The sequence below is a fragment of the Eptesicus fuscus genome, chromosome 5 (genome assembly GCF_027574615.1).
Source record: "Eptesicus fuscus isolate TK198812 chromosome 5, DD_ASM_mEF_20220401, whole genome shotgun sequence".
NCBI lineage: Eukaryota > Metazoa > Chordata > Mammalia > Chiroptera > Vespertilionidae > Eptesicus > Eptesicus fuscus.
Genome location: NC_072477.1, coordinates 100,389,110 through 100,458,125, shown reverse-complemented (window position 1 = coordinate 100,458,125; position 69,016 = coordinate 100,389,110). Strand labels below are relative to the sequence as shown.

General features: G+C 39.1%; 1 protein-coding gene across 2 annotated transcripts; it reads right to left on the bottom strand.

Moving 5' to 3' along the window:
* Nucleotides 1-29,966: 29,966 nt before the first annotated feature.
* On the bottom strand, nucleotides 29,967-55,359 carry LOC129149186 (uncharacterized). Of its 2 annotated transcripts, XM_054716615.1 has the most exons (10): nucleotides 55,284-55,359; nucleotides 53,118-53,201; nucleotides 50,798-50,881; nucleotides 48,478-48,561; nucleotides 46,178-46,261; nucleotides 39,685-39,768; nucleotides 37,390-37,473; nucleotides 35,184-35,267; nucleotides 33,053-33,136; nucleotides 29,967-30,053 (listed from the first exon to the last, which is right to left on the bottom strand). In XM_054716615.1, exons 1-10 carry the CDS (start codon nucleotides 55,287-55,289, stop codon nucleotides 30,051-30,053), a joined length of 681 nt encoding a protein of 226 aa, XP_054572590.1. In that variant the 5' UTR covers nucleotides 55,290-55,359; the 3' UTR covers nucleotides 29,967-30,050. The 2 variants fall into 2 exon arrangements, with proteins under 2 accessions (XP_054572590.1, XP_054572591.1); XM_054716616.1 differs by lacking the exon at nucleotides 37,390-37,473.
* Nucleotides 55,360-69,016: the final 13,657 nt, after the last annotated feature.

Sequence of the window (69,016 nt, the reverse complement as noted above, 5' to 3'; positions counted from 1 at the left end):
AATCATCTGGAAAGCTTTATCGAATAAAAATTAATAACTATATTTTATTTATATACATATATTTTAAATGTTATAAAAGGAGGGAAAGACAAGATAGCTAAATATTTATTAAGGTTCAGCAATGGAATTTTAAAACAAAAGCCTCAGGCAGCCTGCTTTTAGATAGGCTGCAGGGATGGGACATCATCTGTACCTCATAGATCTAATATATGTTTGCTTACATTGCTTTTGCAATAAAGATGCCTACTTTAATTACTTAATAAATTAACTTTTTAAAATATAATCAAGGTCTCATATAATTTCAGTTAAATGAGAAGCCAATGTTTTTATAAGCAGTTGGCTTTAACAAAGGCCAATGTAAAAATTTGCATTCCTGAGATCTCCCATGATCCCTTTTTGTATGCAAATGAACACTGGTGAAAAATAATGCTATTTATGAGTACATCCTACTTAATAATAGACAAATATGCAAATTGACTGCACCTTCGCTATGCCCAAGCCACACCCACCAGCCAAGCCACGCCCACCAACCAATCAGGACGAGTATGCAAATTACCCCAACAAAGATGGCAGCTAATTTGCATATCAAGACAGCGTAGAAAGAAGCCAAGAACTGCAGAAGGGAGCAAAGCTGCCGAGAAGCAAGCAAGCCGGGGGGAGGAGAAGGGAGGAGCAGAGGCGGGGCTGGGGGCGAAGGGAAAAGCAGGCTGGCTGGTGGAGAAGGCGGGGCGGGGGAGAAGGGAGGAGCGCAGGCAGGGCCAGGGGAGAAGGAAGAAGAGCGGGCGGGCTGGCGGAGAAGGGAGAAAAGCAGGGGGGCTGGCGGAGAAGGCAGGGCAGGGGACAAGGGAGGAGAGCAGGCAGGGCGGGGTAGAGTGCAGCAGGAAAGCCTATTGCAGGATTTTTCCTGCAACGGGAGCACTAGTTTTAAGCTTAATAAAAAGGAGAAATTAAAAAATTTTAAAATCTCTTTCACTACTATTTACTGAAGGTTTGTTGTTCAAGCATTAAATCTGGTCATTACTAGTCACCACAAATAGAAAGAGAGTCACTTAATATGTAGGCATCACAGTATCAGTCAGCAATCTGAAGAATAACCATGTAGGTTGCTTGGTGTAAAGGAAAGAAAAAGGTTTTTAAAAGAAACTCTAAAGGTGGCCTAGAAATTACTCTGGGAAGAAATAGAGAGAGGTTTTCTTCAAACACCTGGAGAACTGTAATTAAAAGTCAATGTATTAGGCCTCAGAAAGAAAAGTAAGTAATTTGCATTTTGCCTCCTTAAACAAAGCTTATGTCATTATACTCAAAGGCTGAGAGTAGCACTTCAATTAGTGTCATTAAGTTAGAAAATAAGCCTTATTTCAGATTGACTTAAACTGGCAAATTAAAATAAGTAAATATTCAGGGGAACTTAGTTGTACTAGGCAGAAAACTATTCCTGGAACATTAACTAATTTTTAATGATGGTTCATCTCATAGTAAAGCTGCTTAACATGCGATGAATCCAAATCATATTTCTGTGCAAAGAATTGAATTAAAAACTATCAAAGCTGCATTTTTGGATTTCCAAAAGCCTTTTAATATTATTTAAAACAAAAAAGGGGGAGGGGTAGTAGAGTAATCTCCTGTAAGTAAATTACATCAAGCCTTAATTACTTAAATGTTTATTTAAAATATTTTTTTCACTTATAATGCTGATAGCAAGACACACATGGTGTCAGAATAAGCCAAAGAAAAATGGTTTGGCAAAATGAAAAGATCTTGAGTCGAGTTTATAGAAAGGATTTCTTTATTAACCTTTGGTCGAGAATATGCTTGTATATTTCCAGAAAACTCTTCCAAGTCCTTGTGGATTCCTGCAACAATGGATCCGAGAGAGGAACTAACCGAACTACTCCTGCCACAGATAGCAGTTACCACAAGCAACACACTGATGAGAGAGGAGAAATAGTCCAGAGATAGGGGATGGTGAAGATGCCTTGCCATGCTAGCAGTCAGCAGTTGTAAAAATCCCTGCAGGTTGCCCAGGACCAAGCCAAAGAAGGTCAGACCTGCATTGCTATTGATCATTGTTTGTCCACCATCCAGAACTAGAATATCATTGCTGTCATGTCATAAGAGACAGTGATTGGAAAGGGGACTCAAAGAACTGTTGGCTCAGAAAGGAGCTTACTGCAGACTGATTCCTTTGATGCCTGGCAGCAATTTAAAAGGACATGATAGAATTCTATCCTTTCCATTATATTTAAAAATCTTAAAAGGACCCGAGCAATGCAAATGAAATACATTCCAGTTAAATTTATTAAATCAGAGAAGGAGGATATGCTAGAAGCTAATACCAGCAGGTCATAAATGCAAGAAATTCATCAAAAGGTTGATGGAACTTGGGGCTTCAGCAGGGCTGAAGATCTACATATTATGGCTTGCTGTCAGACAGCTGAGGGCAGTTACCCTAACCTGATAATCTTTTACTGTTTACCAAACCTTACCTATATATATATCTGCTTTGCTTTAGGGCAAAATGTGTTAATGAAAAGCTAGGGGTTCAGAAATTTGAAGAGCTTAGTCACTAGAACTAGGTTTCCATCTGGATTTCTCCCATGCTTTCTAAATTCATATTTCTTCTCTAGGCTCTTGATTCATTTATGAAAAGATGCTTTACCAGATTCCTGAACCCTGGTAGATGCTGAGAAAGACCCCAGAAACAATGAAGTACCATCTCACACCTGTCAGAATGGCTATCATCAACAAATCAACAAACAACAAGTGCTGGCGAGGATGTGGAGAAAAAGGAACCCTCGTGCGCTGTTTGTGAGAATGCAGACTGGTTCAGCCACTGTGAAAGATATTATGGAGTGTCCTTAAAATGTTAAAAATGGAACTCCCATTTTCCCCAGTGATACACTTCTAGGACTGTATGCCAAGAAACCAGAAATACCAATCAGAAAGGACATATGCACCCCTATGTTATAGCAGCACAATTTGGAAACATAGCTAAGATTTGGAAACAAGCTAAGTGCCCATCAGTTGATGAGCGGATTAAAAAACTGTGGTACATCTACACAATGGAATACTATGCTGCTATAAAAAAGAAGGAAATTTTACCATTTGCAGCAGCATGGATGGAACTGGAGAGCATTGTGCTAAGCAAAATAAGCCAGCAGAAGAAAGATAAATATCACATGACCTCACTCATAGGTGGGATATAATGATCAACATAAACTGATGTACAAAAACAGATCCAGAGACAAATGGAAAGGGAGGTTGGAGGGGTCAGAGTTCAACCAAAGGACTTGTATGAATGCATATTAGCATAATCAATAGACATAGATTGGGGGTGGGGGCTTGCCCTTGGTGGTGGAAAAAGCTGGACGGGGTCAATCAGGGAAAAATGAGACATATGTAAAACTTTAGACAATAAAAAAAAAAGAATACTAATAAAGAATAAAAAGAATTCTATAGCTACCATACATAATAATGGCCCTAATGGATCTGAGCAAACTAAGTTGTAAATATTCAGAACATTTTTTTAAACATTCAGTAAGTGATAAATTATTCAGACCCACTTTGATCTATGCCATTAACAAAATCTGTGAATCACTGGAAAGGTCAAAATATCAATGGTAACAAAAGGTTGAAAGAAGATGACTCAGACCCTCCTAAATAACTGAATATTTCAATTTTCCATCAATAAAATAACTGGTGAGGTGGTGGAAATATCAAGAGAACTATAATAATAAGTGAAGCCTGAAGAAATGCAGCCTGGATTTCTGCAGTGATCTCATGTTACAACTTTAATGGAGCACCTTCTTATGTATGATCAAAGAACATGGTTGAAAGAACATGTTACAACTTTAATGGATCACCTTCTTATGTATGATCAAAAAACATGAGGAGCACCTTCTTATCAAAGAACATGAGGAGCACCTTCAAAGAACATGTTACAACTTTAATGGAGCACCTTCTTATGTATGATCAAAGAACATGGTTTCTTGAGATGGAATCTACTCTTAGAAAAGATGCAGAGAAGATTGATAAATTAACAGCAAAGTTTTAGAAATTTACCTAAACTTAGCTGATGAAGAAGTGGCAGGTTTTGAGAGTACAGCTCCAATTTAAAACAAGGCCTACTGTGGGTATAATGAAACAGCTGCGCATGCTACAGAGAACTCATCCAGAGCAGAAGAGTAAGTTGATATGGCAAACTCTATTGTTGTCTTATTTTAACAAATTTCCACAGCTACCCTGTCTTCAAACAACCACCAGTCTGAACCAACATCAGCCATCAACATTGAGATAAGACCTTACATATACAAAATTATTACAACTCAGTTAAGTTTCAAATGGTTATTTTCAGTTTCTAGACATAAGGTATTTTCAATTAAATATGTATATTATTTTCTTTGTAGATAAAATGCTACTGTACACAGAATAGAATTCAGTATAGTGTAATCATCATTTTATACACTTTGTGAAACCCCAAATTTCATGTGCCTTGTGTTTTGTGATATTCACTCTATTGCAATGGTCTGGAACACAATCCAAATAATCTTCAAGGTATGCTTGCACTTTAAGCAATAATTTAACTAATTAAAGGAAGGTACCCATCAAAACTTTTCTCCATGTAATAGTAACCTACAGGTACTTTTGTGCTTTAATTTCCACACTTAATTCAACTCCAAAAAGATTAATAAACCTGACATATTTTATTTTTGAAATTCTTTTTCTTACCAAGGAGTTCCATTGATTGTGTCTTCAGTTGACCCTTTATTATGCCATGTGGAGTTGCATCTGTGGGTTGTTCTGCATTAGCCCCTACTGAAACATAAATTTCAAAGCACATCATTATGATAATTTATGTACAAATTATTTACATAGGAATATATATGTTTCCATGAGTGTGTGTATATGCTGGCTGTACCTATCCTATCAAAATTCCATTGAAATATCTTGATTGCAAATTCACAAAAACATATATTGGAACAGATGGAATAAATATATCAGCCATATTATGCTAATGTTCAGAGACATTTAGTGATTTCTCCAAAACCAAATAACCAGGAAATGGTAAAATTTATATACATTTTAGAAGCTATGTCTCATAGTTCTTAAACACTGCTTATTCCATATAAATTCTTTATCATACAAATTGAAATCATCCCAGTGAATTTATGATAAAAAATTACTTGCAGGCTTACATAAAATGCACACTCTTTCTGTAGGGATGTACCTCATCAAATAGAGCATCACTGTTTGTTCCATTGTTTGTTTGCTTGTTTTTCTCCACCAGACAAGTTCCACACCACCAACTATATAGTCACAGAAATTCCCATGAGCCAGAAATACTTTGATTCACTAGGGAATGTTTTAATTCCCTTTTAGATTTTGTAACTATAAAGCATGTAGATATCAATGAGTAAGAGAATAAAGACATTGATAAGATTGAGAAAAAGGGCGTTGTAAGGTTTCTTTGCATGGAGACCTTGTGACATGTGAGGAGGAAATTGTTAAGTTTTCAGAAGTAATAGCGTACTGATTGGATCCATTTCCACCAGAGTTTTCATATGATTCAATGTTTTTCCTATAATTACCAACTAATAATTTGATCCAGTGACATAAAAAATGCACGAAAGGTATTAAAGAAAAATGAGCATTGTGGGAGGGATAAATTGGATTCAGGAGCTAAAGTGGACTTGTGGGCCAACAATATATGGAGTGGAAGTCAGTTTTAGTGACCCTGCAAGTATAGTTGGAAACATCTCATGATCCTGAGCACAGCAGACCTCTTGCTTTGAAGTAATGCCTGAGCCCATGAAGAAATATAAAAGGTTGCACTAAGACTCTGCCAGCCAACAAGTAACGTAACATCTTCTTTACAGAGAGACTCCCAGCTGTGATATTATTACACAGCAGGCCCATATTGGGCAAAAGAACAAAGTTCATTATTGATTAGAAACATTTTGTGAAAGATACATGAAGTAGAGCAACACAACACTGGACAACATTAGCCAATATATTCCAGCTGCTCTGGTTTTTCTCTATTAGGTATAAGTAAAAAACACCACGTCAGAAGAATCAAGAATGCAAAATATACTATGATAAGCGGGAGGCAATCAGGATATGGTTTGAGGGGAGAAATGTTGGAGAAATTTATGGGAAGAATCACAATTTTTTTACCATAAACATCTTCCCATTGGTTTAAACCTCCCTTAATCGATTACCATTTGCAGTTCAGAGAGCTATTTTTAGCAATTATTTAGGCATACAATACATTTTGCCCATATAAACTGTGAAATTTAATGGGTTATTAAAATTTATACTCCGAATTGTATAACTAACAACATTGATCATTTTAGAATCTAGTTCTGATTGATACTAAATAAATACCAGGGAGATCTAGAAATGCTAATCCCATGTAATTATCTTACTTCTTTCCCCTTTTTGTGCTACTATTTCACAGCAGGCCCACCTTATCAGTGAGGGATCCATTCCAAGATCCCCCAGTGGATGGATGATTGAAACTGTGGATTGTACCAAATCCTAAATATATTATGAGCTTTGCTATATAAACTTACCTCTGATAAAAATGTTAGCTTCACTTTGGTATATCCAAACTGACAGCATCTCTACTCTTGCATGTTGGGGCCAGTATGAAGTAAAATCAGGTTTACTTGAACATAAGCAGTGCAATACTATGACAGGGCTTACCCCTGTGATAACTGAGAAGGCTACTGAGTGACAAAAGGGCAGGTAGCTTTATCAGAGTGAATAGGCTGGATAAAGGGATTATTCATGTCCTGGGTTGGACAGAGAAGGATGGCATGAGATTCCCCATGCTCCACAGAATAGTGAATAATTTAAAACTTATGAATTATTTATCCCTGGCATTTTCCATTTAATAATATTCCATTCCTGGTTTACCATGAAGAACGGAACCTGCACATATGGAAACTACAGACAATGGGGATGACGGTACTAAATACACCTATGATATAAGGTTATACTGTATTTTCCAGCATATAAGACAACTGGGCTATAAGACGACCCCCAACTTTTCCAGTTAAAATATAGAGTTTGGTATATACCTGCCCTATAAGATGACACCCGGTGTATAGACGATCCCCGACTTTTGAAAAGATTTTTCTGGGTTAAAAAGTCGTCTTATACGCCTGAAAATACGGTACTTATTCTTATATAACTTGTTCTCTGAAGAAGCTAAGGAAGAAAGAAGAAAAAGTATATTATTTACAACTTCCTTTTATGTTAATCTTCTTATTTATAATCTGGGCACTCTTCATTTTCTCTTGCAAATTTGAATTAATATCTTCTGTATCATCTTACTGAAATACATTGGGACCCCAAACATCTCCTTTGTGCTGCTACAGTGGGATGTATTCCTTTTACACATTTTATAGGTACCACAATACAATGATGCACACAATGTTTATGCAATTGCCTTTTGAATCAACTATGGAGAAATAAACATGCATTCTTACTGTCTTTAGGAATTACATAATTCCATGAATCCATGCTCCTTTAGAAGTTGGATTCAAGTTACTGCCAGATGTAAATTGCTTTCAACATACAAATTATTTTTGTTTACTATTGAGGCAGTTCTGCTAACAAACAGATCTTTCTTTCTTCCTTCCTTCCTTCCTTCCTTCCTTCCTTCCTTCCTTCCTTCCTTCCTTCCTTCCTTCCTTCCTTCCTTTTTTTCTTCCTTTCTTCCCTTCTTCCCTCCTTCCCTCCTTCCCTCCTTACTTCCTTACTTCCTTTCTTTTTTCCTTTCTTTCTTTCTGAAAATTGGAATCCCTTTTTCTAACCTTCACTCTGAAAGATAGTTTGGCTAGATATAAGAATCATAGTGAGATTTTTTTCTATTAGCACTCTGCCATCCCACTGCCTATAGTCCTGGACAGTTTGTGATGTCAAGTCAGCTCTTAATCTTACCAAGTTTCTCTTTTTTATGATGAGTTGGTTTCCCTTTGTGGGTTTCATTATTTTTGCTGTCCTTCATACCTTTTACCAAGATGGGTCTGATTATATATTTCATTGTACCTATTCTATTTAGATTTCATTGAGTTTGGATGTGCAGATTAATATTTTTCATTGAATATGTTTGAAAATATTCAACCATTATTTCTTCCAATGCTTTTCCTGCCCCCTTCCTCTGTGCTCTGCTTTCACTCTTCCAATTATTTCAAGTGTAGAGATTCTTTCTCCTGACAATTCCAATCTATTCCTGTGCCTCTATAATGCATTTTACCTAAGAGTTATTAGAATTTCATTAAGAAAATCATCAGTGCTTTTCTTTTCATATATTATTCTGTCTCTATTCACATTTTCAATTGTTGAGAACTAGTCACCTATGGTCTTTTCTTTTTTAAACATGGAGTTCTTGACTTAAAATATTTTAAAATTATAAAAAACTACAACTGGAACACACACAAAGATTTGTTCTGGCCTGTTTTCCTCCTATGTAGAGTTCACACTTGCCATTCCTTTAAATGTCTCATATATTGTGTGGTAAAACCTGAGCATTTTTGGCAATGTATTTTAGCAAATCTGGGTACTGGGTTCCTCTTACCATAATCGGAGGCTTGTTATCATTGTGAGCCGGGTCATTTACTGAGTGATGAGGCTGTGCTATTTCATATTTTACTGAAGTGTCCTTCCCTGCAGTGTGAAGCTTCTAGTGTTGTTACTGTGAGTGCATGAACTTGGGGCATGAGCACCATCACCTTTGGATGACTCGTGTTTTGAAAGCCTCTCTTTCAGTATCTCCTTCCCAGATTGCTCTCTTAACCTGCCTATTTCCTTTGCTGCCATGTCAAAGATGGTGACAGTGTGACAGCCACTAATCTGCCAGAACAAGCAGCAGTAATTTATACACTAAACTGTATTAAAAAGGAAAAAAACTCAGGTTGAACCATCAGCTGAGATATTAGAAATTTTCCTGGTATTATAATCACACGGAGGGATATAATAAGCAATGCAATGTCTATTTTCTAAATTCCTATTCTAATCCCTTTCTTAAGGTAACTTTTCTGCATTTGTAAATACAAAGCAACTAATGACTTGGGTCTAAAAAAGAAAATGAGTAAACTGACATTTTAAAAGCTTCCATCAAGCATATTCCAAGCTCACAATAGCATTGGATTTTCATGGATGACTTTAAGGAGATGAGTCCTAAAACAGAAATTATGTATCTAAGTACTCATTGATTTTAACTGCTAGAGTTCTACTAATTATAGGAAGAAATTATGGAGAAGTTTTATTAGGTAAAACAGCATATAGGTACTGTGGTAATTGAAGGTGCAAACTTAAATAAACTCCTGAGAAGACAAATGAACCATAAACAGACTTGAAATATTCTTGTTCTTACCCGCATACTGCATTGATTGTTTCTTGGCTTTCCCCTTGATTACACCTCTTCCAAAATCGGCGGGTAAGTATTCTATATCAGTCTCTACAGAATAAACAGTTTAAAATCAGTTTTGTCAGGCAAATATTAACATAGGTGTATGTTGTGTGTGTGTGTGTGTGTGTGTTGGTTTCCGTTTATAAGTGTGTTTATGACTAGTGCTCCCCTTATTAGCATTTTTATCACTGGAAATGGATTGTACTGAAGTATCTATGTTTCTGAAATAAATACCTTAAAATGTTACAAATATTAGCCATCACATAACCTTCATTGCACAGAGGCGTATACATGTTCAGTGATTTGACCAAGGTGTCATATCCAACTAATGACAAAATTCAATCACAAAATGATGTCTCATAATTCTTTAATGGGTCTTCTCTCATAACCTACACGTTTTTTGCAAATTTTCATCATCTTAGAGAGTTTATCTTAATAACATAACTTTAAAAACACACACACACACACACATTTCTATTGCAAGGATAAACCTAGTTGGGAAGGTCCAAACAGTTTTCCCCCGGTCTGGTTGCAAACAATGGTCATCTTAGTCACAGAACTTTCCTACGAGGCAGAAGTTCTTAGACTTGTCCATCAATATATTTATGTCCTCACACTCTTTTTCATTCTATAAGTGTGAAACTCTTAAGCATTGGCTAGCTTTGGAAAAGATAACAGGTAATTTGTAGACAGAGGAAAAGCTTACACCCTCTCAAGTCTTAAAAGCATGTAGACCTTCTAGCTAGGAAAAAGAAAGTGGGTAATTTGCAAAATTGTGAGCATTGATATTGAGTCCCTTTACATTTTTGTCTTTAGGTTATTTTCACCTTTTGCTGGATTTGAAAATGAGTCTCTAGGCCCAATGACAGGAAAACTATAATGAAATTTATTTTAAAAAGTGCATGTTGCAGAACAAATAATTATTATGGTGATTCTGCATCTCCTACTGGGTAAATTTTTCTGGGTAATAATGATAATAATAATAATAATAATAATAATAATAATAATTCACTTGCAAATGGCATTGAGAGGGAAATGCAGACATCATGGACTGGAAGCCTTCTTTTGGCAAAATGACTGAGCCCATGAATATAAACCATGGAATATTACAATATAGTATAATTATCACTTTTGTACATTCTTGGCAACCAAGAAGTTCATGTTACTTGTTTTTGTTGTTGTTGTTGTTTTGTGTGTGTGTTTTGTTTTGTTTCTGTTTGATAGTCACTCTATTGCAATGCTCTGGAACCAAACCCAAAATATATCCAGGTATACCTGTAATTATGGAAATAATTCACCTAATTAAAGGAAGGTATTAATGAAAAATTTCTTCCTGTAATACTAAACATTGGTGCTTGAGGCAAATTCCAGCAGGTCATAATTATGCAAGAAGTTCATCAGAAGCCTGATTGACTTTGGGACTTCAGCAGGTCATAATTATGCAAGAAGTTTATCAGAAACCTGATTGACCTTGGGACTGATAATCTGTATGTTATTGCCTGCTGCTGAACAGCTGTAGGCATTTCCCCTGACCTGATCATCTTTTACTGTTCATCAAACCTTACCTTGATATGTATATCTGCTTTCCTAAAGGGCCAATGTGTTTTCTAATAAATAAAAAGTTGTGGGTCTGGAGATTCAAGGAACTTAGTCACTAGATCTAAGTTTCCATCTGGCTCCCACAAAATGCCTTCCAAATTTATATTTCTTGTCTAGTCTCTAGCCATTTATGTTAAGTCCTTCTCCAGATTCCTGAACCCTTGCTGCAAAAAGACTGCTACACTCTGGGTACTTTTTTCTTCAAGATCCACACTTAATTCAATTCAGTGTACATTTCTACACCAGAATTGCATTTGTTTTTTTAATATAAATTATTCTGTCTTGGTTGATACTATGTATTTCATGAAATATGTTAACCATACCTTCCTTTTTCTTTGCAAATATTGCATTTTTTACTAAATAAACATTTTGCACAACCATATATGAAGCAAGTAATTAGTTTCCAGTTTCCAACAGCAATTACTCCTGTTGCATCTCTGAGATCCATTTTGGAACTCACAATATTTCAAATATTTTTATTAGTATTATAGTTGTTATGGTGATATGTACATAATTATCTGATATTGCCACTGTAATTTTTCTGGAGTGCCTCATACTGATGCTGTTGTAATAACCTATTTATAATTAGAGAGTAAAGGAGTTAATGGGAGACCAGATAATATAAGCATGCCATTTATAAAGCTCTGCCAAAAAGCAACATTTAATACCCTCTAAGTCTGTTCCCTGCTGATTGATGGAGCAAGGGACTGGGCAAAGGCAGGTTGGAGGCATGGCCAGTAAGGTCTGGGTGACATGGGAAGTTTCTCTGCTCTCCATCAGAGCTCGGAGTGAGGCAGTTGCTGGAAGGGGCATGGCCACTGCAAGTGAGTCAAACCTGAATATTTAAGCTTAAATCAGATGAGCTCACTGGGTTCCTGGCTCTCCTTGGCCAGTGACTCATGGCCATGTGGACCTATAGACAATGAACTAATGAACTTTAATTTGCTTGGATGCTGATCTACACCTGGCTACAACATGGAATGGAAGCTCTGGACTCTGGCCTTATTTTTAGCTCTGCTGGAGCCCACAGCTGCCCCTCTTTCAGGATTGGCTTATGGAGGATGGTACTTTACATCTGGAAAAATGTAACTCCATGCAATAAAGCCTTTTACCACATTTCATTATCCCCTGTGGATTCTCAAAATTCTTATTTCCATGCTATACCAAGAACCTGACTCCCTTGGATGACAGTAATTTGATTCCTCTGTTAACGTCTATTGGTGAGAGAATCTGTTTAGGGCCAGCGCAGCGGAGGCTTCTGAAAGGCCTGGTGCCTGAGCGGACAGGCACCCAGCTCCCCTGCTTTTGATGGTCCGTGGTGGGATGTGAGCTCGCTGCCCCAGAGGTCCCTTCTGTGCCGCAGCACAGACATGGTGCAGACGCTGAGCTCAAGCCACTGCTGGCGAGGCGAGCTCAGCGTCCCACCAGCCCAATCGGCCACCCCGGCCACCCCGAGTCCCGCCCCCCCCACGCCTCCTGGCCAATCGCGGGCATAGCGAAGGTACGGTCAATTTGCATGTTTGTCTATTATTAGGTAGGATATTAATCATGCTCTGTTAACCATGACTCTTTTGCTATGATTAAAGAAATCATATTCTGATCGGTCTGTGATCTGGGTGTTAAGAACTGCCTATTATCATGGAAAGATTAACAATCTTGTTGCCTAAACAATGGAGACCCAGGGAAGCCCACCCCAGCACACATTGCCTGTAATCTTTAACCATTATACTCATCCTTAATTTATTTTGCCTACTTCCTCATGTAATCTTTGTCCTACCCAATATCAACAGCTGGTTTATGCAGGGGGAGAGGGATTTCAGAGCAGATTTTTGTGGATGACCTGCTGGTCTTCCATACTGCCATCATTATGGAATAGTCATATATGATTCCTCCTTACCTCTGTTTAATTGGATCAAGTAGTGACAGTTAACCTGGACCCATTATTTGTCTGGTTTCATAATCTGGTGACCCAGGTCCGACTGACCACCAGGGATGCCACTTGCTGTGTGGACTGGGGGTTCCTGGGGCTGAAGTATGGAATTTTTATTTCAAGTGCTGCCAGGAATTTTCCTGTTTCATGTCCCAGCCACAACCTCAGCAATCACCATCAACTCACCTAAGACGTAAGTTGAATCAAGCATTTTTGTATGACACTGATATGGGCTTCTTTGTAAGGCATTGGGTGCATTTTTTTTCTATAGCAAGGGAGGCATCCTCTTGTCTTGTGGAGCCTGATCAGCTTCAGGTGATCCTTGCCTAATCTCCAAACACATAGCCTGACCCACTTTGGGATAAGAGTCATGCTCTGCTTCAATGTTTTCTTTTAAATGCAGGGCATTCTGAGGTTCCTATGGTGGGGCAGACCAGGAGAATGGTGTGAAGCTCTTGTCTGTGGGTTTTGTGTGCCTATAAATATTTGTATGAGTGTCTCTGTTGAATGTTGTTTTGTGGCTCTTTATTGTTGGGTTTAATTTGTTTACAGATGTGGCATATTCAACATTGCTGAGGGGCTCCAGCTGCTTATGGCCAGCTGAACCCATGGCAAGGATTGCAGGAACTTCCCAGCAGCTACTAGAGTTTTTAATCTTGGGTACCTCCCTGCCCTTCCTCTCAAGGTATCAGCTGCCCAAATGCTCTGCTAGTGAGAGTTTTCTCTGTCTGTCATGTAACTTCGGTTACAGATGTTCTTTGCTTGCTTTCTTATCTTTTGGGGACTTAGTTCACTCCTCACCATTTTATGAAAACAGGAGATCCTCTGTCTCTGCTATTTGGGCTTTGTGCTACTCAGAACACAGGTCATTTGCTGGGCTGGGTTAGTGTGAGATAAGATTCTAAGGCCAATGTTCCAGTCCATCCTTTTGGAAGTGTCATTTATTTACTTTAGGGGTTGTTTTTATTTCTGTTTTGAAATAGGATAAGATCTGTTCTAATATGCAAGATTTCATGTTGTTACATTATATTCAGAAAGAAAAATATGCAAAATAAGCCTTTTAAACTCCCCAAGTCTTTATCCTAGAGCGCAGGCTGCAGAAGTGGCAATGGAGAACCACTCCCACTTTGTGAAGAAAAAGAAAATAGTAAAGTGTATGGTAACTTAAAACTTTGGAGTTGTGCTAGGTTAAACAGTAAAAATTATTTTGAAATAACAGGAGACTTGAAATATTACTCTGAGTTTGCCTACTTTCGGCTTCTTATTACAGAGAATCTAGGGGATAGATTTTAATGTGTTAATAAATATGTCTCCTATTTTATTTAAATATATCTCTTAAAAATGTGAATGTATTAAAACTGAGGAATTTTTATTACTTACTTGTCACTCAAAAATTAAGGTTTCTAAGAGTTAAGAGTTCTAAATAATTGGAAAGAAATTGTATTATTTTGGTAATAGGAGGCATAAAGTGTGGAGATGTAGTTTGAAGAAAACATGAAAGTGAGTTATTCTAAAGCTTTTTTTTTTAATGGGTAAGAGGGTTTGTGAAAGTTGTAGAAAGGTTGTGAGGATAAATCTTAAAAGGAAAATTATAGGTAATCTGAATTAATAAATTTAATTAAATTAATAAATCATAAGAATGGTAGTACAGAATTTGTTTAGTCTTTTTCCAGTCTGTTAAAGTGGAAAATATCTTTTGACTTTTGCCCAGCAAGCTAAAATTCTATAAATTATTGAAATTGTTATATATTATGTTATATTAATCAGGTACTTGCTTACTTACAAAAAGCCATTTTCTTTATTGTGGAAACTGAAATTTTACTAGCCTATGTTTGTGTTTAATACTCTTTTGTCACTTTGAATGGATAAATGGCCTAATACTGTTTCAGAATAATAATAATGATATATAATATTTTGGTAAAGTAAGTTTGACAAACTTCCCAGGGTTTGAACTTTAAGAAAATTTTTCTTGACTTGGAATTGGCTTTAGGTCATTTCAATAAGCCCTGGAATGCCTCAAGAATTTGTTTTCTCTCCTTATGAAGGAAATTTTTACACTTAAGGTACAGGAGAAACTTTGTCAAATAAAGAAATAATAACTGTATTTTATTTATGTATGCATATTATTAAAATAGATGCTCTAATAATATCCAGGAGTCTATAAATTCTAATATACTTTCATTTATAGCTCTAATTATTATTCTGGAATATTGTGTTTTGCAAAAAGGACAGGATTCCATGTCAATTGTGTTATAACCAATCCACAATGGTGTCATTTAAAATTTCTTCTTGTTATTTAGAAACAGTCACTGTTTTGTTATAATGCATTTGCAAAAATATCATATCTTCTGAGGGATCGAAGGACAGGATTCCGACTTATTTTAAATTACATATATCTGAGAATAAAATTTCAGAGCATCCCCTTTCAACTGCCTGAAAGTTATTAGAACTCTACACAGTACTTGGATTTATAGAAGTACTGGCAAGAAAACTCAAGAGAAACAAAAATTAATTATATAACTGAATAACCTGAAAATATATAGTTTTTGTAACTTTTTTTGTAAGAATTGCTGACTTATAATCCCTTTTTCCAATATAAGGACACATTTTTAAGGCAATTTAGTAAATTATATATATTTTCTCCCTACCATAATCCCACCTAAATTTGGCAATTCTTAGTCAGTAAATCATGGCAATACTTTCTTTGCATGAATTCAATAACACCAATGTTTAATTATGGGTTTCTTAACCAAGACTTTGACAGGTACATCATGCTAAGAGAGAGACTTGCTTGGACTCTGGATGTCACCAGAAAGCCTTAAGAAGCCAATAAGAGCTCCTGGGAGAAAGCCTAGTATCTTGCTTGATCACTTGGTTCATGGCAGTTTTTACAGGTATGGAAGGGAAGCTCGTTTCCTGATGTTTGGCAAGGAAGGAACCTCAATACATCATTGGGGACCTCAAGTAATTGAGGAATTCACCCAAGTGTACAGTTATTGCAGGAAAACCTGATGGCAGCTAGGTGGTTGAGCTTCTTTGTCCTGAGAGGCTAATAAAAGCTCAATCATGAGATTCCAGTGAATCAGACTTTTAAAAGCCTATATAATCAATTGCTATTCTTATTGTATTTATGCAAACCATCAGGCCAAATTATAACTAGTCTTACTAGAATAAACAAATTCATCTTAATTTGGCTCTTTAATAAAAATGAGAGTAATTTTATGGGGAAAGTTTTGTTTCAATAGACTCTATAACACATAAGTGTGAATATTATACTCTAATTCAATTAACTGTCTTTAAAGTTTACTGCTGTTCTAATTTTTGCTCCAATAATACAAAAATTTATACTTAAGTCTGTCTCCAACAGGTTACAAGCACTACTCACCATCAGGGAATACTACCTCTAAGACACCATTGCCACCTTATTCCATGTCCAGCCCTCATTGTCCCTCTGACAGAGAGCAAGGATATCTTGGATGTTAGGAAAACTTCATCCCTCCTCAGCATGAAGCAGCTACAGAAGAGGCCATGCAACCCTTTTCTTTGAAGTAATTCAAGCCAAGATCCTTGAGGTGGTGATGTGGGAGGCAGTTAGATAGACATGAGCAGAGCATGGACGATGGGCCAGGTCCACTACAACCCTTTGAAGCAGTAGACAGAGTTCTACTCAAAACATGGGAAGTAGAATGCCAGATGATTAAACAGAGGAAAAATGGATAGGATTCTGAGATGTGCTTCTTACCATTCCAACTGCTCTGAAACTGATAATGGAGAAAAGACCTTTACATCTTGCCTAGTAGGAATTGGGACACCTATTGCTAATATATAAATTCTTCTACTCATTTTGGGAAGAAAATTACAGATAGGGACCTTTATATGTTGGTACCCACTATCTGGGAAAAGGATGCAGAGATGTTTTCCCTAAAGGTTACTGGAGTAGCTTCCTGTGTGAATGTCTGACATTTATTAGGTATTCTATATTATTGTTCAATGTCTAATAACTGCAATATGAATTCCTCAGAGAATTTCACCCTTCCTTATAGTAATGGGCATAATAAGCTGCTGGATGGTTGGTTTCTGATATATGGGGTAACCATTAATTCATATAGCCCTGCCAAAAGCACCATGGAGGCCTTGTTTCTTAGGATGACTGACTGTCTTTATGCCCAGAAACATCACAGGGTCTGTACTAAAAAAGATCTTTTTATGGCTGTGGCACAGGACTTCAATGATGATCTCCACCTGTGGAATCCTACTGAATACATTGCTTTAACCATTTTTGTTATGCTGGTAATAGTAGTCTCTCTTAATGTAGAAGTGACTGGGCAGGTTTGTTGTATAGTCAAAATATTGAATGCTATTGCAGGGCTATACATGGAATAAATCAGGAACTGAGCCAGGTGAGGGAGGCAATTCTAGTGAATCTGACAGAAGCAGATTATTTGATATCGTTAGGTCTGATCAAATAATTGAAGTGATACTCCCTCCCCTAACACTTTTGATTCTGAATCTCCTTCTAAACAGGCAGAATATCAACCTCCACACCCTTATGTGCCCTCCCTCAGCTGCAGTAGATTCCCAGAACCTAGACCCTCCTAACCATCAACCATCTTCTGCTCCAGCCTATGACAGCCCAAATGCTGAGAATGTGTGTTATATATAGCCTTTTCCCCACCATACACTCACTGTTGTGTGACCCAAAGACCCAACCTTTCTCAAGAGCCACTTCAGTTCCCTTACCCATTCTACCCAAGGGAGATAGCAGTAACTGATGACATAGTCTGAGTTCACATCTTATTCTCTATGTCTGACATATCCTAGATTGAAAAAAAGACTAGGTTCTTTTCCACTGAACCAACCACTTTTACTAAGGATATTGAGTACCTGACCCAGTCCTATGGCCTGACCTAGCATGACATTTATATCAGCCTGTTCTCCTCTCTAACCCCAAAGGAGGATGGGTGCGTTTGACTAGCAGCTCAGAACCATGCTGATGTCCTGCATAAACAGGGCTGGCAGCTTACCTGGTTGGCAGTGTCCCTAATTGACCTGAGATGGGACTATCAGAGCACTGGCTCTGTAGCCTCCATGCCTTTCGTCCAGCCTCATTTGACCATACATAATTTTCCTAAGTCTTTGGTAACTTAAAGGCTTGAGAGCATTGCTAGGTTAATTGATTAATATCTAATTTTTAAAATAACATAAAATTACTAAAACATTGATTACTAGAAGTTTTAAATTCGCCTGCTCTTCACTTTCATTACAGAAGGCCTTTGTAATTTATTGAAGGTACATTTTATTGAAAGTAAGAGGGTTCTTAAAGTGTGTTCATAAATTTACATTTTGGGCAAAGCTGGATACTTGTTAATGGGTAGAAATATTTGTTGAAGTTGTAAAAATCTTTGTCCATTGAATCAGGACTTGATCACACCTGACCTCTGAAGGGACCCCTTCTCTCCTAGGAAACTGAAGAGACCCTGCCCAGGCTCTCTTCTGTTCCTTAAGTCCTTAGATTGGAGCCTAGACTTTCTTTATTTCCACAGCTCATTCATAGTCCTTGACACTATCATTGAAAGCCTCAACAGGTCTTCCTGCTTGGTGTTTAGGGAATTTCTCTCCGTTTTTGTAGCCTTCTTAAATGTCATACACTGCAAAGGACATCAAGTTGATCATGATCCCATAATACAGGGAAATAACAAAGCAGACCAGGAGGCCAAGGAAGTGGCTCAGAGGAAGCCTCCATCTCCCCAACTATTAATTGTACCTCATATAACACCCAAATACCCTCCAGAGGAACTTCAATCCTAATTAGTTCTTGGGGCCACCCAGATTAAAATTTCAGGGAAAATATATCCTTCCTCTGGAAAGGCCTGGACTATCTTATGGGCTATTCACAATTCCCTGTATATAGGATACATACTGCTTTTACAACTCCTAACCCCTGCCCGCCCCCCCATCACATGTCCTCACCTAGCCTCCCTACTGCAAAATAGCTCCAAAACCTGTTCTATTTGTTACTCAATATCTCCCCAAGGACAGGTTAGATTGGACCTCCTTTTTCCCCCACTCATCAGGCTAGGGACTAAATCCCTGGATAAGACTGGCAAATTCACTTCATTCATTTGCTCCCTATTAAAGAACCAAACATCTCTTAACCCTAGTAGATACCTTCTCAGGCTGGGTAGAAGCATTTCCCACTAACTTTGAAAAGTCCTCCTAGGTCACACAAACTGTCATTCAGCCTAGCATTCCAAGATCTGGCCTACTGACCACATTACAATCAATTAATGGACCTGCTTTAATCTACATATATAAAAAGCCAGTGTTGTAACAACCAGGAAGACCAAACAACAACAGGTCACCATGAGGTGCATTGAGCAAGTCTCGGTCCCTCTCCTGCATCCCACAGGGTCCGATTGCAGCAAGGCATGCGGGTGGGTAGTACTGTGAGCTTGGCTGTGTGGCAGGTGGGTGGGCAGGGCTTTCAGCAGCAGAAGGCTACTGCTTGAGATTTCGCAACTGGGCCTCTAGTTTCTCAAATAACTCAACAGGTCTCCTCCATTTGGAACATCAGTGGAACTTACACACCCCCTACATGCCCCAATCTTCAGCCAAGGTAGAAAAGGAGAATTCCTTAATTAAGTCCCATCTAACAAAATTAATTCTTGAAACTAAAGAACCTTGGACTACTCTCCTACCTGTATCCTTCTGTGCATCACCGCAACCCCCATACACTCTTCTTTCTTAGTCCCTTTGAACTCATGTATGGAAGACCCTTCTTATTAGGAAACTTACCTTCCATAGAGACCCCTCCAGGAGACTATGTCCCCATTTTAATTCACAACTGACAATTATTGATGGAACATGCTGGTCATGCTGGTCCTCCCTCAGCCTTTTATGGGAGACATCCCCCTACTCCTCTATAGCTAGGGAACTGGGTCCTCCTAAAGGAAACCCACCCATAAAATAATTTACAGCCCCATTGGCAAGGCCATTATCGGGTACTCCTAACTACACTAACTGCAGCTAAACTATCAGGGCATACCCAGCTTTTCAGATTGAAACTCATCTTGGGCATACCACCATTGCATGAGCTGGAGTCCCCCAAGTATCACAGCCACCAGATCAGGCCCACCAAACTCCACCTTTTCTGCACATACCCCCTATGTAATAACCCTAATAAACCTGACTTCCCTGAAAGCCCACCCCTTCTCCCAATATAAATCCTTCAGGTCCTAGCTATTACCACCTCTCCCTTTGTATCAAGATTCTCACTTTTCAATAGGACTCCCTTCTACAAGATGACTTAACCCCCCCATAAGTCAGCTGCTTATATTGTGTAGGACAAAGATTACATGGGAAAGTAGAGAAAAGGAAGAAAAATGGGCATAATGGTGATCTTTTACCCATGAGAAAAGATCTCCTTCTTCCTAGATCTGAAATATATCCTCCCATTCCCCACTTAGGACAATTCCAAGTCTGGAAGTGGGGTTAGCTCTCCTTCTCAGCATATTCTAACCATCCTCTCCTAAAGCCATAAGGAAGTTTCTCATATCCACTCATCTCAAAAGAACACTTAACTTCACCCATTCCCTCTTAAATTAGACCAATCTAAACTTAGTCAGGAATATCTGGCTCTGCCTTACCCTCTCCTCTTCAGCATATATCACCATCCCTATACTAATCAAGAAATGGAATCAGGCAAAAATCACTCTAGATTATAAAAAGGAAAATGGAACTATATTTCTCAAAAAGACAGAACCCTTTTACGTAATTATCCTACAGCCCAGGAAAATCAAGCCTCCCTTCTTTTCCATATTTATATTCAATCCCTTACTAAAGTAGCTCCTTCCTCCATCCCAGTTCCAGTTCTTATTACTCTACATACCTCATTAATTGCAAGCCCCTTTGTGCTTTACCAGGTCACAGGGCAATATAACAGTAGACCATTTTCCATCATCAGCTTGCAATACCATGGTTACCCTAGAACTACTGAATGGCCATTGGTCCCAAAGGGTTGACTACCAGGTCTCCAAAGAAGCCAATGGTTATTTCCTACAATCAGTCAATTTTTCTTATTATGCAACCATCAAGGCCAGAGGTTTCAACTACTCCTTTCCTTCTGTTTCACTTTTCCTTGGATAACAGTCCATTGTAGAGTTCCCGCACACTTTCACTGCAATAGAATTTTAACCACTCATCTGCCACCTCTTATTGGTAGTACCATGACAACTACCCTCTTTGTCTGGAGCACAGAACTGGAGGAAAAAAACATTCCCATTAGTCCACATATTCTCTCTACACCTTCCAACTTGTTTCCATGATAAGAGATTTTTCTTCCTCTGTTGGGAAAACACATGCATGTGCCTCCTGACCAACTGGACAGGAACCTGTACTTCTGTCTATTTCTCATCCAATGTAAATGTAGCTCCCAATAATCAGACTTTACTTATACCCATAACCCATCATATCTGACACAAAAGGACAATCCAGGTAATCTATCTCCTCATAACCCTCGGTATGTCAGCAGGTGTTGGGACTGGCATAGGGAGTTTAACCACTTCTCTATCATATTTTAAAACCCTGTCTCAGGATATATCAGAAAACCTAGATGATATTGCCAAATTTTACTTCAAATTCAGGATCAGAAACATTCATTAGTGGTTGTCACCCTCCAAATTTGCAGCAGACGATGCTTCTTTAGAGAAAGGGGACCTATGATTCTTTCTGGAAGGAGAATGTTGTTTTTATGTCAATCAGTGTGGTCTAGTCAGGGATGCTGCTCAAAATTTAACATAAAGGGCTGCTTTATGTTAATGCAAAGATTAGAGAATGTCAGTCAAAATCATGGGACTTCAGGCTTAAGAATATAAATTAGTTTTACCTGGCTACTTCCCTTCATAGGATCATTGAAATTCCTATTCCTCATCCTTGTTTTTGGCCCATGTATTCTGCGCCATTTTTCACCTTTCCTTTAGGACTGCTTTTGAGCCTTCAGCAACCAGTCTTTCAGGGAAATCATGTTTCTGCACCCCTCACTCCAACCATGAGGAATCTATACAGTGTTCCAGCCAACTACAATCAAAGTCCATCCCCCTGTGATCTAGATGTCCCCCTTCAGCAGGAGTAACTATGGAAGGTATGAACTCTTCCCCTACTCCAAAAATCAAAAAGGCTGGAATGTTAGATCTGATGGAATCATTGAATTGAGACCTACTCTTGGGACCTGACCTTTAGTCCACCTTACATCTGACATTCCCTTTTGCTTAGACAACATTTCACTTACTAAATCCACTTTCTACTTTTTAGTACCATTATCTTTCCCATCTGCACTTTCCTAGGATCCAGACATGCCCAGAGATTTCCCTGCTGAAAAAGTCTGACTAGAGTCCTTTAAAACTTCTGACTCCCTGTTCCTGGGTGCTGACAACATTTTGTGCCTCAACCATCTGGTATCCAGATCACCTAATAAATTCATAATCAAACATGGTAATGTTTGGCCTCATGCATTCCGTCTTAGGTGACATTAACACCTGCTGTGGCACTTCAAAGGAATTCAAAGGAATGTGCTCTTTTAATCTGACAATTCTTAATTGATAAAAAACAACAATCAACAAATTAGGGAAACCATCTCCAAGGTAAAACAATGAGAATGATTTTCAATTTGGCTAATCCAAGTTAACCTCTTGGATATGCAGCCTGTCTAGATTGTGGGACTTTATTTTTTCTACAGTTTATTTTTGTAGTCGCATTGTATGCTGCTGTATTCAATATCTTCCTCTTTTTTTAGCCTGCATTTGCTGTATTCAGTTCCCAGGAACTGCTTTCAAGACAGAAGCAAATGCAGTCCAGCAGGATGAGACATTTGACCTAAAACTAATCTCATAAATATGATATGATAGAAATAGCAGAGGGGAATGTTAGGGGCAGAAATAGAATATCGGAGACCAGTTATAATGATAAGAAATATTAATCATGCTCTGTTAACCATGATTGTTTTGCTCATTGTGAACTGGCTGGGACCGGTAAGTGAAGAACTATCTATCATCATGGAAAAATTAACAACCTTGTTGCCAAAATAATGGAGTCCCAGGGTGCACAATGACAACCTGCATTTTCTGTAATCTGTCACCATTATGCCCATTTTTCTTCCTTTTCTCTACTTTCCCATGTAATCTTTGTCCTACACAATATAAGCAGCTGACTTATGGTGGGAGTGAGAGGTGAGGGGTACATGAAGAAAGGGCGTGCAGAGCAGATTTTTGTGGAAGACCTGCTGTTCTCCCATACTGGCCACATTATTGGAATAGATGCTCAAACCAGTATATGATTCAACCATATCTCTGATTAATTGGTTGAAGTAGTAACAGGCAGCCTGGACCCATTGGATATCCAGTTTAAAATCCAGGAGTATAATAAGCAGGAGAGTGGACCTGTGAAATGCATGGGAAAAATTACTCTATTCCAGGACTCAGAGGATTAAGCAGCAAAGAAGGTGAAGACTAACCAAGAACCTGGGGAGCCCAGTAAGAAAAGAATTTAGCTTCCCTATTCTTGGAATCTCTCTTTCTCCCATATCCTAATTCCTTTATGGGCAATTCACTTTCTGCTTTTTGCTGGTTCAGACTCAAGGCCAACCTCATGGGAGTGGGATATCCAGCTGTGTCTCCAGCTGGAGCTATGGCTGGCACAGAAGCCCCCACAGCTGTAGCTACCCTAGCCCCTGCAAATGGGTTGGGTGCTTCCTCAGTGCCACTACCATAGTATTCAGGTCTGGGAACCCTCATGGGACACACACTGAATTCCAGTTTAATAGGCTCTGTGTCTGGCCTGGGAGATTTGAGAAGCTTCCCAGGCATACAGAGTAATGCTGACTTCACAGCACCACATCTCCACTCTGAAAGCATGTTAACAATGTCCCTAGAGCTGGGCACCAGTTATAGAAGGTGCTAAGCTCTGGGCCCTGGATGGCTGGGAACTGGAGTCTAAGGGTGACTTTCCCAGAAACCCTCTGTCCCAGTTTCTTTAAGCCTGGTGCTAACAACCATGCCCCCACCCTCTCTGTGAGGTACAGAATCTGATTTTTCTTTTTCTCCCTCAGCTGGAATATGATGTATTTACAGGGGACTGAGAAACCTCCTTCCAAAAGGATGCATAAAATTCTCACTGCCCCTCCCCACACTCAGCCCTGCAGACTTCAGGAATGCAGGGCTCTGATCTCCTGGTGCTTGTGCTAAAGAATAGGGGGGAGAAAGGTGCTCCATTTGATACATTAGGAAAAGCTGCCATTGCAGTAGCCCCACCCTCTATCTTCTATGAGTATCACCCCTAGCAACTTTGTTGAACTGCAGGCACATTCCCCCTTGGGCTACTGAGCATAGATAGGCATCATCCCTCACTCAGCTTTATGTGTTGTTGTTTTTCTCCTCAAAATTAATAATTTCCATTCTGAGAGAGTGCCTCAAGCTGGCATGGAATTTTATTCTGGGTTTTTCAAAGAAAACTGTCTGCCTTTAACTGCCTTTCTATTGCTAGTGCCCAGTCTTCAAAAAGTCTTGTCTGAGTCATCTGTTGCAATACAGATTCTAAGTTCTATGAAAGCTTCCAATAAGATCAGAGGCAAAAAGAATCTTCTGTGTGGAGATAACTAAGTTCAATCGAAGGATGCCAGATCAGCACTAACATTCTAACCCTTCACTACTGGGCAAAATTTTATTGTTACTTTGGAAAGGTCTCTGCCACAGTGTGGGAAAGGAAGGGCAAAACACCATTCTCTGGATGCAGAGACTGGCAGTGGGTGGTCCTATGAAAATCTTAGGCTCTGGCACATGACCAGAAATCTTGAGAATATTGAGGACACTCAACCATTTCCTCAGCTTTCCAATCTCTCTCCATTCCAGAGTTTTCATTTTCTCCTCAAAATGTACAACAATACAATTTTCATTCCTCAAAAGTGCCCACACTCTGGCATGGAATGCAGATTCAGAGAAAGAGATCTCATCTGAGCCTAAACTTATCTGAGCCAAACAATTTAGTTAAGTTCACCTGTGTTTACAAGCTAGTGAATTAAAATGGACCAAATATAATTTTATGGTTTCGGGGTCACCAGAACATGAGGAACTGTATTAAAGGGTTGTGCCATTAGAAATGTTGAGAACCACTGTTTTAAAAGGTTATGAAACATGTTTAATAATTAGGGAATGTTAATTGCTCATTTAGTTATTTTTCCTTTCTGCCTGATACCTTTAGAATTGGGCAAATCTTAATGAGTGAGTTATGCCAATGCATTTCTTTGCATAAATCCAATAATACCAATTCTAAACTATGTGGCCTTATTGACTAAGACTTTGACATGATTGCCATGTTTAAAGGAGATATGTCTGAAATTCTGGATGCCACCACAAGGCCTTAATGAATTGAGATTGACCCTCAAACTGATTGAAGCCAATCAAGAGCCACTTGTAAAAATAGCCTGATACCAGCGTGATCACATGGTTCATGGCAATCTTTCCATGGAAGGAGCAAAGATAGTTTTCCAGCTCAAGATGTCTTTGGAACTTCAAAGACTGAAGAACATGACCCAAACCAGTATCACAGGTACTATATGATAGCTGTTGTGGTCTTCACTTCTCCAATGTGAGGGACTGGCTCACTGGAGTGCAATCTAAAAATTTCTTATAAACCAACTAGTGGCCCAGTGCACGAAATTTGTGCATGGAGGAGGAATTTCCTTAGCTCAGCCTGCTCCCTCTTCTATCGGGGACATCTTGTGGAATATCCGACTGCAGTAAACTGGCAGTGAACATCCCTCTCTCAATCTGGAGCCATTGGCTCCTAACCGCTCACCTGCATGCCTGCCTGATGGCCCCTAACTTCCTCTTCCTGCTTGCCTGTTCGCCCATAACTGCCCTCCCCTGCTGGTCTGATCGCACCCCCATCTGCCCTCCCCTGCTGGCCTGGTTGCCCCCAACTGTCCTCCCCTGCCAGAATAATTAAGCCCCTAATGGCTCTTCCCTGCTAGCCTGCTCACACCTAACTGCCTCTGCCTGTCTAATCACCCCCAACTGCCCTCCCCTGCAGGCCTGATCTCGACCCAACTGCTCTCCTCTGCCGGCCAATTTGGTTCTGATTGGTTGGATTCTATGCCATTCAGCATCAAAAGCTCCACCTTCTTGGCAGCCATTGGCTCCTCACAGTTGACCCAGATTTGGTTCTGATTGGTTAGTTTCTATGACAGTCAGTTTCAAAAGCTCTGCCTCCTAGGTAGTCATTGGCTTCTCATACTTCATCCATATTTGGTTCTGATTGGCAGGTGCCAGTCAGTGTCTCTGGGCCTATCAACACGGCCTGATCAGAAAGGCCTGGCTGATCAGAGACTCAGTGGTGGCCTGGAGAGAAATGGAGGCACGTCTGCTGACCTGGCCCAGAGAGAAAGAGAGAGGCAAGTGCTGATCAGCAGCTGCCACACAGGCTACGGATCAGACGCTGCTTCTATCTTCAGGCCTCTTGCTGGGCCTGATTCACAGCCCCCTCAACAGTCAGTGCTGGGTAACCACATCTGCAGCTGCAGCAGTCAGTGTTAGGTTGCCACAGCAACCCCGCGCTGACTGCAGGACTGACTTCCAGTTGGTCGAGCCTCAGTCGTGATAAACCCAGGGTTTTTATATATGAGGATGAGATTCCAACAGAGCAGATTTCAAAAATCCGGTGGGATCATTTTGACAAATTATTACCCTGGTTGGGCTTAAAACACATGAAAATTTCCAAAACACATGAAAAATGCCACATTCTCCAACATGTCATCCATCTGGACATCGCATGTGTCATCTCCCAGGGACACCAGACTGACGTTGACTTTGCAGAATTCCTCTTACCTGCATAAAGACTCCTTTTCCATTGTTGCTTCCCCTTCCAATGTCAGACAGAGAGAAACCCTAAACCAGTAGATAGGCAGAAAGTAGATATAGAAGACAGAGACTTTTGTCCATTTCCCCTTCAGATGACTATAAAAAGGTTCTATTTTTCTGAGGGGAGAATGATGCCATTGTAATAACCTGGGTATTATTTAACAGGAAAATAATAAAGGAGAGGACCAGATAATATAGGCATGCCATTTATACAGGTTGGCCAAAAAGCTAAATTTAACACTCTCCAACTCTGCTCCCTACTGATCAGTGAGGTTAGGCTCTGGACAAAGGCAGTTTGGAAGCATGCACAGAAGGTCAGAGAGACATGGGAGGATGCTTTTGTATCAATCAAATTTGGAACAGATAATTGGCCAGATGGGCATGTCTATTGCAAGCACATGAAACCTGAATATTAAACATTTAAACCAAGGAGCACACTCTGTCTGTCTCCTCTCTCTCTCTCTGATGCACCTGGTTCCTTGCTCTCCTGCGGCAGGGGAAGTACTACACTGTGTCCACCAGGCTCAAGGCCAGGTGGGACTCCACGAAATTAACTAATGGACTTCAATTAGGGAGGCGCTGCACTCTGGCCTTGCTTTTCGCTCTGCTGAAACCCCGGATGCCCCTCTTTCAGAACTGGGTTAAGGGGCACGGAACTTCAAAACATGAGTAAGGTAAATACACACTAATAAAAAATGTTACCACATCACGTTCTCCCCTGGACTTTCATATAATCTTATTTCAGCAATATCCCAAAAACCTAACTCTCACTAATGACAGAGACATTTGGTTCCCTGGTAAGAATTCCATGCACAAATAAAAGGATAACCTTAACCAATAAATGCTGTGCATTATCTAACTGGTGTACTCATTGAACATTTCTGCTTTTTTCCATTACGTTAGCTCTCCCTAATCCCAGAGACACAAGAATATTGAAATTATGCTGATTAATAACCCCACATTGGCTTCTAAGTGCTCAAGGGAAAGGACTAATCTCATACCTCTCCCTTAAATCAAATGCTAGATATTATTAAATTTAGTAAGTAAGGCATTCCAAAGCCAAGATAGGCTGAAAGCGCTGGCAGTAATCTAGATTGAGAATCCAGACAAGTTCTTGAAGAAAAGTAAATGTGTTAAACCAGAGACAACTAAGAATGATAAGATAGCAAAAAAGTTTTATTGCTGACATGAAGAATAGTTTAGTGATTTGGGTACAAGATCAAGCCACCCAGAACATGCCATTAAGCCTAAACAAATCCAGAACAAGACCCTAACTCTCTTTAATACTATGAAGGTTGCAAAAAAAGGTTTAAAGCTCACAGAGATTGTTTCAGGAGGTTTGAAAAAAAGCAGCCCTTTCCTTAAACATAAAGGTGCAGGGAAATCTGCAGGTGCTCCTGGAGAAGCCACAGTAAAGTAACCAGAAGCTCTAGCTAAGACACTTAGTGAAGATGGCCACACCACACAACAGGTTTTCAATGGTGACAGAGTAGCCCTATTTTTTAAGAAAAGGACAACAGGAACCTGCATAGCCAGGGAGCAAAAGTCAGTGACTGCCTCCAGGGTTTCAAACAGCAGACTGACAAAACCATGAAGATTTAATTCAACTCTTGAGTTTATTGAAAACCCAGTGCTCATTTGCCATTCTAAAAATCCTAGGACCCTTCACATCTATATTCAATGTCCTCTGTCTGTGCTCTATAATGAAAACAACAATGTCCACTTGACAGCACATCTGCTTATAACACAATTTTCAAAATATTTTGGCCCACTGTTAAGACCTACCATTCATAAAAGAGAATCTTTTCAATATATTCCTGCAAATTGTTAAGGCACCAGCTCACCCCAGAGTTCTGAGAGGGAGGACAATGAGATTAATGGTGTTTCACACCAGCCAACACTACATCCCTTCTGAAGCAGATGGGTGAAGATGAGTAATTCTGAGTAATTTCAAGTCTTATTATATGATAAGCACATTTCAAAATGCTATAGCTACCATACATAATAATGGCCCCAATGTATCTGGTCAAAGTAAGTTGTAAACATTCAGAAAATTCAGTAAGATGTAAATTATTCAGACCCACTTTTATCTATGCTATTAACAAAACCTGTAATTCATGGGAGAGGTCAAAATACTAATAGTAGCATGAATTTGAAAGAAGTTGATTCAGACCCCCATAAATGACCATGAAAATTTTAAATTTTCCATCATGGAAATAACTGGTGAGGTGATGGAAATATCAAGAGAACTAGAATAATATGTGGAGCCTGAAGAAGTGCTGCCTGGAGTTCTGCTGTGATCTCATGATACAACTTTAATAGATGAGGAGTACCTTCTTATGTGGTATGATCAAAGAAAGTGGTTTGTTGAGATGGAATCTACTCTTATAAAAGATGCTGAGAAGAATGATGAATTGACAGCAAAGTTTTAGAACATTACCTAAACTTAGCTGATGAAGAAGTGGCAGGTTTTGAGAGTACGACTCCAATTTTAAAAGAAGTTCTACTGTGGGTATATACTAGTAATGCTATTGCACAGGATGCATGCTACAGAGAAGTCTTCCATGAGCAGAAGAGTCAACTGATGTGCAAACTCTATTGTTATCTTATTTTAAGAAATTTTCACATATACCACAGCATTGAGCAACCATCAGTATATTAAACAGCAGCCATCAACATTGGGGTAATACCCTATATCAGCAATATAATTACAACTCATTTAAGTTTCAGATGATTATTATCTGTTTCTATCCATAAAGTATTTTCAATTAAATACATATACTATTTTTGTAGATATAATGCTATTGTACATAAAATCGACTACAGTATTGTGTAATCATCATTTTATACACTTTGTAAAACCCCAAATATCATGTGCCTTGTGTTTTGTGATATTCACTCTATTGCAATGCTCTGGAATACAACCCAAAGTATCTCCTCGGTATGACTGCACTTAAGGCAAGAATTTAACTAACTAAAGGAGGGTATTCATCAAAACTTTTCTCCATGTAATAGTAACCTACATATACTTTTGTTCTTTAAGTTTCACACTTAATTCAACTCCAAAAGGATGAATAAACCTGAAATATTTTATTTTTAAAATTCTTCTTACCAAGGAGTTCCATTGATTGTGTCTTCAGCTGTCCCTTTATTACGCCACCTGCAGTTTCATCTGTTGAGCGTTCCGCACTAGCCCCTACTGAAACATAGATTTCAATGCCTATCATTATGATTATTTATGTACAAATCATTTACATAGGAATATATGTTTCCATGATTGTGCCTATATGTTGGTTGTATCTAGCCTATCAAAATTTTGTTGATAGCAAATACACAAAAACATATATTAGAACAGATGGAATAAATTTACCAGCCATATTATGCTGATGTTCAGAGACATTTAGTGACTTCCCCAAAACCAAATAACGAGGAAAGGTAAAATTGATATTTTAGGAGCTATGTCACATAATTCCTTAAACACTGCTTATTGCATATAATTTTTTATTATGCAAATTGAAATCATCCTTGTGAATTTATGATAAAAAATTACTTGCAGGCTTACATTAAATTCACACTCTTTCTGTAGAGATGTACTTCATGAAATAGAATGTCACTGTTTGTTTCATTCTTTGTTTGTTTGTTTGTTTTTCTCCACCAGATATGTTCCACACCACAGACTGTATAGTCACAGAAACTTCCCATGAGCCAGAAATGCATCAACTCACCAAGGAACATTTTAATTCCCCTTTAGGTTTTGTAACTATAAAGCATGTATATATCAATGAGTAAGAGAATAAAGACATTGATAGGATTGAGAAAAACTGCCTTGTAAGGTTCCTTTGCATGGAGACCTTGTGACATGTGAGGAGGAAATTGCTATGTTTTCAGCTGTACCAGGATACTGGTTCGATCCACTTACAGCAGAGTTTTCATATGATTCAATGTTTTTCCTATAATTACCAACTAATAATTTGAGAAATTAGCATTGTGGGAGGGATAAATTGGATTCAGGAGCTAAAGTGGACTTCAGGGCCAACAATATATGGAGTGGTAGTCAGTTCTAGTGACCCTGCAAGTGTAGTTGGAAAGATGTCATGATCATGACACTGCACAGCAGACCTCTTGCTTTGAAGAAATACCTGAGCCCATGAAGAAATATAAAGGGTTGCACCATGACTCTGCCAGCTAACACCTTTACATTGAGTCTCCCAGTTATGATATTATTACACAGCAGGCCAATATTGGGCAGAAAAAAAAGTTTATTTATTGATTAGTTTGAGAAAGATAACATGAGGTAGAGCAACACAACACTGTGCAACATTAGCCAATATAGTTCAGCTGCTCTGGTCTTTCTCAATTAGGAATAAGTAAAAAATACCACATCAGAATAATTAAATATGCAAAGTATCTTATATAATAAAAGCCTAATATGTAAATCAACCAAATGATGAAATGACTGGTCGCTATGACATGCACTGGCCACGAGGGGCCAGATGCTCAACGCAGGAGCTGCCCCTGGTGATTAGTGTGCTCCACAGTGGAGTGCCATTCAGCTGATCTGGATGAGCGACTGCTCCTGCAGCAGGAGCAGCCCCTTAAAGGGTAGGTCCACTGCCACTCCAGTAACAGGGATGAGTTGCACTCCCACAGCAGCCAGTCCCTGCAGGCCACACTCCCCATCAGTGCATGAATCTTGTGCACAGGGCCTCTACTGCTAAGTTAAGAGGGAGGCAATCAGAATAGCCTTTGAGGGGAGAAATGTTGGAGAAACTTATAATATGGGAAGAATCACAATTTTCTTACCATAAATATCTTCCCATTGCTTTAAACGTACCTTAATCTCTATTTGTAATTTAGAGAGCTATTTTTAGCAATTATTTAGGCATGCTATACAGTTTGCCCATACAAACTGTGAAATTTAATGAGTTTTTAAAATTTATATGCCCAGTGGCTATAAACTACACTGACCAACATGGGGTAGAAGCTCTGATGGGTAGGTTAGCGTGTGGATGGGGTCTGGTCGATCAGGACTGAATGAGAAGGAAAGGATATGCCATGGAGGATGCATGTAGCCCCTCTAGAGCTGGCCAAACTTCAGTGTCCCTTTCTGACTCCTATGGTGAACCAGTGAGATCTCATGGTCTGGCCTGCACCTTCTCGCAATCAGTGCTGAGGGGCCCCTCGCACCAACCTGAGTGCATGCATTTCATGCACTGGATCTCTAGTTTAAAATATTTATAAAGAAAGGAAAACCATCAACTGAACACACACACATAAACATTTGTTCTAGTCTGCTTTACTCCTATGTAGAGTTCACAATTACTGTTCCTTTACATGTCTCATATACTTTGCGGTAAATCTGATCATTTTAGGCAATGTATTGTAGCAAATCTGATACTGCGTTACTCCCACTGCACTTGGAGGCTTGTTTTCATTGTGTGCGTGGTCATTTACTGAGTGATGAGGCCGTGCTATTTCACATTTTACTGAAGTGTCCTATGCCGCAGTGTGAAGCTTCTGGTGTTGTTTCTCTGAGGGCATGAACTTGGGGCATGAGCACCATCACCTTTGGATGACTCATGTTTATAAGCCTCTCTTTCAGTGACTCCTTCACTGATTGCTCCCTTAACCTGCCTATTTCTTTGCTACCAGGTCAAAGATGGTGAAAAAGTCCATTAGCCACTGATCTGCCAGAAAAAGAAGCAGTAATTTATTCCATAAAGTGTATTAAAAAGGAAACAAATTCAGAGAGCACATTCCCTCAGATAATAAAAAATTTCCTGGAATTATAATCACAAGAAGGGAATTATTAAGCAATGCAATGTCTATTTTCTAAATTCCGCTTCTAATCCCTTTCTTAAACTAACTTTTCTGCAATTGCAAATACAAAGCAATTAATGAATTGGGTCTGAAAGAGAAAGTGAATAATGTGCCATTTTAAAGGCTTCCATCAAACATATTCCTAGCTCACTGGATTTTCATGAGTGACTTTAAGGAGATGAGTTCTAAAACAGAAATTATGTATCTAAGTACCCATTGATGGTAACTGCTAGAGTTCTAATTATAGGAACTAATTATGGAGAAGTATTATTATATAAAATAGCACATAGGTACTGTGGTAATTGAAGGTGTAAACTTAAATGAACTTCTGAGAAGATAAAAGAACCATAAATAGACTTGAAATATTCTTGTTCTTACCCGCATGCTGCATTGATAGTTTCTTGGCTTCCCCCTTGATGATAGCTCTTCCAAGGTCACCCGGTAAGTGTTCTGAATCACTCTCTGTAGAAATGAGCAGTTCAAATCAGTTTTGTCAGGCAAATATTAACCCGTGTGTATAGTGTGTGTGTGTATGTTGGTTTCCATGAATTAGAGTGATTGTGACTATTGCTCCGCTTATTAGCATTTTTATCACTGAAATTGGACTAAAATAAAGTATCTGTGTTTCTGAAATGAGTACTTTAAAATAATTACAGACATTAGCATTCACATACCCTTCATTGCACAGAGGCTTATACATGTTCAGTGATTTGAACACAGTTTCATTTACAATTAATGACAAAATTCAATCACAAACTGATTGCTCATAATTCTTTAATAGGTCCTTCCTTTCTTTCTTCCTCCCTCCCTCCCTCCCTCCCTCCCTCCCTCCCTCCTTCCTTCCTTCTTTCCTTCCTTCCTTCCTTCCTTCCTTCCTTTCTTCCTTCCTTCCTTCCTTCCTTCCTTCCTTCCTCCCTCCCTCCCTTCCTTCCTTCCTTCTTGAAAATTGGAATCCCTTTTGCTAACCTTCACTCTGAAAGATAGTTTGGCTACATATAAAAATAATATTGATATATTTCCTATTAGCACTCTGACTATGCTATCCCACTGCTGGTAGTCCTGGAGAGTTTGTGAGGTCAAGTCAGCTCTTCATCTTACCAGGTTTCTCTTTTCTACGATGAGTTGTTTGCCTTTTGAGGGTTTATTATTTTCTCTATCCTTCATATCTTTTACCAAGGTAGGTCTGATTGTATATTCCATTGTACCTATTCTACTTAAATTTCATTGAGCTTGGATGTGCAGAATGATATTTTTCATTGAATAAGATTAAAAATATTCAACCATTATTTCTACCAATGCTTTTCCAGCCCCCTTCCTCCCGGCTCTACTATTGCATTTCCCATTATTTCAAGTGTAGAGATTCATTCTTATGACAATTCCAATCTTTTCCTGTACCCCTATAATGTATTTTACTTGACACAATTACAAGTTCAATACCAAAATCATCAGTGATTTTCTTTTCATACATCATTCTCTCTGTTGACATTTTCATTTGATGAGAACTAGCCACCTATGGACTTTTCCCTTTTAAAGATGGGGTTCTTTATTTAAAATATTTATAAATTTTAGGAAACACAACTGGAAAAAAAAGATTTTTTGTGGTCTGCTTTCCTCCAACGTAGAGTTCACACTTGCTATTCCTTTTCATGTCTCATATACTTTGTGGTAAATCTGAGCATTTTAGGCAATGTATTGTAGCAAATCTGGTACTGTGTTCCTCCCACTGCACTTGGAAGCTTGTTGTCATTGTGTGCGTGGTCATTTACTGAGTGATGAGGCTGTGCTATTTCACATTTTACTGAAGTGTCCTATCCTGCAGTGTGAAGCTTCTGGTGTTGCTTCTGTGAGGGCATGAACTTGCGGCATGGGCACCATCACCTTTGGATGACTTGTGTTTTGAAGCCACTCTTTCAGTGTCTCCTTCTCTGATTGTTCCCTTAACCTGCCTATTTCTTTGCTACCAGGTCAAAGATGGTGAAAAAGTCCATTAGCCACTGATCTGCCAGAACAAGAAGCAGTAATTTATTCCATAAATTGTTTTAAAAAGGAAACAAATTCAGATAGCACAGTCCCCTGAGATAATAAAATTTTCCTGGTATTATAACCACAAGAAGGGAATTGTTAAGCAATGCAATGTGTATTTTCTAAATTCCACTCCTAATCCCTTTCTTAAGGTAACTTTTCTGCATTTGCAAATACAAAGCTATGAATGAATTGGGTCTGAAAAGAAAGTGAGTAATGTGCCATTTTAAAGGCTTCCATCAAACATATTCCTAGCTAAATGGATTTTCATGGGTGACTTTTAGGAGATGAGTTCTGACACAGAAATTACGTATCTAAGTACCCATTGATGGTAACTGCTAGAGTTCTAATTATAGGAACTAATTATGGAGAAGTTTTATTGTATAAAATAGCATATAGGTACTGTGGTAATTGAAGGTGTAAACTTAAATGAACTTCTGAAAAGATAAAAGAACCATAAATAGACTTGAAATATTCTTGTTCTTACCCGCATGCTGCATTGATAGTTTCTTGGCTTCCCCCTTGATGATACCTCTTCCAAGGTCACCCGGTAAGTGTTCTGAATCAGTCTCTGTAGAAATGAGCAGTTCAAATCAGTTTTATAACACAAATATTAACACATGTGTGTATAGGGGTTGTGTGTGTGTGTGTTGGTTTCCATGTATTAGAGTGATTGTGACTATTGCTCCCCTTATTGCCTTTTGAGGGTTTATTATTTTCTCTATCCTTCATATCTTTTACCAAGGTAGGTCTGATTGTATATTCAGAGAAAGTGAGTAATGATGGATTTTCATGGGTCCTTTTGAAATCCTTTTGCTAACCTTCACTCTGAACATGGACTATACTAAAGTATCTATGTTTCTGAAATAAGTACTTTAAAATAATTACACACATTAGCCATCACATACCTTCATTTCACTGAGGCTTATACATGTTCAGTGATTTGAACAAGGTTTCATTTACAATTAATGACAAAATTCAATCACAAACTGCTTGCTGATAATTATTTAACAGGTCCTTCCTTCCTTTCTTCCTTCCTTCCTTCCTTCCTTCCTTCCTTCCTTCCTTCCTTCCTTCCTTGCTTTTTCCCTCCTTCCTTCCTTCCAATTCATTCTCTTTTTGAAAATTGGAATCCCTTTTGCTAACCTTCACTCTGAAAGATAGTTTGGCTACATATAAAAATCATATTGATATTTTTTCTATTAGCACTCTGACTATGCATTCCACTGCCGGTAGTGCTGGAGAGTTTGTGAGGTCACATCAGCTCTTCATCGTACCAGGTTTCTCTTTTCTATGATGAGTTGTTTGCCTTTTGGGGGTTTATTATTTTCTCTATCCTTCATATCATTTACCAAGATAGCTCTGATTGTATATTTTATTGTACCTATTCTACTTAGATTTCATTGAGTTTGGATGTGAAGATGGATATTTTTCATTGAATATGTTTAAAAATATTCAACCATTATTGCTACCAATGCTTTTCCAGCCCCCTTCCTCCCTGCTCTACTATTGCTTTCCCCATTATTTCAAGTGTAGAGATTCATTCTGATGACAATTCCAATCTTTTCCTGTGCCCCCATAATGCATTTTACTTGAAACAATTACAAATTCAATACCAAAATCATCAGTGATTTTCTTTTCATACATCATTCTCTCTGTTGACATTTTAATTTGATGAGAACTAGCCACCTATGAACTTTTCCCTTTTAAAGATGGGATTCTTTATTTAAAATATTTATAAATTTTAGGAAACACAACTGAAACACACACAAAGATTTGTTCTGGTCTGCTTTCCTCCTATGTAGAGTTCATACTTGCTGTTCCATTTCATGTCTCATATACTTTGTGGTAAATCTGAGCATTTTAGGCAATGTATTGTAGCAAATCTGGTACTGTGTTCCTCCCACTGCACTTGGATGCTTGTTGTCATTGTGTGCGTGGTCATTTACTGAGTGATGAGGCTGTGCTATTTCACATTTTACTGAAGTGTCCTATCCTGCAGTGTGAAGCTTCTCGTGTTGCTTCTCTGAGGGCATGAACTTGCGGCATGGGCACCATCACCTTTGGATGACTCATGTTTTGAAGCCTCTCTTTCAGTGTCTCCTTCTCTGATTGCTCCCTTAACCTGCCTATTTCTTTGCTACCAGGTCAAAGATGATGAAAAACTCCATTAGCCACTGATCTGCCAGAAAAAGAAGCAGTAATTTATTCCATAAAGTGTATTTAAAAGGAAACAAATTCAGATAGCACAGTCCCAGGTGAAAATAAAATTTTCCTGGTATTATAATTACAAGAAGGAAATTATTAAGCAATGCAATATCTATTTTTTAAATTCCACTTCTAATCCCTTTATTAAGGTAACTTTTCTGCATTTGCAAATACAAAGCAATTAATGAATTGGGTCTGAAAGAGAAAGTGAGTAATGTGCCATTTTAAAGGCTTCCATCAAACATATTCCTAGCTCACTGGATTTTCTTGCGTGTCTTTAAGGAGATGAGTTCTAAAACAGAAATTACGAATGTAAGTACCCATTGATGGTAACTGCTAGAGTTCTAATTATAGGAACTAATTATGGAGAAGTTTTATTATATAAGATAGCACATAGGTACTGTGGTAATTGAAGGTGTAAACTTAAATGAACTTCTGAGAAGATAAAAGAACCATAAATAGACTTGAAATATTCTTGTTCTTACCCGCATGCTGCATTGATAGTTTCTTGGCTTCCCCCTTGATGATAGCTTTTCCAAGGTCACCCGGTAACTGTTCTGAATCAGTCTCTGTAGAAATGAGCAGTTCAAATCAGTTTTGTCAGGCAAATATTAACACATGTGTGTATACTGTGTGTGCGTGTGTTGGTTTCCATGTATTAGAGTGATTGTGACTATTGCTCCGTTTATTAACATTTTTATCACTGAAAATGGACTAGACTAAAGTATCTGTGTTTCTGAAATAAGTACTTTAAAATAATTACAACATTAGCCATCACATACCTTCATTTCACTGAGGCTTATACATGTTCAGTGATTTGAACAAGGTTTCATTTACAATTAATGACAAAATCCAATCACAAACTGATTGCTCATAATTCTTTAACAGGTTCTTCCTTCCTTCCTTCCTTTCTTTCCTTCCTTCCTTCCTTTTTTCCTTCCTTCCTTCCTTCCTTCCTTCCTTCCTTCCTTCCTTCCTTCTTTCCTTCCTTCCTTCCTTCCTTTCTTCCTTCCTTCTTTTCTTCCTTCCTTCCTTCATTCCTTCCTCCCTCCCTTCCTTTCTTCCTTCGTTCCTTCGTTCCTTCCTTCCTTCCTTCCTTCCTTCCTTCCTTCCTTCTTTCCTTCCTTCTTTCTTTTCTTCCTTCCATCCTTCATTCCTTCCTTCCGTCCTTCTTTCCATCCTTCCTTCCTTCCATCCTTCGTTCTTTTCTTAAATTGGAATCCCTTTTGCTAACCTTCACTCTGAAAGATAGATTGGCTACATATAAAAATCATATTGATATTTTTTTCTATTAGCACTCTGACTATGCCATCCCAATGCTGGTAGTCCTGGAGATTTTGTGAGGTCAAGTCAGCTCTTCGTCGTACCAGGTTTCTCTTTTCTATGATGAGTTGTTTGCCTTTTGGGGGTTTATTATTTTCTCTATCCTTCATATCATTTACCAAGATAGCTCTGATTGTATATTTCATAGTACCTATTCTACTAAGATTTCATTGAGCTTGGATGTGCAGAATGATATTTTTCATTGAATATGTTTAAAAATATTCAACCATTATTTCTACCAATGCTTTTCCAGCCCCCTTCCTCCCTGCTCTACTATTTTTTTCCAATTATTTCAAGTGTACAGATTCATTCTGATGACAATTCCAATCTTTTCCTGTGCCCCATAATGCATTTTACTTGACACAATTACAAGTTCAATCCCAAAATCATCAGTGATTTTCTTTTCATACATCATTCTCTCTGTTGACATTTTCATTTGATGAGAACTAGCCACCTATGTAATTTTCCCTTTTAAAGATGGGATTCTTTATTTAAAATATTTATAAATTTTAGGAAACACAACTGAAACACACACAAATATTTGTTCTGGTCTGCTTTCCTCCTATGTAGAGTATACACTTGCTATTCCTTTTCATTTCTCTTATACTTTGTGGTAAATCTGAGCATTTTAGGCAATGTATTGTAGCAAATCTGGTACTGTGTTCCTCCCACTGCACTTGGATGCTTGTTGTCATTGTGTGCGTGGTCATTTACTGAGCGATGAGGCTGTGCTATTTCACATTTTACTGAAGTGTCCTATCCTGCAGAGTGAAGCTTCTGGTATTGCTTCTCTGAGGGCATGAACTTGGGCCATGGGCACCATCACCTTTGGATGACTCATGTTTTGAAGCCTCTCTTTCAGTGTCTCCTTCTCTGATTGCTCCCTTAACCTGCCTATTTCTTTGCTACCAGATCAAAGATGGTGAAAAAGTCCATTAGCCACTGATCTGCCTGAACAAGAAGCAGTAATTTATTCCATAAAGTGTATTTAAAAGGAAACAAATTCAGATAGCACAGTCCCCTGAGATAATAAAACTTTCCTGGTTTTATAATCACAAGAAGGAAATTATTAAGCAATGCAATGTCTATTTTCTAAATTCCACTTCTAATCCCTTTCTTAAGGTAACTTTTCTGCATTTGAAAATACAAAGTAATTAATGAATTGAGTCTGAAAGAGAAAGTGAGTAATGTGCCATTTAAAGGCTTCCATCAAACATATTCCTAGCTCACTGGATTTTCTTGGGTGTCTTTAAGGAGATGAGTTCTAAAACAGAAATTATGTATCTAAGTACCCATTGATGGTAACTGCTAGAGTTCTAATTATAGGAACTAATTATGGAGAAGATTCATTATATAAAATAGCATATAGGTACTGTTATAATTGAAGGTGTAAACTGAAATGAACATCTGAGAAGATAAAAGAACCATAAATAGACTTGAAATATTCTTGTTCTTACCCGCATGCTGCATTGATAGTTTCTTGGCTTCCCCCTTGATGATAGCTCTTCCAAGGTCACCCGGTAAGTGTTCTGAATCACTCTCTGTAGAAATGAGCAGTTCAAATCAGTTTTGTCAGGCAAATATTAACACATGTGTGCATAGTGTGTGTGCGTGTGTTGGTTTCCATGTATTAGAGTGATTGTGACTATTGCTCCCCTTATTAACATTTTTATCACTGAAAATAGACTATACTAATGTATCTGTGTTTCTGAAATAAGTACTTTAAAATAATTACAGACATTAGCCATCACATACCTTTCATTGCACAGAGGCTTATACCTGTTTAGTGATTTGAACAAAGTTTCATTTACAATTAATGACAATATTCAATCACAAACTGATTGCTGATAATTCTTTAACAGGTTCTTCCTTCCTTTCTTTCTTTCCTTCCTTCCTTCGTTCCTTCCTTCGTTCCTTCCTTCCTTCCTTCCTTCCTTCCTTCCTTCCTTCCTTCTTTTCTTCCTTCCTTCCGTCGTCCCTTCCTTCCTTCCTTCCTTCCTTCCTTCCTTCCGTCCTTCGTTCTTTTTTTTTTAATTATTTTTTTAAATTTCTTTATTGATTAAGGTGTCACATATTTGTCCTCATCCACCCATTCCCATCCCACACCCCTACCCACGGATTCCCCAACCCCCTGTTGAACTTAACCATTGGTTAGGCTCATATGCATGCACACAAGTCCTTTGATTGATCTCTCCCCCCTCCCCCACCCTCCTCTATCCACCCTCTGAGGCCCGATAAGCCGATCGATGCCTCCTTGTTTCTGGTTCTGTTCTTGTTCATCAGTCTATGTTGTTCATCATTTCCCCTAGATGAGCGAGATCATGTGTCACTAGAGATATACTTATAAGAACTGAATGTGAGATGAGCAAGAATAGTTATGCTGACAGGCAAATGAATCAGTCTGTAGTGAGTTTCTTTCTGGACCAACAGTTCTTTTGAGACCCAATATCAATGTCCACCAGTTCCTTATGTGTACATGTTGGCACTGACCCCTGAGTTCTGGATGGTGGACAAATGGTGGTAATGCAGGTCCGACTCCCTCTGGTTTGGTCTCGGCCCGACCCAGGGGCACGGCTTCACCCAGACTTAGGGGCACGTGGCCTCACCCGGACCCAGGGGGCGCGTGGCCTCACCTTGATCCAGGTGCGCGCGGCCTCACCCGGACCCGGGACCCAGCCTCACTCGGATCCAGGGGCACACGGCCTCACCCGGACCCGGGATCCAGCTTCACCCAGACCCAGGGGTGCTTGGCCTCTCCCAGACCCAGGGGCACGTGGCCTCACCCGGCCCGGGACTCAGCCTCACCCGGATCCAGGGGCACATGGCCTCACCCGGACCCAGGATCCAGCCTCACCCAGACCCAGGGGAACATGGCCTCTCCCAGACCCACGGGCGCGTGGCCTCACCCTGACCCAAGTGCACGTGGCCTCACCCGGACCGGGGACCCAGCCTCACACGGATCCAGGGGCACACGGCCTCACCTGGACCCGGGATACAGCTTCACCCAGACCCAGGGGCACGAGGCCTCACCCGGACCCAGGGGTACGTGGACTCTCCCAGACCCAGGTGGGCTCGGCCTCACCGGGACCCGGGACTCAGTCTCACCTGGATCCAGGGGTGTGTGGCCTCTCCCGGACCCAGAGGCGCATGGCCTCACCGGACCCAGGACCCAGCCTCACCCGGATCCAGGGGCACACAGCCTCACCAGGACCTGGAGTCTAGCTTCACCCGGACCCAGGGGCGCATGGCCTCACCCGGACCCAGGGGCGCGTGGCCTCTCCCAGACCCAGGGGCGCGCGGCCTCACCCGGGCGCAGGACCCAGCCTCACCCAGATCCAGGGGCACACGGCCTCACCCGGACCCGGGATCCAGCTTCACCTGGACCCAGGGGCACGAGGCCCTACCCGGACCCAGGGGTGCGTGGCCTCTCCCAGACCCAGGGGCACGTGGCCTCTCCCAGACCCAGGGGCGCGTGGCCTCACCCGGACCCGGGACCCAGCCTCACCCGGATCCAGGGGCACACAGCCTCATCTGGACCCGGAGTCTAGCTTCACCCAGACCCAGGGGTGTGTGGCCTCACCTGGACCCAGGGGCGCATGGCCTCTCCCAGACCCAGGGTCACGGCCTCACCCGGACCCGGGACCCAGCCTCACCCAGAATCAGGGGCACATGGCCTCACCCGGACCCAGGAATCAGCTTCACCCAGACCCAGGGGCGCGGCCTCAACCGGACCTGGGACACAGCCTTACCCAGACCCAGGGGTGTGAGGCCTCACCTAGACCCAGGGGCGTGTGACCACACCCGAGCCCAGGGGCGTGAAGCCTCGCCTGGACCCAGGACCCAGCCTCTCCCAGACCCAGGGGCGTATGGCCTCACCTGGACCCGGGATCCAGCTTCACCCGGACCCTGGGGTGTGTGGCCTCACCCAGACCCAGGGGCGCGTGACCTCACCCGGACCCAGGGCTGCGTGGCCTCTCCCAGACCCAGGGGCGCGTGGCCTCACCCAGACCCAGGTTTGTGAGGCCTCACCCGGACCCGGGATACAGCTTCACCCGGACCCAGGGGCGCATGGCCTCACCCGGACCCAGGGGCGCGTGGCCTCACCTGGGTCCAGGTGCGCACAGCCCCACCCGGACCCAGGATCCAGCCTCACCCGGAACTAGGGGTGCATAGCCTCACCTGGACCCAGGGGGGCAGCCCCACCCGGACCGGGACCCAGCCTCCCCCGGATCCAGGGGCATGCGGCCTTACCCGGATCCAGGGGCATGTGGCCTTGCCCGGACCCGGGACCCAGCCTCACCCCGACCCAGTTCCCAGCCTCACCCGGACACAGGGGTGCGCAGCCTCACCCGGACCCAGGACCCATCGGGGTTTCGTCTTCTTGATCCCAATTCCTGTTGGTCAATTCTCTCTCTGCAATTCCTTCGGCCATTTTCTCAGAGCTCCAGGGCGGCTGCCGCAGAACTCGTTCGGCAGCGGGCTCGGCGAAGCTCCGGTGTGCCCGGTGCGTGGTGGCGGGCTGGTCCGGGATCGCTGCGTTGGCCCTTGGGTCTGCAGCGGTGGCTGGTCGCTGAGCGTGCGCACCTGGCCGCTTCCGGGGCATTGAGATTCCCGAAGGACTCGGAGGTCAGCAAGCGCGAAGTCTCCCACCCCATGTCTCCCAGGGGCTCGTCTGTCCGTGCTCGGCAGTGAGTGGAGCCGTCCCCTCAGCCGGAGACTGCTGGGGGAACTGCCAAGCACGTTCCAGGCCACCTTTGTGTCGCCTGAGCCATAGTTCTTAAAGTGTGGTCTTTGGGTCACCGGCATCAGCATCATCCCGCTTACCCCTCTCTATTATTCTAGTTGTAGAGCATCTGCTCAGCCAGCCCTCCAGTGGTTCTGGATGGTGTCTGCTCTGCTCTCCCTTCGTAGTCTCAAAATTGTTGTGGTAGGCAACAATCAGGCTTCCGCCCTATACCTCCATCTTGGTCCTCCTTTGTGTAGTTAAGTCTTGATTGTTGTTGGTGTCACTGGGAGGAATTGTCCTCCAGGCCAATTGGCTGTGAGGACCCTCTGTGTCTATAAAGGAAGAGTTTCTGTGCAGGAGACACGTTTATGGGCCGGGTCTTGTTGCAGCAAGGCTTTGGCGCTCACTGAGTCTGTCTCTTGAATGTGTCCCTTATGTGAGTGGTTGCAATCTGGTGTCATCTCACACCGACCACTAGATGCCCTCATTTCTGGGTCTCCAATGGAGTGTAGGTCAGCTACTGCCTGAGGCCACTCAGCAGGAATTACAGCAAAAACTGCAGTTTCCTCCTCCTGTCTGAGCGGCCCTGGAGCAGTCCAACTAGAACCGCAGTTCATCTGGTCAAGCTGCCACAGGGCAGGCCACCCACATGCAAAAGCCGCTGCTTGGAGCCCAGGTGGGCCTGCAAAACATGTGGGGCGGGTCTGCAAAACATGTGGGGCGGGTCCCAGGGCGGGGTGGGTCTCAGGGATGGGCGGGGTCTCAGGGCACCACCAGGCCATGGTGTGGCGAACCGCAATGGCTGCAAGTCTGCTTTTCTGCTTTACACGTTTCTAAGCCCCCTCGTTCCTCACTCCAGCGCAGCAAACACTGATTGCTGGGCACACCTCCGCAAGGAAGTTACTCCCACTCTCCGACACGAAGGCCAAGAGTCCAGCCTCTCCCCGCAGGCGTCTGCGTCTCCTGTGAATCCCCAGAAGCTGGATTTCAGGGTGATGGGGAACTAATCTCCCCTAGGGTTGGAAAAAAAGCTGCACAACCCTTCCCCCGCCCTCAACCCGACCCACTCGCCTCCGCACCGTATCCCCTCCGAGTTCGCTCTTTCCTCTTCCCTCTTAGCTGTAAATTCACCAATCAGCCAACTCTCCTGTGGTTCTGGGAGGCAGACGCTCTGTCCTCCAGTTGTATTTTTGAAATTGCTGTGCGCTGCACAGTTCATTTGTTTAATTTTGCTGCCTTCTTGGTTCTCCTCTCTCAAAATGGCTAAAGGACTTGAATGTAAGACAGGAAATCCTAAAAATCCTTCAAGTCGGTGTCGGCGGCCTCTGGGGCCCCAAGGATCTCACTGGGCAGCTCAGCTAGGTCGGTGACGCGGATGGGCCCGTCCTGCAGAAAGATCGTCTCTTACTTCACCAAGAGCCACTGCGCCGAGTTCGCGGCCACCGCCACAGCAGCAGCCGCGGCCACCTACGAGCCCATGAACCCGGATGAGGTGCTGACTGAGAGGAGCAGCCGCCCGGCCAGGGGAGACGTGAGCAGGAGTCGCCGCGCTCACCAGTCCATCTTTTAGTTGTATTTCCGAAACTGCCATGCGAGGCAACAGATCAGCCGTTCAACTCCGCCGCCATCTTGGCTCCTCTCACCTTCATTCTGTTTTTTTGAAAATTGGAATCCCTTTTGCTAACCTTCACTCTGAAAGATAGTTTGGCTACATATAAAAATCATATTGATATTTTTTCTATTAGCACTCTGACTATGCCATCCCACTGCTGGTAGTCCTGGAGAGTTTGTGAGGTCAAGTCAGCTCTTCATCGTACCAGGTTTCTCTTTTCTACGATGAGTGTTTTCCTTTTGGGGGTTTATTATTTTCTCTATCCGTCATAACTTTTATGAAGATAGGTCTGATTGTATAGTTCATTTTACCTATTCTACTAAGATTTCATTGACCTTGGATGTGCAGAATGATATTTTTCATTGAATATGTTTAAAAATATTCAACCATTATTTCTACCAATGCTTTTCCAGCCCCCTTCCTCCATGCTCTACTATTGTTTTCCCATTATTTCAAGTGTACAGATTCATTCTGATGACAATTCCAATCTTTTCCTGTGCCCCCATAATGCATTTTACTTGACACAATTACAAGTTCAATACCAAAATCATCAGTGATTTTCTTTTCATACATCATTCTCTCTGTTGACTTTTTCATTTGATGAAAAAGCCAACTATGGAGTTTTCCCTTTTAAAAATGGGATTCTTTATTTAAAATATTTATAAATTTTAGGAAACACAACTGAAACACACACAAAGATTTGCTATGGTCTGCTTTCCTCCTATGTAGAGTATACACTTGCTATTCCTTTTCATGTCTCTTATACTTTGTAGTAAATCTGAGTATTTTAGGCAATGTATTGTATCAAATCTGGTACTGTGTTCCTCCCACTGCACTTGGAAGCTTGTTGTCATTGTGTGCGTGGTCATTTACTGAGTGATGAGGCTGTGCTATTTCATATTTTACTGAAGTGTCCTATCCTGCAGTGTGAAGCTTCTGGTGTTGCTTCTCTGAGGGCATGAACTTGGGGTATGAGCACCATCACCTTTGGATGACTCATGTTTTGAAGCCTCTCTTTCAGTGTGTCCTTCACTGATTACTCCCTTTACCTGCCTATTTCTTTGCTACCAGGTCAAAGATGGTGAAAAAGTCCATTAGCCACTGATCTGCCAGAACAAGAGCAGTAATTTATTCCATAAATTGTTTTAAAAAGGAAACAAATTCAGATAGCACAGTCCCCTTAGATAATAAAATTTTCCTGGTTTTATAATCACAAGAAAGGAATTATTAAGCAATGCAATGTCTATTTTCTAAATTCCACTTCTAATCCCTTTCTTAAGGTAACTTTTCGGCATTTTCAAATACAAAGCAAGTAATAAATTGGGTCTGAAAAGAAAGTGAGTAATGTGCCATTTTAAAGGCTTCCATCAAACATTCCTAGCTCACTGGATTTTCTTGGGTGACTTTAAGGAGATGAGTTCTGACACAGAAATTATGTACCTAAGTACCCATTGATGGTAACTGCTAGAGTTCTAATTATAGGAACTAATTATGGAGAAGTTTTATTGTATAAAATAGCATATAGGTATGTGGTAATTGAAGGTGTAAACTTAAATGAACTTCTGAGAAGATAAAAGAACCATAAATAGACTTGAAATATTCTTGTTCTTACCCGCATGCTGCATTGATAGTTTCTTGGCTTCCCCCTTGATGATAGCTCTTCCAAGGTCACCCGGTAAGTGTTCTGAATCAGTCTCTGTAGAAATGAGCAGTTCAGATCAGTTTTATAACACAAATATTAACACATGTGTGTATAGGGGTGTGTGTGTGTGTGTGTGTGTGTGTGTTGGTTTCCATGTATTAGAGTGATTATGACTATTGCTCCCCTTATTAACATTTTTATCACTGAAAATGGACTATACTAAAGTATCTATGTGTCTGAAATGAGTACTTTAAAATAATTACAGACATTAGCCATCACATACCCTTCATTGCACAGAGGCTTATATATGTTCAGTGATTTGAACAAGGTTTCATTTATAATTAATGACAAAATTCAATCACAAACTGATTGCTCATAATTCTTTAACAGGTCCTTCCTTTCTTCCTTTCTTTTCTACCTACCTCCCTTCCTTCCTTCCTTCCTTTCTTCCTTCCTTCCTTCCTTCCTTCCTTCCTTCCTTCCTTCCTTCCTTCCTTCCTTCTTTTTTCCTTCCTTCCTTCCTTCCTTCCTTCCTTCCTTCCTTCCTTCCTTCCTTCCTTCCTTCCTTTTTTTCCTTCCTTCCTTCCTTCCTTCCTTCCTTCCTTCCTTCCTTCCTTCCTTCCTTCCTTCCTTTTTTCCTTCCTTCCTTCCTTCCTTCCTTCCTTCCTTCCTTCCTTCCTTCCATCTTTCATTCTTTTTTTCATAATTGGAATCCCTTTTGCTAACCTTTACTCTGAAAGATAGTTTGGCTACATATAAAAATCATATTGATATTTTTTCTCTTAGCACTCTGACTATGCATTCCACTGCCGGTAGTCCTGGAGAGTTTGTGAGGTCAAGTCAGATCATCATCATACCAGGTTACTCTTTTCTACGATGAGTTGTTTGCCTTTTGGGGTTTATTATTTTGTCTATCCTTCATAACTTTTACCAAGATAGATCTGATTGTATATTTCATTGTACCTATTCTACTTAGATTTCATCGTGCTTGGATGTGCAGATGGATATTTTTCATTGAATATGTTTAAAAATATTCAACCATTATTTCTACCAATGCTCTTCCAGCCCCCTTCCTCCCTACTCTACTGTTGCTTTTCCCATTATTTCAACTGTAGAGATTCATTCTTATAACAATTCCAATTTTTTCCTATGCCCCTATAATGCATTTTACTTGACACAATTACAAATTCAATACCAAAATCATCAGTGATTTTCTTTTCATACATCATTCTCTCTGTTGACATTTTCATTTGATGAGATCTAGCCACCTATGGTCTTTTCCCTTTTAAAGATGGGGTTCTTTAATTAAAATATTTATAAATTTTAGGAAACACAACTGAAACACACACAAAGATTTGTTCTGGTCTGCTTTCCTCCTATGTAGAGTTTACACTTGCTATTCCGTTTCATGTCTCATATACTTTGTGGTAAATCTGAGCATTTTAGGCAATGTATTGTAGAAAATCTGTTACTGTGTTCCTCCACTGCACTTGGAGGCTTGTTGTCATTGTGTGCGTGGTCATTTACTGAGCAATGAGGCTGTGCTATTTTACATTTTACTGAAGTGTCCTATGCCGCAGTGTGAAGCTTCTGGTGTTGCTTCTGTGAGGGAATGAACTTGGGGCATGGGCACCATCACCTTTGGATGACTCATGTTTTGAAGCCTCTCTTTCAGTGTCTCCTTCTTTGATTGCTCCCTTAACCTGCCTATTTCTTTGCTACCAGATCAAAGATGGTGAAAAAGTCCATTAGCCACTGATCTGCCAAACAAGAAGCAGTAATTTATTCCATAAAGTGTATTAAAAAGGAAACAAATTGAGGTAACACAGACACCTGAGATAATAAAATTTTCCTTGTTTTATAATCACAAGAAGGGAATTATTAAGCAATGCAATGTCTATTTTCTAAATTCAACTTCTAATTCCTTTCTTACGGTAACTTTTCTGCATTTTCAAATACAAAGCAATTAATGAATTGGGTCTGAAAGAGAAAGTGAGTAATGTGCCATTTTAAAGGCTACCATCAAACATATTCCTAGCTCACCGGATTTTCCTCGGTGACTTTAAGGTGATGAGTTCTAAAACAGAAATTATGAATCTAAGTACCCATTGATGGTAACTGCTAGAGTTCTAATTATAGAAACTAATTATGGAGAAGTTTTATTATATAAGATAGCACATAGGTACTGTGGTAATTGAAGGTGTAAACTTAAATGAACTTCTGAGAAGATAAAAGAACCATAAATAGACTTGAAATATTCTTGTTCTTACCCGCATGCTGCATTGATAGTTTCTTGGCTTCCCCCTTGATGATACCTCTTCCAAGGTCACCCGGTAAGTGTTCTGAATCAGTCTCTGTAGAAATGAGCAGTTCAGATCAGTTTTATAACACAAATATTAACACATGTGTGTATAGGGGTGTGTGTGTGTGTGTGTGTGTGTGTTGGTTTCCATGTATTAGAGTGATTATGACTATTGCTCCCCTTATTAACATTTTTATCACTGAAAATGGACTATACTAAAGTATCTATGTGTCTGAAATGAGTACTTTAAAATAATTACAGACATTAGCCATCACATACCCTTCATTGCACAGAGGCTTATATATGTTCAGTGATTTGAACAAGGTTTCATTTATAATTAATGACAAAATTCAATCACAAACTGATTGCTCATAATTCTTTAACAGGTCCTTCCTTTCTTCCTTTCTTTTCTACCTACCTCCCTTCCTTCCTTCCTTCCTTTCTTCCTTCCTTCCTTCCTTCCTTCCTTCCTTCCTTCCTTCCTTCCTTCCTTCTTTTCCTTCCTTCCTTCCTTCCTTCCTTCCTTCCTTCCTTCCTTCCTTCCTTCCTTCCTTCCTTTTCCTTCCTTCCTTCCTTCCTTCCTTCCTTCCTTCCTTCCTTCCTTCCTTCCTTCCTTCCTTCCTTCCTTTTTTCCTTCCTTCCTTCCTTCCTTCCTTCCTTCCTTCCTTCCTTCCTTCCTTCCTTCCTTCCTTCCTTCCTTCCATCTTTCATTCTTTTTTTCATAATTGGAATCCCTTTTGCTAACCTTTACTCTGAAAGATAGTTTGGCTACATATAAAAATCATATTGATATTTTTTCTCTTAGCACTCTGACTATGCATTCCACTGCCGGTAGTCCTGGAGAGTTTGTGAGGTCAAGTCAGATCATCATCATACCAGGTTACTCTTTTCTACGATGAGTTGTTTGCCTTTTGGGGTTTATTATTTTGTCTATCCTTCATAACTTTTACCAAGATAGATCTGATTGTATATTTCATTGTACCTATTCTACTTAGATTTCATCGTGCTTGGATGTGCAGATGGATATTTTTCATTGAATATGTTTAAAAATATTCAACCATTATTTCTACCAATGCTCTTCCAGCCCCCTTCCTCCCTACTCTACTGTTGCTTTTCCCATTATTTCAACTGTAGAGATTCATTCTTATAACAATTCCAATTTTTTCCTATGCCCCTATAATGCATTTTACTTGACACAATTACAAATTCAATACCAAAATCATCAGTGATTTTCTTTTCATACATCATTCTCTCTGTTGACATTTTCATTTGATGAGATCTAGCCACCTATGGTCTTTTCCCTTTTAAAGATGGGGTTCTTTAATTAAAATATTTATAAATTTTAGGAAACACAACTGAAACACACACAAAGATTTGTTCTGGTCTGCTTTCCTCCTATGTAGAGTTTACACTTGCTATTCCGTTTCATGTCTCATATACTTTGTGGTAAATCTGAGCATTTTAGGCAATGTATTGTAGAAAATCTGTTACTGTGTTCCTCCACTGCACTTGGAGGCTTGTTGTCATTGTGTGCGTGGTCATTTACTGAGCAATGAGGCTGTGCTATTTTACATTTTACTGAAGTGTCCTATGCCGCAGTGTGAAGCTTCTGGTGTTGCTTCTGTGAGGGAATGAACTTGGGGCATGGGCACCATCACCTTTGGATGACTCATGTTTTGAAGCCTCTCTTTCAGTGTCTCCTTCTTTGATTGCTCCCTTAACCTGCCTATTTCTTTGCTACCAGATCAAAGATGGTGAAAAAGTCCATTAGCCACTGATCTGCCAAACAAGAAGCAGTAATTTATTCCATAAAGTGTATTAAAAAGGAAACAAATTGAGGTAACACAGACACCTGAGATAATAAAATTTTCCTTGTTTTATAATCACAAGAAGGGAATTATTAAGCAATGCAATGTCTATTTTCTAAATTCAACTTCTAATTCCTTTCTTACGGTAACTTTTCTGCATTTTCAAATACAAAGCAATTAATGAATTGGGTCTGAAAGAGAAAGTGAGTAATGTGCCATTTTAAAGGCTACCATCAAACATATTCCTAGCTCACCGGATTTTCCTCGGTGACTTTAAGGTGATGAGTTCTAAAACAGAAATTATGAATCTAAGTACCCATTGATGTAACTGCTAGAGTTCTAATTATAGAAACTAATTATGGAGAAGTTTTATTATATAAGATAGCACATAGGTACTGTGGTAATTGAAGGTGTAAACTTAAATGAACTTCTGAGAAGATAAAAGAACCATAAATAGACTTGAAATATTCTTGTTCTTACCCGCATGCTGCATTGATAGTTTCTTGGCTTCCCCCTTGATGATAGCTCTTCCAAGGTCACCCGGTAAGTGTTCTGAATCAGTCTCTATAGAAATGAGCAGTTCAAATCAGTTTTGTCAGGCAAATATTAACACATGTGTGTATACTGTGTGTGTTGGTTTCCATGTATTAGAGTGATTGTGACTATTGCTCCCCTTATTAACATTTTTATCACTGAAAATGGACTATACTAAAGTATCTATGTTTCTGAAATAAGTACTTTAAAATAATTACAGACATTAGCCATCACATACCCTTCATTGCACAGAGGCTTATATATGTTCAGTGATTTGAACAAGGTTTCATTTACAATTGATGACAAAATTCAATCACAATCTAATTGCTGATAATTCTTTAACAGGTTCTTCCTTCCTTCCTTCCTCCTTTCATTCCTTCCTTCTTACTTTTCTTCCTTCCTTCCTTCCTTCCTTCCTTCCTTCCTTCCTTCCTTCCTCCCTTCCATCTTTCCTTCCTTCCGTCCTTCCTTCCTTCCTTCCTTAATTCCTTCCTTCCTTCCTTCCTTCCTTCGCTTCTTCCTTCCTTCCTTCCTTCCTTCCTTCCTTCCTTGGTTCCTTCCTCCCTCCTTCCCTCCCTCCCTCCATTCCTTCCTTCCTTCCTTCCTTCCTTCCTTCCTTCCTTCCTTCCTTCCTTCCTTCCTTCCTTCTTTCCTATCTTTCATCCTTCCTTCCTTCCATCCTTCGTTCTTTTTTTTGAAAATTGGAATTCTTTTGCTAACCTTCACTCTGAAAGATAGTTTGGCTACATATAAAAATCATATTGATATTTTTTCTATTAGCACTCTGACTATGCCATCCCAATGCTGGTAGTCCTGGAGAGTTTGTGAGGTCAAGTCAGCTCTTCATCTTACCAGGTTTCTCTTTTCTACGATGAGGTTGTTTGCCTTTTGGGGGTTTATTATATTCTCTATTCTTCATAACTTTTACCAAGATAGGTCTGATTGTATATTTCATTGTACCTATTCTACTTAGATTTCATTGAGCTTGGATGTACAGAATGATATTTTTCATTGAATATGTTTAAAAATATTCAACCATTATTTCTACCAATGCTTTACCAGCCCCCTTCCTCCATGCGCTACTCTTTTTTTCCCATTATTTCAAGTGTAGAGATTCGTTCTTATGACAATTCCAATCTTTTCCTGTGCCCCTAAATTGCATTTTACTTGACACAATTACAAATTCAATACCAAAATCATCAGTAAATTTCTTTTCATACAACATTCTCTCTGTTGACCTTTTCATTTGATGAGAACTAGCCACCTATGGTCTTTTCCCTTTTAAAGATGGGGTTCTTTAATTAAAATATTTATAAATTTTAGGAAACACAACTGAAACACACACAAAGCTTTATTCTGGTCTGCTTTCTTCCTATGTAGATTTCACACTTGCTATTCCGTTTCATGTCTCATATACTTTGTGGTAAATCTGAGCATTTTAGGCAATGTATTGTAGCAAATCTGTTACTGTGTTCCTCCCACTGCACTTGGAGGCTTGTTGTCATTGTGTGCATGGTCATTTACTGAGTGATGAGGCCGTGCTATTTCACATTTTACTGAAGTGTCCTATGCCGCAGTGTGAATCTTCTGGTGTTGCTTCTCTGAGGGCATGAACTTGGGGCATGGGCACCATCACTTTTGGATGACTCATGTTTATAAGCCTCTCTTTCAGTGACTCTTTCACTGATTGCTCCCTTAACCTGCCTATTTCTTTGCTACCAGGTCAAAGATGGTGAAAAAGTCCATTAGCCACTGATCTACCAGAACAAGAGCAGTAATTTATTCCATAAAGTGTATTAAAAAGGAAACAAATTCAGATAGCACAGTCCCCTGAGATAATAAAATTTTCCTGGTTTAATAATCACAAGAAGGGAATTATTAAGCAATGCAATGTCTATTTTCTAAATTCCGCTTCTAATCCCTTTTTTAAGGTAACTTTTCTGCATTTGCAAATACAAAGCAATTAATGAATTGGGTCTGAAAGAGAAAGTGAGTAATGTGCCATTTAAAGGCTTCCATCAAACATATTCCTAGCTCACTGGATTTTCTTGGGTGATTTTAAGGAGATGAGTTCTAAAACAGAAATTATGTACCTAAGTACCCATTGATGGTAACTGCTAGAGTTCTAATTATAGGAACTAATTATGGAGAAGTTTTATTATATAAAATAGCACATAGGTACTGTGGTAATTGAAGGTGTAAACTTAAATGAACTTCTGAGAAGATAAAAGAACCATAAATAGACTTGAAATATTCTTGTTCTTACCCGCATGCTGCATTGATAGTTTCTTGGCTTCCCCCTTGATGATACCTCTTCCAAGGTCACCCGGTAAGTGTTCTGAATCAGTCTCTGTAGAAATGAGCAGTTCAAATCAGTTTTGTCAGGCAAATATTAACATATGTGTGTATAGTGTGTGTGCGTGTGTTGGTTTCCATGTATTAGAGTGATTGTGACTATTGCTCCCCTTATTAACATTTTTATCACTGAAAATGGACTATACTAAAGTATCTGTGTTTCTGAAATAAGTACTTTAAAATAATTACAGACATTAGCCATCACATACCCTTCATTGCACAGAGGCTTATACCTGTTTAGTGATTTGAACAAGGTTTCATTTACAATTGATGACAAAAATCAATCACAAACTGATTGCTGATAATTCTTTATCAGGTTCTTCCTTCCTTCTTTTCTTTCCTCCCTCCCTTCCTTCCTTCCTTCCTTCCTTCCTTCCTTCCTTCCTTCTTTTCTTTCTTTCTTCCTTCCTTCCTTTCTTCCTTCCTTCTTCCTTTCCCTTCTTTCCTCCCTTCCTTCCTTCCTTCCTTCCATCCTTCCTTCCTTCCATCCTTCGTTCTTTTTTTGAAAATTGGAATCCCTTTTGCTAACCTTCACTCTGAAAGATAGTTTGGCTACATCAAAAAATCATATTGATATTTTTTCTATTAGCACTCTGACTATGCCATCCCAATGCTGGTAGTCCTGGAGAGTTTGTGAGGTCAAGTCAGCTCTTCATTGTACCAGGTTTCTCTTTTCTACGATGAGTTGTTTGCCTTTTGGGGGTTTATTATTTTCTCTATTCTTCATAACTTTTACCAAGATATGTCTGATTGTATATTTCATTGCACCTATTCTACTTAGATTTCATTGAGCTTGGATGTGCAGATGGATATTTTTCATTGAATATGTTTAAAAATATTCAACCATTATTTCTACCAATGCTTTTCCAGCCCCCTTCCTCCATGCTCTACTATTGCTTTTCCCATTATTTCAAGTGTAGATATTCGTTCTTATGACAATTCCAATCTTTTCCTGTGCCCCTATAATGCATTTTACTTGACACAATTACAAATTCAATACCAAAATCACCAGTAAATTTCTTTTCATACATCATTCTCTCTGTTGACATTTTCATTTGATGAGTACTAGCCACCTATGGTCTTTTCCCTTTTAAAGATGGGGTTCTTTATTTAAAATATTTATAAATTTTAGGAAACACAACTAAAACACACACAAAGATTTGTTCTGGTCTGCTTTCCTCCTATGTGGAGTTCACACTTGCTGTTCCTTTTCATGTCTCTTATACTTTGTGGTAAATCTGAGCATTTTAGGCAATGTATTGTAGCAAATCTGGTACTTTGTTCCTCCCACTGCACTTGGAAGCTTGTTGTCATTGTGTGCGTGGTCATTTACTGAGCGATGAGGCTGTGCTATTTCATATTTTACTGAAGTGTCCTATCCTGCAGTGTGAAGCTTCTCGTGTTGCTTCTGTGAGGGAATGAACTTGGGGCATGGGCACCATCACCTTTGGATGACTCATGTTTTGAAGCCTCTCTTTCAGTGTCTCCTTCACTGATTGCTCCCTTAACCTGCCTATTTCTTTGCTACCTTGTCAAAGATGGTGAAAAAGTCCATTAGCCACTGATCTGCCAGAACAAGAAGCAGTAATTTATTCGATAAAGTGTATTAAAAAGGAAACAAATTCAGATAGCACAGTCCCCTGAGATAATAAAACTTTTCTGGTTTTATAATAACAAGAAGGGAATTATTAAGCAATGCAATGTCTATTTTCTAAATTCCGCTTCTAATCCCTTTCTTAAACTAACTTTTCTGCATTTGCAAATACAAAGCAATTAATGAATTGAGTATGAAAGAGAAAGTGAGTAATGTGCCATTTTAAAGGCTTCCATCAAACATATTCCTAGCTCAATGGATTTTCATGAGTGACTTTAAGGAGATGAGTTCTAAAACAGAAATTATGTATCTAAGTACCCATTGATGGTAACTGCTAGAGTTCTAATTATAGAAACTAATTTTGGAGAAGTTTTATTATATAAGATAGCACATAGGTACTGTGGTAATTGAAGGTGTAAACTTAAATGAACTTCTGAGAAGATAAAAGAACCATAAATAGACTTGAAATATTCTTGTTCTTACCCGCATGCTGCATTGATAGTTTCTTGGCTTCACCCTTGATGATACCTCTTCCTAGGTCACCCGGTATGTGTTCTGAATCAGTCTCTGTAGAAATGAGCAGTTGAAATCAGTTTTGTAACACAAATATTTACACATGTGTTTGTAGTGTGTATATGTGTGTGTGTGTTGGTTTCCATATATTAGAGTGATTGTCACTATTGCTCGCCTTATTAACATTTTTATCACTGAAAATGGACTATACTAAAGTATCTATGTTTCTGAAATAAGTACTTTAAAATAATTATAGACATTAGCCATCACATACCCTTCATTGCACAGAGACTTATACATGTTCACTGATTGAGCAAGGTTTCATTTACAATTAATGACAAAATTCAATCACAACTGATTGCTCATAATTCTTTATCAGGTCCTTTCTTTCTTTTCTTCCTTCCTTCCTTCCTCCTTTCCTTCCTTCCTTCCTCCTTTCCTTCCTTTCTTCCTCCCTCCCTCCCTCCCTCCCTCCTTCCCTCCCTCCCTTTCATCCTTCCTTCCTTCCTTCCTTCCTTCCTTCCTTCCTTCCTTCCTTCCTTCCTTCCTTCCTTCCTTCCTTCTTTTCTTTCAATCTTTTCCTGTGCCCCTATAATGCATTTTACTTGACACAATTACAAATTCAATACCACAAGCATCCTTCCTTCCTTCCATCCTTCGTTCTTTTTTTGAAAATTGGAATCCCTTTTGCTAACCTTCACTCTGAAAGATAGTTTGGCTACATATAAAAATCATATTGACATTTTTTCTATTTGCACTCTGACTATGCCATCCCACTGCTGGTAGTCTTGGAGCATTTTTGAGGTCAAGTCATCTCTTCATCGTACCAGGTTTCTCTTTCCTATGATGAGTTTTTTGCCTTCCTGAGGTTTATTATTTTCTCTATCCTTCATAACTTTTACCAAGACAGGTCTGATTGTATATTTAATTGTACCTATTCTACTTAGATTTCATTGAGCTTGGATGTGCAGAATGATATTTTTCATTGAATATGTTTTAAAATATTCAACCATTATTTCTACCAATGCTTTTCCAGCCCCCTTCCTCCATGCTCTACTATTGTTTTCCCATTATTTCAAGTGTAGAGATTCATTCTTATGACAATTCCAATCTTTTCCTGTGCCCCTATAATGCATTTTACTTGACACAATTACAAATTCAATACCAAAATCATCAATAAATTTCTTTTCATACATCATTCTCTCTGTTGACATTTTCATTTGATGAGAACTAGCCACCTATGTACTTTTCCCTTTTAAAGATGGGGTTCCTTATTTAAAATACCTATAAATTTTAGGAAAACCTACAACTGAAACACACCCAAAGATTTGTTCTGGTCTGCTTTCCTCCTATGTAGAGTTCACACTTGCTGTTCCTTTTCATGTCTCATATACTTTGTGGTAAATCTGAGCATTTTAGGCAATGTATTGTAGCAAATATGATACTGTGTTACTCCCACTGCACTTGGATGCTTGTTGTTATTGTGTGCATGGTCATTTACTGAGTGATGAGGCCGTGCTATTTCATATTTTACTGAAGTGTCCTATCCTGCAGTGTGAAGCTTCTGGTGTTGTTCCTGTGAGAGCATGAACTTGGGGCATGAGCACCTTCACCTTTGGATGACTTGTGTTTTGAAAGCCTCTCTTTCAGTGTCTCCTTCCCTCATTGCTCCCTTAACCTACCTATTTCCTTTGTTCCCATTTCAAAATTGTGAAAAAGGCTGTTAGCCACTGATCTGCCAGAACAAGAAGCAGTAATTTATTCTATAAATTGTATTAAAAAGAAATACTCAGGTTGTACCATCAGCTAAGATATTGGAAATGTTGTTGGTATTGTCATCACACGGAGGGAATTTATAAGTAATGCAATGTCTATTTCTAAATTCTGCTTCTAATCCCTTTCTTTAGGTAGCTTTTCTGCATTTGCAAATCCAAAGCAACTAATGAATTGGGTCTGAAAGAGAAAGTGACTAAAGGGGCATTTTAATAGTTTCCATCACGCATATTCCTAGCTCACTGGATTTTCATGGGTCACTTTAAGGAGATGAGTCCTAAAATAGAAATTATGTTTCTAAGTACCCATTGATGGTAACTGCTAGAGTTCTACTAATTATAGGAAGAAATTATGGGGAAGTTTGGTTATGTTAAATAGCACATAACATATAGATACTATGGTAATTGTATCTGTTAGCTTAAATAAACTTTTGAGAAGATAAATGAACCATAAATAGACTTGAAATATTCTTGTTCTTACCAGCATGGTGCATTGATTGTTTCTTGGCTTCCCCGTTTATCATACCTCTTCCAAAGTCACCTGGTAAGTATTCTGCATCAGTCTCTATAGAAATGAGCGGTTTTAAATCTGTTTTGTAAGGCAAATATTAACACATGTGTGTGTAGTTTGTGTGTGTTTGTGTGTGTGTGTGTGTTTTGTGTGTGTGTTTCTATTGATTTCTGAGTATAAGAGTGATTATGACTTGTGCTCCCCTTATTAGCATTTTTATCACAGGAAATGGAGTATATTAAAGTATCTGTGTTTCTGAAATAAATACCTTAAAATTGTTACAGAAATCAACCGTCACATAACCCTCAATGTACATAGGCTTATACATGTTCAGTAATTTGACCAAGGTGTCATATCCAACTAATGATAAAATTTGATCATAAACTGATATCTCATAATTCTCTAACAGATCTTTTCTTTCCTTCCTTCCTTCCCTTCCTTCCTTCCTTCCTTCCTTCCTTCCTTCCTTCCTTCCTTCCTTCCTTCCTTTCTTTTTCTTTATTTCCTTCTTTTCTGAACATTGGAATCCCTTTTTTTAACTTTCACTCTGAAAGATAGTTTGGCTAGATAAAGGAATCATACTGACATTTTTTCTATTAGCACTCTGACTATGCTATCCCACTACCTATAGTCCTAAAGAGTTTGTGAGGTCAAGTCAGCTCTTTATCTTACAGGTTTCTCTTCTTTATGATCAGTTGTTTGCCCTCTGTGGGTTTTAATATTTTCTCTGTTCTTCATAACTTTTACCAATATGGATCTGATTGTATATTTCATTGTACCTATTCTACTTAGATTTCATTGAACTTGGATGTGCAGATTGATATTTTTCATTCAACATGTTTGAAAATATTCAACCATTCTTTCTTCCAATGCTTTCCTGCCCTCTTCCTCCCTGTTCTACTTTCACTATTCCCATTTTTTCAAGTGTAGAGATTCTTTCTTATGACAATTCTAATCTATTCCTGTGCCCATATGATGCAGTTTATCTAAGACCTATTAGAATTTCAATAGCAAAGTCATCAGTGTTTTCCTTTTCCTATATTGTCTTGGATCTCTGTTGACATTTTATTTGATGTGAACTAGCCACTAGTTTTCTCTTTTAAACATGGGATTCTTTATTTAAAATACTTATTAATTATAGGAAAACATAGAACTGGAACACACACAAAAATTTGTTCTGGTCTGCTTCCCTCCTATGTAGACTTCACAATTGCTATTCCTTTACATGTCTCATATATTGTGAGGTAAAATCTGAGCTTTTTAGACTATATATTGTAGAAAATCTGGGTACGCACTTACTCTTACTGCATTTGGAGGCTTGTTTTTCTTGTGAGCCTGGTCATTTACTGAGTGATGAGGCCGTGCTATTTCACATTTTACTGAAGTGTCCTTCCCTGCAGTGTGAAGCTTCTGGTGTTGTTCTTGTTATTGCATGAACTTGGGGTATGAGCACCTTCACCTTTGGATGATTAGTGTTTTGAAAGCCTCTCTTTCAGTGTCTCCTTCCCAGATTGTTCCCTTAACCTGTCTATTTCGTTTGCTACCATGGCAAAGATGGTGAAAAAGTCCATTAGCCACTGATCTGCCAGAACAAGAAGCAGTAATTTATACCCTAAACTGTATTAATAAGGAAAAAACTCAGGTTGTATCATCAGCTGAGATATTAGAAATTTTCTTGGTAATGTAATCACACAGAGGGAATTCATAAACAATGCAATGTCTATTTTCTAAATTCCTCTTCTAATTCCTTTCTTAAGCTCACTTTTCTGCATTTCCAAATACCAAGTAACTAATGAATTGGGTCTGGAAGAGAAAGTGAGTAAAGTGGCATTGCAAAGGTTGCCATCAAGCATATTCCTAGCTCACTGGATTTTCCTGGATGATGGGTCCTAAAATAGTTCTAAGTACCCATTGATGGTAACTGCTAGAGTTCTATTAATTATTGGAAGAAATTATGGAGAAGTTTTATTACGTAAAATAGCATATAGGTACTGTGGTCATTGAAGGTGTAAATTTAAATAAACTTCTGAGAAGACAAATGAACCATAAACAGACTTTAAATATTCTTGTTCTTACCAGCATGGTGCATTGATAGTTTCTTGGCTTTCCCCTTGATTACACCTCTTCCAAAGTCGCCTGGTGAGTATTCTGTATCAGTCTCTATAGAAATGATCAGTTTAAAATCAGTTTTGTAAGGCAAATATTAACACATGTGTGTGTTGTGTGTGAGTGTGTCTGTGTCTGCGTGTGTGTGTATATTGGTTTCTCAGTATAAGTGTGTTTGTGACTTCTCCACCCCTATTATCATTTTTATCAATGGAAATTGAATATGTTAAAGTATCTGTGTTTCTAAAATAAATACTTTAAAATGGTTACAGACATTAGCCATCACATAACCCTCAATACACAGAGGCTTATACAAGTTCAGTGATTTGACCAAGATGTCATATCCAACTAATGACAAAATTCAATCACTAACTGATGTCTCATAATTGTTTAATGGGTCTTCTCTTTTTTCTTTCCTTCTTCCTTCCTTTCTTTCTTCCTTCCTTCCTTCCTTCCTTCCTTCCTTCCTTCCTTCCTTCCTTCCTTCCTTCCTTCCTTCTTCCTTTTTTCTTTGTTTTTTAAAAAATTGGAATCCCATTTTCTAAACTTCATTCAGATAGATAGTTGGGCTAGATATAGGAATCTTAGTGACATTTGTTCTATTAGCACTCTGACTATGCCATCCTACTGCCTATAGTCCTGGAGAGTTTGTGATGTCAAGTCAGCTCTTCATCTTACCAGGTTTCTCTTCTCTATTATGAGTTGTTTGCCTTTTGTGGGCTTTATTATTTACTCTGTCCTTTATAACTTTTACCAAGATGGGTCTGATTGTATATTTTATTGTACCTATTCTACCTAGATTTCATTGAGCTTGGATGTGCAGATTGATATTTTTCATTGAATATTTTTAAAAATAATCAACCATTATTTCTACCAATGCTTTTCCTATCCCCTCCCTCCCTGCTCTACTTTCACTCTTCCCATTATTTCAAGTGTAGAGATTCTTTGTTATGACAATTCCAATCTATTCCTGTGCTCCTATAATTAATTTTACCTAACAGTTATTAGAATTTCATTACCCAAATCATCAGTGATTTTCTTTTCATACATCATTCTCTCTGTTAACATTTTCACTTGATGAGAACTAGCCACCTATGGTCTGCTCCCTTTCAAACAAGGGGTTATTTATTTAAAATATTTATAAACTATAGGAAATACTACAATTGCAACACACACATAGATTTGTTCTGATCTGCTTTCCTCCTATGTAGAGTTCACACTTGCTGTTCCTTTACATGTCTCATATATTGTGTGGTAAAACCTATGCATTTTAGGCAATGTATTGTAGGAAATCTGGGTACTCGCTTCCTCTTGTTATATTTGGAGGCTTGTTGTCATTGTGTGCCTGGTCATTTACTGAGTGATGAGGCTGTGCTATTTCATATTTTACTGAAGTGTCCTATCCTGCAGTGTGAAGCTTCTGGTGTTGTTTCTCTGAGCACATGAACTTGGGGCATGAGCACCATCACCTTTGGATGACTCATGTTTTGAAAGCCTCTCTTTCAGTGTCTCCTTCCCAGATTGCTCCCTTAACCTGCCTATTTTCTTTGCTACCATGTCAAAGATGGTGAAAAAGTCTGTTAGCCATTGATCTGCCAGAACAAGAAGCAGTAATTTATAACCTAAACTGTATTAAAAAGAAAGAAACTTAGGTTTCCCCATAGCTGAGATATTGGAAATGTTCTTGGTATTGTAATCACCAGGACGGAATTAATAAGCAATGCAATGTCTATTTTCTAAAATCTGCTTCTAATCCCTTCTTTAGGTCACTTTTCTGCATTTGCAAAAACAAAGCAACTAATGAATTGGGTCTGAAAGAGAAAGTGACTAAAGGGACATTTTAATAGTTTCCATCAAGCATATTCCTAGCTCACTGGATTTTCATGGGTGACTTTAAGGAGATGAGTCCTAAAGTAGAAATTATGTTTCTAAGTACCCATTGATGGTAACTGCTAGAGTTCTACTAATTATAGGAAGAAATTATGGAGAAGTTGGTTATGTAAAATAGCACATAGCATATAGATTCTGGTAATTGAAACTGTAAGCTTAAATAAATTTGTGAGAGGATAAATGAGCCATAAATAGATCTGAAATATTCTTGTTCTTACCAGCATGGTGCATTGATTGTTTCTTGGCTTCTCCATTGATGATACCTCTTTCAAAGGCACCTGGTAAGTATTCTGTATCAGTCTCTATATAAATGAGCAGTTTAAAATCAATTTTGTAAGGCAAATATTAGCACGTGTGTGTGTGTTGTGTGTGTGTGTGTGTGTGTGTCTATTTGTTTCTCAGTATAAGTGTGTTTGTGACTGGTGCTCCGCATATTAGCCTTTTTATCTCTAGAAATGGATTGTACTAAACTATCTGTGTTTCTGAAATAAATAACTTAAAATCATTACAGAAATTATCCACCATATAACCCTAAATGCACACAGGCTTATTATACATGCTCAATGATTTGACAAAGGTGTCATATCCAACTAATGACAAAATTCAATCACAAACTGATGTCTTATAATCCTTTTTTTTCTTTTAAATAAGCTCCTTTTTATTTTATTTTTTAAATTGTTTAAAGTATTACATATAGTAGTACATATATATCCTTTTTGCCCCATTGACATTCCCCCAGCCACCCTTACCCTCTGTTGCATGCCCTCATACCCCCTCCTCCCGCCCGTGTCTTGTGTCCTTTGTTTGTGCTTATATGCATGCATACAATACCTTTGATTGATCTAATTGCCCCCCTCCACATCACTCCCCAGCCTTCCGGCTGTAATTTGACAGTCTGTTCAGTGCTTTACTGCCTCTGTATCTATCTTTTTATTCGTCAGGTTATAATGTTCTTTATTTTCCATAAATGAGTAAGATCATGTGGTATTTTTCTTTCATTGCCTGGCTTATTTCACTTAACGTAATGCTCTCCAGGTCCATCCATGCTACTGCAAATGGTAAGAATTCCTTCTTTTTTATACCAGCATAGTATTCCAATGTGTAGATGTACCATAGTTTTCTAATCCACTCATCTGCTGAAGGGCATTTAGGCTATTTCCAAATCTTAGCTATGGTGAATTGTGCTGCTATGAACATACAGGTGCATATATCCTTTCTGATTGGTGTTTCTAGTTTCTTGGGATATATTCATAGAAGTGGGATTACTGGGTCAAATGGGATTTCCATTTTTAGTTATTTGAGGAAATACCATACTGTTCTCACAAGTGGCTGCACCAGTCTGCATTCCCCCCAGCAGTGCATGAGGGTTCCTTTTTCTCCATATCCTCACCAGCATTTGTCATTTGTTGATTTGTTGATGATAGCCATTCTGACAGGTGTGAGAAGGTACCGCATTGGCGTTTTGATTTGCATTGCTCCGATAATTAGTGACTTTGAGCATGTTTTCATATGTCTCTTGGCCTTCCTTCTGTCTTCTTTCGAAAAGTTTCTATTTAGGTCCATTGCCCATTTTTTTATTGGATCATTTATCTTCCTTTTATTAAGTTGTATAAGCTGCCTTAGATGTTGGAGATTAAACATTTATCAGTGGCAACATATGCAAATATGTTCTTCCATATAGTGGGCTTTCTTATTGTTTTGTTGATGGCTTCTTTTGGTGTGCAAAAGCTTTTATTTTGATGTAGTCCCATTTCTTTATTTTCTCTTTCCTTCCAATTGCCCTAGGAGCGGTATCAGTGAAGAAATTGCTTCAGCATATGTCTGAGATTTTGCTGCCTGTGGATTCCTCTAGTATTATTATGGTTTCCTGTCTTATGTTTAAGTTCTTTATCCATTTTGTGTTTATTTTTTGTGTATGGTGTAAGTTGGTGGTCTAGTTTCATTTTTTTCATTTATCTGTCCGATTTTCCCAACAACATTTATTGAAGAGACTGTTTTGACTCCATTGTATGCTCTTGCCTCCTTTGTCAAATATTAATTGAGCATAGTGATTTGGGTCGATAGCTGGGTTCTCTATTCTTTTCCGTTGGTCTACATGTCTGTTCTTGTGCCAGTACCAGGCTCTTTTGAGAACAGTGGCTTTGTAATACAGCTTGAAATCTGGTATTGAGATCCCACTTACTTTGTTCTTCTTTCTCAGGATTGCTATAGCTATTTGGGGTCTTTTTTTATTCCAGATGAATTTTTGGAGAGTTCTTTCTAGGTCTGTGAAATATGCCATTGGTATTTTAATCGGGAGGGCATTGAAAATATAGATTGCTTTGGGTAGTATGGACATTTTCATGATGTTGATTCTACCAATCCATGAACATGGTATGTTCTTCCATCTGTTTATGTCTCCCTCTAACTCTTTTTTCAGTGTCCCATAGTTTTTCGCATATAGGTCTTTTACCTCCTTAGTTAAGTTTATTCACAGGTATCCTAACTTTTTTGGTGTGATGGTAAATGGGATTGCTTTTTTAGTCTCTGTTTCTGTAAGTTCCCTATTGGTGTATAGAAATGCCATAGTTTTTGGCATTAATTTTGTATCCTGCTACATTGCCGAATTCATTTATTAAGTCTATTAGTTTTTTGATGGAGTCTTTCGGGATTATTATGTACAATATCATGTCATCTGCAAATAAGGACAGTTTTACTTCTTTTTTACTTCTTTTTTTACTTCTTCATTTGGATGCCTTTTATTTCTTCTTCTTGTCTAATTGCAATGGCTAATACTTCCAGTACTACATTGAACAGGAGTGGTGAGAGTGGGCATCCCTGTCTTGTTTCTGTTCTTAGGGGGAATGGTTTTATTTTTTGCCCATTGAGTATGATGTTGGCTGTGGATTTATCATATATGGCTTTTATTATGTTGAGGTATGATCCTTCTATTCCCACCTTGCTGAGAGTTTTTATCAAGAAATAGTGTTGGATTTTGTCAAATGCTTTTTCTGTATCAGTTGATATGACTATGTGATTTTTATCTCTCAATTTGTTTATGTGATTATCACATTTATTGATTTGCGGATATTGTACCATCCTTGCATCCCTGGGATAAATCCTACTTGGTCATGGTGTATGATCTTTCTGATGTACTGCTGGATCTGACTTGCTAGAATTTTGTTGAGGATTTTTGTATCTATGTTCATGAAGGATACTGGCCTGTAATTCTCTTTCATTGTGTTGTCTTTATCTGGTTTTGGTATTAGGGTGATGCTGGCTTCATAGAATGAGCTTGGAAGTGTTCCTTCCTATGAAATTTTTTGAATAGTCTGAGGAGGATAGGTTTTACTTCTTCCTTGAATGTTTGTTAAAACTCCCCTTTGAAGTCATCTGGCTCCGGGCTTTTGTTTGCTGGAAGCTTTTTGATGAGTGCCTCAATTTCTTCCACAGTTATTGGCCTATTTAGATGTTTAGATTCTTCCTGATTGAATTTTGGAAGGTTTTATTTTTCTAGGGATATGTGCATTTCCTCCAGGTTGTCCAGTTTATTGGTATAGAGTTGTTCATGGTATTTTTTAACAATCCTTTGTATTTCAGTGGGGTCTGTTGTTATTTCTCCTCTTTCATTTCTGATTTTGTTTATTTGGGTCCTCTCTCTTTGCTTCTTAGTTAGCCTGGCTAGAGGTTCATCAATCTTATTTATCCTTTCAAAGAACCAGATCTTGGTTTTGTTGATCATTTTTAATGTTTTTTTGTTTGTTTGTTTGTTTGTTTTGGTCCTTTGGTCATTTATCTCTACTCTGATCTTTATTATTTTCTTCCTTCTGCTTACACTGGGCTTGTTGTAACTCTTTCTAACTCTTTGAGTTGTAGGGTTTGGTAATTTATTACCATTCTTTCTTGTTTTTTTGCAGTATTCTTGTGGAGCTATACTTTCCTTTCAAGACTGCTTTCACTGTGTCCTATAGATTTTGGATTGTTGTGTTTTTATTGTCGTTTTTTTGCCTTGATGTTTTTTATTGCTTCTTTCGTCTCTCTGGTAACCCAGTCATTGTTTAATAGCATGCTATTTAGTCTTCATGTTTTTTATTTTTTTTTTGGATTGTTTTTATTGTAGTTATTTTCCAGTTTTATGCCATTGTGATCTGAGAAGATGCTTGATATGATTTCTATGTTTTTGAATTTGTAGAGACTTTACCTCTGACCCAATGTATGATCTATCTTTGAAAATGACCCATGTGCACTTGAGAAGAATGCATATTCTGTGGCTTTTGGGTGAAATGTTTTGAAGATATCAATTAATTCCATCTGGTCTTGTGAGTCATTTAGGATTGATATTTCTTTGCTGGTTTTTTGTTTAGAGGATTAGTCCAAAGGTGATAGTGGGGTATTAAAGTCTCCTATTATGATTGTATTGCTGTCAATCTCTCCCTTGATATCCTCCAGGCATTTTTATTTGTTGTTTTTTGTTTTTTTTTTATGTATTTGGGTGCTCCTGTATTGGGTGTGTATTTGTTTATCAGTTATTTATTCTTGTTGGATTGCTCCCTTTAGTATTATGAAGTGGTCTTCCTTATCTCTTTTTATGTCCTTCACTTAGAGACCTAAATTTTCAGATATAAGTACTGCTACCCCAGCTTTTTTTTTTTTTTTTTCATTTTCATTCACCTGAAAAACCTTTTACCATCCCTTCACCATCAGTCTGTGCATCTTTTTTTCTGAGGTGGGTTTCCTGTAGACAGAAGATATTGGGTCATGTTTTCTTTTTTTTTTTTTCTTTTTTTTTTTTTTAAATATATTTTATTGATTTTTTACAGAGAGGAAGGGAGAGGGATAGAGAGCTAGAAACGTCGATGATAGAGAAACATCGACCAGCTGCCTCCTGCACAACCCCCACCGGGGATGTGCCCGCAACCGATGTACATGCCCTTGACCGGAATCGAACCTGGGACCTTTCAGTCCGCAGGCCGACGCTCTATCCACTGAGCCAAACCGGTTTCGGCTGGGTCATGTTTTCTTATCCAATCATTTATCCTATGTCTTTTTATTGGGGCATTTAGTCCATTTACATTTAAAGTTATTATTGATAGGTACTTGTTTTTTGCCAGTCTTATTCTTTACCCCTGTGTTCCTTCTTCGCTTCCTATATTCTTTTTACAGCAGACCCTTTAGCTTTTATTGCATTGCTGGTTTGGTGGTAATAAACTCACTTAGTCCTTTTTTGTCTGTGAAGCTCCTGATTTCACCTTCAATTTTGATTGATAGCCTTGCTGGGTACAGTATTCTTGGATTCAATGATTCCTTTGCATGACTTTGTATATTTCATTCCATTCCCTTCTGGCCTGATATGTTTCTGTTGAAAAACCAGTTGCTAGTCTGATGGGGAATCCTTTGTAGGTAACTTTCTGTCTCTCTGGCTGCTTTTTAAGATTCTTACTTTGTCGTTGGTGTTTGCCAATTTAATTATAATGTGCATTGGTGTTGGTCTTTTGGGGTTCATTTTGTTTGGGACTCTGTGAGCTTCTTGGATTTGTGTGAGTTTTTTCTTCCCTATATCAGGGAAGTTTCCTGTCATTATTTCTTCGAACAGGATTTCTATTCCTTGCTCAGTTTCCTCTCCTTCTGGCACCCCTATTGTGCGGATGTCATTTCATTTTGTGTTGTCCCAAAGTTCCCTTAGGCTCTCCTCCTGCTTTTAATTTTTTTTTTTTCTAGAAGCTGCTCCACTTGGGTATTTTTTCCCACCTTGTCTTCTAGCTCACTGATGCGGTCCTCTGCTTCTTCTAGTCTACTCTTGATGCTTTCTATTGAATTCTTTACAGCAGCAATGTCATTTTTCATTTCATCTTGGTTCTTACACATATTGTTGAATTTGTCTTCCATTCTTTTCATCCACCTTATGACCATTTCTCTGAATTCTTTCTCTGACAGGTTGCTTGCCTCCATTTCGTTTACTTCATTTTCTGGTGATGCCTGCTTTTTTTTCATATGTGGGCTGTTTCTTTATCTCCCCATGATTTCTCTTCTCTGGATGTTTGGTTATGTAGTTCTCTCTCTCCTGCATTGATTTAATAGCACAAAATACAACACAACAAGGCACAAAGTACAAGGCACTGAACACAAATGTATTCATGATATTAATAACCCCAAATAAAGGTGACCACCAGAGAAAGGCAAATTAAAGGATAAGAACGAAAGGAGAAGAGAAAAAAACAGGGGTGCAAAAATGAAATTGGGAAAAGGAAAAAATAGTAGGAGATAAAAGAAAGAGAATAAGAGAGAAGAGGAAGAAAACTATTTATATGGGGAGAAAATACCTACAGATGAATGCAAACTACAAACAACAACTAATATCAAGTGAGGCAAGGGAAAACAGAAGCAAAAAACAAACAAAAACAAAACAAAGAAACAAAAAGCAAAAGCAAAACAATCTCACAAACAAGCATAAAAAATTGATATAATCAACAATCAAGCAAACAACAACAAAAGGACAGAGAGAGAGAAAATTTTGGATAATGAAGAAAGAAGAGAGAGATGTGTATGGACTTGGAGCAGGGGATTGGAAATTAGATATATAAGTAGGGTGAAATTTTAACAGGGCATAAAAAATGTAATAGAGAAAATCTAAAGCAGGAATAGGGTAAGAGAACAGCACAACAAAAGGGGAAAAATGAGGAAGAGAGTGTTGGCATAAAGGTAAAGTTGAGATAGAGTAAAATGATGCTAAAGGAAAGATGAAACTAGAATGTAGAACACTAATCCCAAAGTAAAATAAAGAGAAAATAAAATGACACTTTTTAAAATAAGGTAAAATAGTAGTAGTAATAATACTGATTGAAAATAAAAATATAATAATTATAAAGATGAAATCAAGTGAGGAAAAAAGAAAAAAATAGTTTCTTAAGTATAAGAAAAAAAAAGTGCAGTAGTGAAGGTCATTCACTTCCTCTACTGTTCTGTTTGGCCCGCCTGTTTCCTAGTCAGGACAGTATTGAAGTTCCCTGTGTTCCACTGCTCCTCAGTGTTGTAGGCCACAATCCTGATTTTCAAGCAGGCAGTACGTCTTTATTTCTTATACTCCTTTATTTGTGTTTACAAAAGAGTCAATTTGTGATTCAACCCCTGGGTGGCAGTGTTTCTGGATTGACCTTCGGGTCTATAGGTCGTCTCTAGCTAGTGTTTAAATTTTGTTTTCCCTGTCGCACTTAATAATGGTTTGGGGGAATGGGTTGCCCCAGAGCTGGTTCTCTGATCGTTATTCCCTGCTCTGATACCGAGGTTCCACAGAAACAACTTTTCCCTGTAGTCTCGTAGAGTGTCCCCAGTTGGGTGATCCTATGTATTGGGCTTAGTAAACAAAAGCAATGATTTAAACAAACAAAAAAAAAAAAGAGCCAGAGAAAAAAGAGCCAGAGTAAGTGCGTGAACTCTGTCGCTGCGTG

Bases quoted from the DNA above. Each gene is read 5' to 3' on its own strand.
- LOC129149186 (XM_054716615.1), bottom strand. The intron at 37,474-39,684 runs GTAAGAACAAGA...TCATTTCTACAG, and splicing joins ACTATCAATGCAGCATGCGG to AGACTGATTCAGAACAGTTA. The intron at 35,268-37,389 runs GTAAGAACAAGA...TCATTTCTACAG, and splicing joins ACTATCAATGCAGCATGCGG to AGACTGATTCAGAACACTTA.